At 38.7% G+C, this 68,483-nt stretch overlaps 3 protein-coding genes across 5 annotated transcripts; 2 read left to right on the forward strand and 1 right to left on the reverse strand.

Moving 5' to 3' along the window:
• Positions 1 to 21,470: 21,470 nt before the first annotated feature.
• On the forward strand, positions 21,471 to 30,803 carry tipin (timeless interacting protein). Of its 3 annotated transcripts, XM_080790394.1 has the most exons (9): positions 21,471 to 21,491; positions 23,828 to 23,959; positions 26,417 to 26,507; positions 26,739 to 26,814; positions 27,684 to 27,806; positions 27,901 to 27,964; positions 28,872 to 29,159; positions 29,746 to 30,422; positions 30,573 to 30,803. In XM_080790394.1, exons 2-9 carry the CDS (start codon positions 23,848 to 23,850, stop codon positions 30,690 to 30,692), a joined length of 1,551 nt encoding a protein of 516 aa, XP_080646520.1. In that variant the 5' UTR covers positions 21,471 to 21,491; positions 23,828 to 23,847; the 3' UTR covers positions 30,693 to 30,803. The 3 variants fall into 3 exon arrangements, with proteins under 3 accessions (XP_080646520.1, XP_080646518.1, XP_080646519.1); XM_080790392.1 differs by having other exon boundaries at positions 29,746 to 30,803; XM_080790393.1 differs by having other exon boundaries at positions 23,828 to 23,953; positions 29,746 to 30,803.
• Positions 30,804 to 32,818: 2,015 nt separating this feature from the next.
• Positions 32,819 to 38,955, forward strand: nudt17 (nudix (nucleoside diphosphate linked moiety X)-type motif 17). Its single transcript, XM_080791109.1, has 8 exons — positions 32,819 to 33,143; positions 34,856 to 34,987; positions 36,016 to 36,199; positions 36,678 to 36,703; positions 37,137 to 37,229; positions 37,859 to 37,957; positions 38,114 to 38,247; positions 38,609 to 38,955. Exons 1-8 carry the CDS (start codon positions 33,063 to 33,065, stop codon positions 38,757 to 38,759), a joined length of 900 nt encoding a protein of 299 aa, XP_080647235.1. The 5' UTR covers positions 32,819 to 33,062; the 3' UTR covers positions 38,760 to 38,955.
• A 1,830-nt stretch (positions 38,956 to 40,785) lies between these two features.
• On the reverse strand, positions 40,786 to 41,648 carry LOC308334844 (triosephosphate isomerase B-like). The gene has a single exon (XM_080791718.1). The coding sequence runs from the start codon at positions 41,591 to 41,593 to the stop codon at positions 40,850 to 40,852; it is 744 nt and encodes a 247-aa protein (XP_080647844.1). The 5' UTR covers positions 41,594 to 41,648; the 3' UTR covers positions 40,786 to 40,849.
• Positions 41,649 to 68,483: the final 26,835 nt, after the last annotated feature.

Genomic DNA, 68,483 nt, shown 5'->3' on the forward strand with positions numbered 1-68,483 from the left:
AGTCGTTTATGTGTGTGATCTATTTGCAATACATTGCAGGTTGTAGTGGGCGCTTTGACAAGGCCTCTCCCTGGTCTCCCAGATTAGAGTAGCTAGATTTCAATTGTAATTTTTATTTTATTTTAGGTAAGTTGGTGTTTACTTAAGAGTATTTTTGATTGTTTATTGATTTGCAACCAGGGCTTATTTTCTGTGTAGGTTTAAGTTTACTTTAATGTTATGTCTTGAACAATTTCTCCATTTATACATTTTACTTTTGGTTGGAAACCCGTTAAATTACCATCGTAGTACTTCATGGTTGTCTAAAGAGTACTGGCCTTTATTTGTAATTGCATGTGAACTCTGAAAAGAACCTTACCAAAGGCAGCAAATAGAACAACAATTCACTTCAGCCTCATAATGTAGCAATCCTTTATTCCCCTTTAAGGATTCTAACACATACAGACAATATACAGAGAGTAAAAAACATAATGTATTTGGCCACAGACCCCCATCTGAACACATGTTGTGTCCCCATGTACAAGATTTGTGTTTCATGATTTCAAGTGTTTTAGATGCTATAATGTTTTGCTGGGGACCTCGTGGACCTGGACAACTGCTTTTAAGGACAGTGTGGTTATGATTATCATCAGCATCATTGAGACAGTGTAGTCAGCTTTCATCTAGACATTAAATCCAATAAGGCTTCTATTGTCGACACTGCAGATATAGGGACAGTTTGGTTATGGTTATCATCAGCATCATTCAGACAGTATGGTGGCAGCTTTCATCTATATACAGTAAATCCAATCAGGCTTCTATTGTCGACACTGCAGACACACTAGACCAGGTGCATGTCTGGCCTGGCTTCTGCTTTGAACACTGTGCCTCATTATCAACACTGCTGAACAATGGACATACTGGCTCTATATAAATGCACCATTTGCCATTTATTTTCCATTTCCAAAGGATATACCAGTAGGCTACTCCAATATAGGCCTATATCAAAATGACACATTGTGTGTGTGTGTGTGTGTGTGTGTGTGTGTGTGCGTGTGTGTGTGTGTGTGTGTGTGTGTGTGTGTGTGTGTGTGTGTGTGACTGTGTGTGTGTGTGTGTGTGTGTGTGTGTGTGTGTGTGTGTGTGTGTGTGTGTGTGTGTGTGTGTGTGTGTGTGTGTGTGTGTGTGTGCGTGCGTGCGTGCGTGCGTGCGTGCGTGCGTGCGTGCGTGCGGAAATGCTAAAAGTGTAGTGAAAATAGCAGATCGGCTATTTAAAATTTCACTTTATTTGAAATAGGGTGAAATTTGATCGATTGGTTGATTATTTGATTGATTGATGAATTGATTGATTGAAAATGTTATTAACAGTTTGCAGAATGGGTACAGGTTCAAGTAAAGGTCAAGTTAAAGTACAAAATCTGCTATGAGGATAAAACTAGAAAAAAGTACTAAGCCTTGTTTACACAAGGGTTCTATATGACAAAAAACGGGACTTCTATTAAAAAAAACGTGGGAGGTGCAAGTCTAGTTAGCAGGCATAGACTTCAAAAAGAGAAATAGACCTTCCAAGGAAGGGGCTGCACACTCCAGGGAACAGAGATGGATCAATTTACTGCATCATCAACTTATTTATTAACTTGTTTATTATTATTGTGCTAATAAATAAGTTGATGATGCAGTATAGTTGTCCGTCTCTTATTCCCTGGAGTGTGCAGTCCCTTCCTTGGAAGGATTATATTTCTCTTTTTGAAATATATAATTATGATTTTTTTTTCCACAGCGCCAAATGGGTCCCTCCCCATCGTTTGAGGAAACCAGTCCTGCAGTGCTGTGGAGATGAGTGTTGCCTCCACTGATCAGAACAGTGTTTCAGTGTCTACAGTCCCAGCTTCATCATGTTGAGCAGGTCATACCTCAAGGCTGTGCTGGCCTCATCCAGGTGGATTGTCCCACACAGCAGCATCTGTAGCAAGCCTCCCAAGAACCACATCGGACCAGGGGTGAGTGTTCATTCCATCTGCTAAAAACTAGGATGACAAATGTTTGTCGATTTTTTTCACTGGCAAAAAAAGAAAAAGAAAACTATATGCAAACTAAATGAAAACTAAGCTATGATGACTAAAACTAAGACCACATAGTATAATTAATTTGACAATGAATTTCGTCAACAAATGATGAGAATGTTAATGGGGTCTAGTAGAGAAGAGAGAACTAAAAGACAACTTGGACTTTCATTGTCTTTCATTGGCCCCAATGTTCATAAGAGAAAAATGAGAAACTAAAGACAGACATACAGAGATGTGTGGAATTAATATAGATTTGTTTTTAGTTTCTTTGATAATTTATTTTTTAACGGTTTTTTATATAATTTATTTTTAACAAAACAACGGTTTAAGTACTTATTTTATTTATTATTATGCACTTTTGAATGCTATTTTTAAAAGCAAGTATAGCACTTTAACTTTGACTTGCACTTGCGGTGGAGTAATATTTGAACAGGAGTATCTATACTTAAATTTTCTCAAGTACTGGAGTTGAGTACTTTATCCACCACAGAATAACGGCCGAGCTATACCAAGCGCGTGTACAGCACGGGCCCCACATACGCACACTTTAAAATAGGACTGGATCTAAAAGTGTGTTTTGAAAAACACTTTGAAAAGCTCAGCCGTCAATGCAAAACCAGCAAAAATGAATCTAGTAAAAGCAAATAAGAACCATTATTAAAATAATAATTTATGATGATGATGATGATCACAGTCTGTCTGTCTGTCTGTCTGTCTGTCTGTCTGTCTGTCTGTCTGTCTGTCTGTCTGTCTGTCTGTCTGTCTGTCTGTCTGTCTGTCTGTCTGTCCGTCCCCCTCCCACAGCAGAGCGTGTTCGTAATCTGTGTGTTTGCAGTAGCGCTGTTGGTTCCAGCAGGATGGATCCTTCATCACTTGCCAGAGTACAGACAACAAGGCCGCTCCATCACGCCTCAACACCGCCTCCCGCCTAAAGGGTACAGACAACATGGCCACACCCTCACGCCTCCCACCTAAAGGGTACAGGCAACATGGCCACACCCTCACGCCTCCCACCTAAAGAGTACAGGCAACATGGTCGCTGCGCAGACCTGAAGATTCTTGCTCGTCGTCATCATCACCATCATCAAAGCTTAGCAGAGACAGCAGCAGAAGACACGCCCACCCCACACATACTAAACTTTGCAATCAAAATAAATCAAATCTGCACACCAGTGTGCTCCCATGTTTGCCAATTTATTTTAGGGTGGTAAACATTTGGAGACCACCATAGGCACTTCCTCAGACCTTACCGGGAGAGGCAACCACAACCACTTCTATAGGAGACCATCCGTGCAAGCCTATACCATTTGCCTGCTGCGTCATTCTTTAGCGGCCTATACTGTACCAATTCTGCGCCTCAAACGCCTCCCATGCGATGGGAAGAAAACAACCTCCTCCCAGACAACGGGAGGCAGGCGACTGTCCCTAAATCAGGGTCACATTGTGAGCTTGTAGATCAGCAAAGTGGCTCGGTGTAGACTAGAGGTCTATAGGTCAGGACAGTTTTTGGTTTAAAATAAAGTATTTTGGGGGAAAAAGTCAAATTAATTACACCCTGCACATAATTACACATAACTGCACATATTGTACATTCATTAAAACATCCATTAAAACTCTGACTGCAGGGGAGGGATAGTCTGGTCTGTGTCTAATGGTCATTATAACAACGTTAAAGAAAAAGAAGGGACAGTTTGTGGTCAATCAAAATATGTTGGGACTTTTTTATGTGGTGGCATTCAAATTCATGTTGACATAATGACATGGCACACTGACTATCTTGAAAATAAAATCATGGCACTTCATTTCAAAACGGTTGCAGCCCCCTGATCTATATATACAGTAGGACAGTGCATGGTTGTCAACCTTTTCTGGACCAGGACACCCCTGTAAATAACCTTTTTCCGACCACGGCAATGCTGCTTTATAGCACAAGATCTTTATACCCCTAAGTAAGACAGTGGTTCTCAAACTGTGCGTCGGGACCCCCAGGTCGTCTTCAAATGTGTTGAGGGATGACCATTACTGCGTCAAAATACATTGCATTGGCTAAACTGTTAATTATTAAAAGAAATAGCGATCTACTGTACATGCTCATATTGATTGACTATTGTCACAATATTTATCTGTGGAACCGAGTCTAATTAAATGCCTCAACTGACTACATTCCTAGTGTTTGTCAGGGTGGAGGGGGGGGGGGGTCACCAGTTCAAATATAATGATTATTTTGGGTGGTCGCGGTCCGGAAATGCTTAAGAACGACTGAGGAAAACTTGAGAGAATATCCGTTTCCATTTAAAAAAAATTATCTGCGTAGACGGAAAAAAATGCTTAAAGGAATCAATTCCAAATATTTTCAAAGTGTTCTGCAGCCACCCCTGGACTTGTGTGACGCAAGTCCCGGGGTGGCTGCAGAATACTTTGATAATATTTGGAATCCCTAGGGAGAAACGTTGCTCTTGTCTAGGCCACTGCTTCTCACAGTGGTGCCCGGTAGATATGCTATTTTCAGAAACAAGTGCTTAATTCACAATGTACTTTTTCCCCTTCGTGGAAATGTTGTGGGGTCCAATATTTGTCTTTGAAATGTTAAAGTATTCAAAAAGCTATTAAAAAAAGTAAACCTCCTCCTTTGTTTGTATTGTGACGTTTTTGATCTGGTTTTAGTTTCTCTGGGATATTTGTTTAGTTTGTGGTGGACATGGATCTTAGAGATATAATTACTTCCTGTTGAGTGTGAGTAACTTCAACATTCCCCCTGTTTTTAGGCCATGTTTGTGTTCTTAACCCTTTCATGTCCTGGGGAAGTTGACTAGGGCCGTACTGTCCTGGGACAGTGTCACAGGAGAAGATTATAGCGACTTGCTCAAGAGAGAAATTAGTGTTTCTTAATCTTTCAACTTAGTGAAATTACTTTATGTTACAGCTCAGATAGTCGCAACTTGCAGGGAGTAACGGTATAGGCTACTACCCTGGCTGGCTGTCAGGTTCTACACTACAGCCACTTGGTATTTGGCATTGGTCACACCTGGAACCCATCCACTAATCAGCTATTTAACCAGCTACAAACACCCAGTGTGGTCAGTTGATGCCAGACAGCAAAGAGGTAAGACCTCTCTCGCTTCCAGATAGAGGCTGGCAACCTTGTAGTCTAATATTAGCCTAATAATATAATCGGCTCTGCTCTGTTCCTTTTTTATATCTTTTATTGGTTTTTTTTTACATTTCTTTCCCCTCCCATGTGTGGTCCTTATTCATAATTCATGACATGTCAACATACATTTGTTAGGCACCCTAATAATGTGTGTGCGCACAAGCACCAGTTTACACGACGCATGTAGGCTGCAATGCATAGGTTCACCATTAACTAGTTCAAATATCGCTCATCTCTGGGACTACCGTCAGGGTTTTTACATGGTCAACAAAGGGTGTCCATGTTTGCTGGAAAGTTGTCATGGAACCATAAGTGAGAATCTTTTCAAGCTTAAGGTAGAATCCTTTATCCATCCGTTATGTGTAGGTGGGGAAACTTGTTTGAGTATAAGACGTAAAGGATATTATTAAGGTATAGAGAAATGTTAGTCCCTGCATGGGGCAATGACAAACAATTAAGGCCGTTAACGGGTTGGGTATATGATGGGTACACTACACCCAGTATAGAATAGTCAGAATAGGATGGAAATATAGCTGTCCAAAAGTCCACCAACCTAGGGCATGACCAAAACATGTGTGACAGACCAGCAGCGGGTTGTCTGCACCGGTTACATGCATCATTAATATCTGGAAATATCTGTGCTAGTCTTGCATTTGTGTAATGAACCCGATGCTCTCTTCTGCTCTGCCCACAGGACACTAGCGTTGCCCTGTATTATTAAACCCCGGGACAAAGACCCCAGCTGGGAAGAACATACTGTAAGTTACCATTTACTCACCATCCCTTTCCTTTCCCTCACCGTCACGGGGTCACGACCCTTTCTGTTTTGAGAGCCTCCTGTTGGTGAAAATTACCTCCATCTCCCCTGGGAATTATTGCCACAATATGAGCTGCTACTACACGATGCAGGACCTGATTTATACTTTGAAAATTTACAAGCTCACGATCGGCGTGTCACTATACAGCTTTCTGCTGTGAAGGAGAGCTCACACCAAGCATCAGTCTTTTTTTATTAGGACCCTCTCGAAAACGAGATACTATAGCCTATCTCAATGGGGTAGCCTATTCCTAAATAAATAATTTCAAACAGTCCATCAGAACTATAGAACAATAATTATGTCAGCGTCCGCACTGATGTGGTTGATGAACCATAATACGTTGTGTAAACAGTGGCACACATGTTGAGCTGTACGTGCTAGAGGCTGAGCCCACACAGAGAGGCAGAGAGATCAGAGATCTCCACCTCTGTCATGCTGAAAGATACATGCAACCTGATATATTGATAATCAGACTGATTATTAATTAAGGAGCCAAGATAGTTGTAGGCTAGTACGGTCTGAGGTAATGCCAGGTATGGACATCCACAGAGGGGTGAGCTGATTAGCTACAGCTGGCCTACAGTGCACTGCTCCATCCATTATACGGCACGCACAGACAGACAGACAGACAGACTATTCTGTAGGCTATAATAGGCTACACTGCAGTGTTTTTATGTGTTTTCTTAAGACGGAAGACGAAGACGTTTTCGAAAACGGAAAAGTGAGGACTCAAATTGTCATTGGCCGGCATGAGGATATACAGTATGATTGATAAGATCGCCCCTCACTTCATATGGGTGTGATTTTTTTTAAATGTAAATGCTGGCTTGAAACCTCTTGAAATTTAAGGAAATGGAGTCCTTGGTATACGAGTCAATCAATAAATATAGTGAATAAATACATAAGCTTAAGCAACAAAATGTAGTTTATTGTTTTATCAAGGTGGTACAGATCAGTGCAATTTGTAGCAACAATTATAGCAATATATTCAGGATAGGTAGCCAATAAAAGACCTTCTGTATAAAAAAAACAATACTTTCAAACTGCACAATACTTCAGAACAGTGGAATGTACATTGTGGTGCGCGATTAAAATGTGTACATTTGCGTTGTTTTTTTCTATAATAAATTAATTCGAAATGAATCAGTAAAAATCCCTGCCCTAAATTAAGAGATATATTTTGGGTTGAACTATCCCTTTAAGATCTTTCAACCTGCTCTGCTTATCTCAGTCATGTCGTTCTAGCTAGCTGAACATCTGAACAACATTATTCTTGAATATTCATACATTTTAAACATACTCACGAATATTCACACACTAAACACATATTACTCCAGAAATATAAAAATAAAAATAGCTCATGTACAAACTCAAAACACGCTCTCTGAGCTTAGAGCGGCTATTTTATATAGGGACACAAGTAGTTAAACTTGTTCCCAAACTGTGGGTCAGGATCCCCTGGGGACTATACCGTCCACAGATGACAGCAAATTGAAAAATACCAATACAAGAATTACAGAAAAGCACTTTAAAAACTAATGCAACAAACTATACTAACTATACAGTAGATAGGAGCCAAAAGGAAGCACGCATGCACATCTCCAGAAATTCTACAGGTGCTGAACAAAAAATATACGTACAATGAAAAGGAAGGGTTGTCCGCACTCCTTTTCAACAAACTATAACATAAGAAAGAGGAAACACTTGTCTGACTTGTGCAAATCACTGATGTACAAGCTCACTTGTAGCAGATGTACAAGCTCATATAGCGTCAGCGTGCATGGCACCAAGTGACGCGCTGTGACACCTTGAATATCTTCTATTTTTGAACGCTTGAATCTAAAATGACATGCTTTCCTGGTGTTAATGTAATGCGTTGAAGTGGTTATGGCTACAACAGTTTGTACTCCGTGGTCTAAAGTAATTGAGACTTTCACTTAGCCAAAGTACAATTTTGCTGTATTTGTACTTTGAGTATTTCCAATTCAAATACTATTATTTCTACTCCACTACATCTCGTACATATTGTACTTTTACTCCACTACATTTATTTGAAAACTTTAGTTACTAGTTACTTTGTAAATTGTGTATTATTATTACAGTAACAAGTAACTTCAGCCCAATATACATTTCGATCATTTGATCTACTAGCTAACATTATTGTGCAGTCTGACGCATTGAGAGCTTGTAGATCTGCTATTTTCAAATGATTTTTAGACATTTGAAAACTTGAAATGATAGACATTCTACATAATGAGTACTTTTACTTTTGGTACTTTAAGTAAATCTTAATGCCAGAGCTTTTGTAGGCCTATACTTTTACTAAGTGCATTTTGAATTCCGGTCTTTGACTTGCAACAGAGTATTTGAATACTGCAGTTACTTTTACTTAAGTAGAAAATCTGAGTACCACCACTGTTTGTACTTCTGCACAATACAATGTTTGGGTTTATATGATCTTCACTACTAATTACTACTGTAGAAGAACACTGATAGCTGCTGTTTGATCAATTAAGTGAAAACACTCACTCACATGTAAATGCACATAACATGTTATACAATGTTCCTTGGTCAGTCAACTTCTTCCATCCACTGGGACACGACTCTAGAAACATCAAACAGGAGATTTACTGATGGATTTTCAATGATAATTAATTCTAACACATAGTTGTAATAATACTAGTAGTCAGAGATGTATAGTGGAGGCTAAAAACTATTCATATTATATTAATGGTGTATTCTTCTCCACACATTTACTCAAGTAAACTTTTCTGGTATTTGTACTTATTTGTACTTAGTATTTAAATTTTGTGGTAGGCCTATAGGCATTACGCGGAAGCGGGGATTGAACCCAGGGCTCCCACTCGCCAGTCCAACGCATAACCTACCGTGCCAATAGGGCTGAGCCCTAGTAGACAGAAATGATGCCATGTTATAATGAGCATTAGTGACGACCAATATATTATACTGTATGAAGATGAGGTTGAAAATGGGTGAAGTGCTTCTTTAAGAATAATTATTGTTCTATGATAGTTGTCATACACCAGCAGTGATGAGTGTATACTCATGTGTAGTGTACTCATCATCACTCATCACTGATTACAATTAAAATATCAAGAATTGTATTTTTCCAGCTCTCACCTGCTATCTGTCTCCTCAGTTGGTTTAATTCACTTTGAAGCTGGTTCTTCTCCTGCGTCAGGTTGCTGTTGAGGATCTTTAACTCGTTCTTCTCCTGCGTCAGGTTGAGGGTCAAGGTATCGTTGGCCATGCTGAGTGAACGATCTGCGAAGACAGAAAAAAGAAAGAAACTATATGAGAAAATAAAAATAAGTCACAAAAGTTCTGGGTTAATACTGCGGTGGCCTTTAATACTTGTCACAGCTACAAAATATCAGACAACAAACTCCCGGAGTGAGAGATGTGGTAGTTTAGTGACATACTCACAGTGCACAGCCTGGGCTATGTCCACACCCAGGCGACCCAGCAGTAGAAGACACAGAATCCCCAGACCCACAGCAACTCTGAAAGGCCTTCTCCCTGTAAGACAAAAACAACATAAGTCCTGTTGGCTAAACTCAAGCAGACCAAAGTGCTTTGAAATGGCCTCCAACAATACTTTTACATTATTCACTCTCTAACTGTCCACTGTCCTCAGTCTCAGTGTCCCCATGTCTCCTGTGTCTCCATGTCCATCTTCAATAGGCTACACACTCCTGTCCTCGTTAGCTTGAGCAGAATTTCACATTACATGATTAAGTAGTTAATTAAATGCTGAGTTCACTGTCGGACAACTCACAAATAGATTGAAAACGTTTAAAATGTAAATGCAACAAGTGTGAATATTATTTTATCTTGGCGGTCTCTGCTATCCCTGCTCAGCACATTGAAAGTAGATCAACTGTTCTAGTTTGAGACCCAACCCCCCTGGGACCCAAACAAGTTTAGTTTAGTTTAGTTTAGTTTATTTGATCATCTTCACAATTACAAAAAACAGCTTAGTTAACACACGGTTACATAACAAAAAAGGAACTGGAGGTGATCAAAAGGAATAGGCTGAAGCTGAAAGCTTATAAATGCCTATCCTATAAACATCAAGATAAATAAAATAAAAACAATCCAAACAATTTTATACCACCATCGAGGAGGCTCACACCAAATGAGAGCCAACCCGATACTCCACCCACCCCGTGTCACCATAGAGATCCACCAGGATCCCTATAAATTAAATACCAATCATCAAGATTCATCATTTCCATAGGTCAAATATATCATATTATTATATATATACTATATATTACATACCACATTTATATTATATATATCACATATACAAATCATTTTACGATGCACTGTATTTAGCCAAAAGGATATGCTTAAATAGTATCTTGAATTGAGCAATGTGTATGCTGTGTTTCACCTCCTCGGTCAGGCCATTCCATATTTTTTACCCCACAGACAGAAATACACATGCTCTTCCGGGTGGTGCTAACACAGGGTAGTGAAGGGACAATCTACAAGCTCACAATGCGTTGCAATGCGACACACTTGTAGATGAACAATTTTCACTACTTCTGAAAAGTTGACTTTATTCAAGTATTTCCCCATATATTTAATTCTATTAATTATATGTACGAAGTTCTTTTGAAAGATCTAATTTTGAATTATTGGTGCTATTTCAGATTTGTATTGTTTTTTTTTGTCCCGCCCCTGTGACCCATCTTCCTGAACTGGCTCACAGAAAGGCTACGCATCATTTTTCTAAATGGAAGAAGTAAGATGATTGTTTAAAAGGTTAAAATGTTTTTAGTGGGGTATTTCTTGTCTCCGTAATCTCACCAGACTGCCGTATCTTCTTCAGTACGCCTTTGTCCTTCCTGGTCTTGGCCCGAAGATCTTCATTATGTCCTTCTTCAGACATTTCTACATTAGTTCTTCTTGCAGTGGCGATGGTTTCATCCTCGTACTTTGGATCGTCTTGGTCTTCATCCTGGACCTCAATGTTCTCACAATGCCTAGCTACAGCCATTTGTACCTTTTATGACTTAATGACCTCTTCACAACACACTGAAGATATACTGTATCCTCACTGCTACCCTGAATGTAGATGGCGCTTCTTTCACATGTGACGGATCACTCTTTGTGCACCAATAACAATAAACCACACACACACACACACACACACACACACACACACACACACACACACACACACACACACACACACACACACACACACACACACACACACACACACACACAATTTAGGCATTTAGCAGACGCTCTTAATCCAGAGCGACTTACATTAAGCAAGAACAAAAAATCATGGGAATACATCACATAAAAACATTTATCATGAAACATGCGTAAGCTAAGAAAGTGACAGTGGAATATCTATATAATGAAACTATACATATAAACTATACATATATACTACTATGCTATACATATGTACTATGACGTGCTATGACTACATACAATTCAATTATAGTGCTGTCTACATAACAATGCAATTATAGTGCTGTCTACATAACATGTTATAAGTCTGTATCAAATTCTATCTAAGTGGGTGGGGTAAGTGCACACACAAACACACACACACACACACACACACACACACACACACACACACACACACACACACACAGAGGTGAACAGGTCGTATACCACAGAGCTATAGGCTCTGTGGTATACGACCTGTTCTGTGGTTATGAGATGACATCCTACCAAGCACAATGAGTATATAGGCTATACTAACGGAAGCTAGAGGTGACCACAGTTTTTCATGGTCTCTCAAAAGTTACACAATCCTCACGACTGTCCATTATGAAGAAACAACACCAAGTAAAAGTTAAACAATGCAAATGAAATGATGATGATCAATGAGATGTTTTAAACAATGTGTGAATGCATGTGTATACGTGCGTGCGCATGTGCATTTATTGGTGTGTTGGTTCAACTAGTAGGCCTAATTCATGTTACCTCAGTCCCTCACTTAAGCAATTTTACACGAGAGAGTTAGCCCTGAAACATGACTGCCATGATAATTGAAATACGAGAGTCAAGAACCATGGCTAACGAGAGAGTGTGCTTTACTGTGATATTGGCACGACAGTGATGCTGTCAGGAACGAGACGTAGTCGAGGTCCGCAAGCATCACTGAAGTGCCAATAATCACATTAAATCATACCCTCGAGTGTAATATTGCTGTTAGTTACACTGCTGTTATTGCGATAACAGTTAATTACATTCAAATGTAAATGTAAATGCCCGGTGCAGTGGGAGGAATTCAAGACATGCTCCGTCGTACGACTGTTGCGTGGCCAAAATAACTAAAGCTTAACTGTTGTGAACTTGTAGATCGGCTATTTTTTTTGTTGACTTCGCTGTACTGACTTCATTCCTAGACTTTTCTAAATTATCGAGGTCTTCTTTTGACAATGCAACATATCTCTTGTTTGGTTTTGCGTTCTCCTTCCAACCATTCATCACAAGTAAGTCCATGGCCAAATCAATCTGATCCATTCCTGAACGGCGTACTGGCTGTTGTTTGGGTTTCCCTCCAGTAGGACAGCGTGACGCAGGTGTGCAGCTATGTGTCATTATATGGCTGCAACCATAATCTGGTCTAATCAGGTGTGGACTGCAGTGCGGAGTGATCTATTTAATGTGATTAGGCCCAGGGCCAGGTGTTCCATCAAGCTGGTTTGAAACACTGGTAGATGGCTATTTCAACCAATCGGATTGCTTTGTCAGCCTTTGTCGGAAGGATAGAGTGTGTGTGTGTGTGTGTGTGTGTGTGTGTGTGTGTGTGTGCGTGTGTGTGTGTGTGTGTGTGTGTGTGTGTGTGTGTGTGTGTGTGTGTGTGTGTGTGTGCCCTCTAACATTGTAACATCATGTTAGTTCTAGTGAACTTCAGTGTGTTTCGGGGGTTCCCCAACATCTTGAAACTAAAATGAAACATTTGAAATAGAAGAAATACTTTTTCAACACAAATCTTGTATGGGGGTCCCTCCCTATAGTACAAAATATTCTGAGATGGGGGTCCACGGCCAAATACATAATGTGGGGGTCCTTGACACGAAAAAGAACGAGTTAGGCCTAACAAAGAAAATGTCACCGTCTTGTGTGGACACTTTTCTCCCATGGTGTAGGACTGGCCTTGCTTTCTATTAGAGATAATTGCTGCCATCTGTTGGTATAACCATGTAGTTACAACTTAGACTGTACTTTCACAGTAGTAATGGTCTTATATTCAGGTCTGTTCTTTATACAATTCATCATCTATGTCTATATTTTATTGATGGGCTACTTTGATTAATATGCAAAGTAACTCAATCAATCAACTAGCAACTAAAGTGGACTAAAAAGTACATTTGCCTCTGAGGTACAAGTGGAGTAGAAGTTTAATGTATCAATAGAAATGTACAGTTAAACAGTGAAATGTACCCTCCTGAGTGTGAGTTTTGCACAAATATTAGAAAATATACGGTAAAAAAAAACGTTTTTGTTTAGTTGAATTTTATAGAAACACTGAATCATGTTTAAGGTATTTGTGGAAAGTACATCTTTTTCAAAGACTCATTTGTAGAGAAAGAATATTGAATGTCAAATAGTTTAGTCTTACATTCAGGCCAATACGGTAAGTACATGCAGATATTGTACTTAAAATCATCAACCTTAATACTTGAATATTGAATATTCAATTAAATCTGGTTCTGTAGATCATCATCAACACATACAATTCAGCAGACAAAGCATCTTGCTGAAAACTCTGAGACCGTCTTTGAGGGGTTCTAGCCCCTCCTATGCCCAGCTTTCCAGGTTTGGGTGAACACAAACATTGGCTTGTGATTGGCTGATCACCCCATAGCAATGATTTGATTGGCTGAGCAAAGTACATTATTGAAGCTGAAAGTGATAAAAGCAGAAAAGCGAAGACGGAAAAGTGAGGATGCAAATTGTGATTGGCCGGCATGAGGATATATGATTGATAAGAGCGCCCCTCACTTCATACGGGTGTGATTTTTTCTAAATGTAAATGCTGGCTTGAAACCTCAACAATTTAAGGAAATGGCGTCCTTGGTATAAGAGTCAATCAATAAATATAGTGAATAAATACATAAGCTTAAGCAACAAAATATAGTTTATTGTTTTATCAAGGTGGTACAGATCAGTGCAATTTGTAGCAACAATTATAGGAATATATTCAGGATAGGTATAGCCTACAGTATAAAGGACCTTCTGTAGATAGGAGCCAAAAGGAAGCACGCACATCTCCAGAAATTCTACAGGTGCTGAACAAAAAATATACGTACAATGAAAAGGAAGGGTTCCTTCCTTTTCAACAAACTATACTATAACATAAGAAAGAGGAAACACTTGTGCAAATCACTGATGTACAAGCTCACTTAATTGTAGCAGATGTACAAGCTTGCATAGTGTCAGCGTGCATGGCACCAAGTGACGCGCTGTGACACCTTGAATATCTATTTGTGAACGCTTCATTCTAAAATGACACATGCTTTGCTGGTGTTAAAGTTAAAGTGGTTATGGCTACAACAGTTTGTACTCAGTGGTGTAAAGTACAATTTTGCTGTATTTGTACTTTATTGAGTATTTCCAATTCAAATACTATTTTTTGTACTCAACTACATATCGGATCCAAATATTGTACTTTGACTGTACTTTTACTAAATGTATTTGATTTCCGATTTTATTTTGAATTCCGGTCTTTTACTTGTAACAGAGTATATTTGTATGCTGCAGTATTGATACTTTTACTTAAGTAGAAAATCTGAGTACTTTTTCCACCACTGTTTTGACTTTTGCACAATACAATGTTTGGGTTTATATGATCTTCACTACTAATTACTATACTGTAGAAGAACACTGAGCTGCTGTTTGATCAATGGAATTAAAACAATCACTTCTCGCAGATTGAGGCCCATGTAGATGAACATAATCCATTATACAATTCTCCAGGGTCAGTCCCGTGATAGTACTCTGCACAGTCCCAGTCTTCAACGTCAACGGGATATCCACTGACCCAGTACCTGCACAATAAACAAAACTGTATTGAACCACATACACTCAGTCACTCACATACAGTACCAGCACCTGCACAATAAACAACAATATATTGAACCACATCCACTCAGTCACATACAGTGACTTTGATAGAAATACAATATAAAAACATGTCAAATGTCTCACTGTGTTGTCAGTGGTGTTCCATCCACCCACGTCCATCTGCCCTCAGTCCTGGTCTGACCAATCCATGAATAATAACCACCAGATCTCAATCCATTGATGAATTCCTGATTATTTGTACATGAATGAATCATCATTAATTGTATCCAATACATTCACTTCTTCACGATAATCATGGAATTAGATCACATGTAACTATGTGGACAATCTGAGATCCCATAGTCAAAACATAAAGGAAAAATAGCACCCTATTTTATTTGTTTTTAGATTAGATTCAATTTATTGTCACTGCACATAGTATACAAATACTTTGAAAATGAAATGAAGAGTGGCGTCTTGCCGTCTAGCCAGCAGTGCAATACAGTAATGCAGTAAATGAGAGAATTAATGCAGAACAATGTACAGTATGTACAGTAATGTATACAGAATAATATATAGAATAAAAGGAATGAGTATGAAGGTAGAACCAAGCATAATCTGGATAAGTACATGACTGTACAGTGCAAGTAATGCATGTATAGCATATATACACAGTATGCACACCCACCCACACATACCCACACTCTAACATGCTACTGAATATAAGCATGATGGGTAGAGCTATTTCCTTAAGTCCTTTGTGGATGATGGACACCTGGACACACACACACACACACACACACACACACACACACACACACACACACACACACACACACACACACACGGACACAACTAACCTGTTCTTCTCCACTGTTAATGACCACCAGATCAGCTCCTTGATTCTGACATTCCTCTCTACCTTCCTGCCATGTTTTCCCTCCAGTAGTTATGTTGTAACAGCTGCGTCCAAACTTCTTCCATCCACTGGGACACGGCTCTAGAAACATCAAACAGGAGATTTACTGATGGATTTTCAATTTACTGATAATTAATTCTAACACATAGTTGTAATAATAGTTACTAGTAGTCAGAGATGTAGTGGAGGCTAAAACTATTCACATTATATTAATGGTGTATTCTTCTCCACACATTTACTCAAGTAAACTTTTCTGGTATTTGTACTTATTTGTATTTATAAGTATATAAGTATTTAAATGTTGTGGTAGGCCTATAGCATTAAGCGGAAACGGGGATTGAACCCAGGGCTCCCACTCGCCAGTCCAACACACAACCTACCGTGCCAATAGGGCTGAGCCCGATTGGCAGGGCTATTGCGGACTGGGTCTTGGCTGAGGAAAATATTGTAGTTTTTACTCCACTACATTTATTTGCCAGATTTATTTACTTCATAGATTTAGATTATGAATATGAAAGCTATTTCAGCAGCCACCCCCATTGATGATGTCATTGGTAGGCAGGTTTCTGAACTGTCCACAGCCTAATGAGACACAGAGTGAGTAGACAGAAATTATGTTATAATGAGCATTAGTGACGCCGATATATCCTATAATGAGCTTGAAAACGGGTGACGTACGTGCATCTTAAGAATAATTATTGTTCTATGATAGTTGTCATACACCAGCAGTGACGAGCGTACTCAGATTTTCTACCTCTATATATCTGCGTCAGGTTTTTGTTGTCAGACTTTAGCCGGGTGTTCTGTGTCAGGTTGATGGACTTCAGCGTGTTATCATGTCCCTGCAGGGTGTCGTTGGTCATGCTGTTACTGCAGGGTGAACCATCTGCGGAGGACAGAAATGGACGATAGAGACCTGTTGCTACTGTTCATTGATGCGGTCAATAAGCATCTGTGTGGAAAGTTTGGCCTTTTTTAATGTCGATTTGGCCTTTTTTAACATTGATTTTAGAGGAATACAGACATCCCACCCTAAAAAGAAAACCCTAAAATATATGAACATATATTTTCATATGCCACATCTGTTTGTTTTTGCTTAAACTGCAAAAGAAAATGCTGCATATGATGCTGAATAATGACCCACCTTTTGAATAATAGCATTTAACAAAATGAGTGAAAGAGTTGCAGCAGGTGAGGAGATGGTCAGTCTCCTATTGGTCATATCGGTGCACCTTCTCCATGGGTGCCTATGGCTCCTATTAAATATTGGTTTACATAAAAGTCAGACTTTTTAATCACCTTGGAACTGTCTGTCTGTCTGTCTGTCTGTCAAAACAAAAACTGAAGAGGCTTTGGAGAGCCTGATTTGGATACATTATCTGATGCATGCATGATTCACTGTGACATGTCACTATGACAGAAAGAGACAAGATGGGTCTGTTGCCACATTCATTCACCCCATAATCTTAGTGGAAATGGGGGAATATGTTGTGAAATAAAAAGTCAGATTCTAAAACTGGAATTTGGGAAAAGCCTTATTTTTACATTTTCTTAGTTGTAAAAAGAACCACCGCTCATCTGCTGAAAGAACTTAAGAGAGGTGCTGGAGCCACAAAGGGAACATGAGAAAAATAAAGGGAAGCTCTGCACACTCAGATCTGCGCACAATCAACATTTTCACAATTTCTCACAATCTTCTATGATTTCCCCATGCCCACACACTCCCCCCCCCCCCCCCCCCCCCCCCCCCCTCTCTCTCTCTCTCTCTCTCTCTCTGCCTCCCTCCTCTCTCTCCCCCTCTCTGAACAGAACTAACGAGTCGCGATGCAGCCCCTCCCCCTTCGCGCGCACACACAGACACACGCACACGCCAGCGACGGCTCCAGACAATTGTGACTGGGGGTGATATGGAGGGGCTGGCTATTTAGAGGGGGGGCTTAATGAATCTTGGTTTACATAGAAGTCAGTCAATTTGGCTTGTTTGGAGGGGGGTTTAGGAGCCGTCCCTGACACACAGAAAATTGTGACTGGGGTGATATGGAGGGGCTGGTTAATGACCACCAGATCAGCTCCTTGATTCAGATATCCCAGATAATAATTAAAATATCAATAATATACACTATTTAATAGTTATTTTGTGTCTTCTCTCACCTGTTATCTGTGTCTTCAGCTGGTTTACTTCACTTTGAAGCTGGTTCCTCTCCTGCATAAGATTCTCCAGGGTCAGGTTATCGTTAGTCATGCAGTTCGGCCTGCTGGGTGAACGATCTGCGAGGGACAGAAATGGATGATAAAGACAGTTGTTGCTGCTGTTCATAATGAGGTTAATAAGCATCTGTGTGGAAATTTTGATTTGAGGAGAATAAAATGTCAATGTTATCCTTATTACGTGCATTAACAAGAAACTATGAGAAAAAAAAGTCACAAAAGTTCTGGGTTAATACTGTGGTGGCCTTAATACTTGTCACAGCTACAAAATATCAGACAACAAACTCCCGGAGTGAGAGATGTGGTAGTTTAGTGACATAATAGTAATACTCACAGTGCACAACCTGGGCTATGTTCACACCTGTCGATATAAAACACAGGATCCCCAGACACACAGCAACTCTGAAAGGCCTTCTCCCTGTTAGACAAAAACAACATAAGTCCTGTTAGCTAAACTCAACCAGACCAAAGTGCTTTGAAATGGCCTGTCCTCAGTCTCAGTGTCCCTCATGTCTCCTGTGTCTCCATGTCCATCTTTAATATTAGGCTACACTCCTGTCCTTGTTAGCTTGAGCAGAATTTCACATTACATGATAAGTAGTTAATTAAATGTTCACTGTCGGACAACTCACAAATAGATTGAAAATGTTTAAAATGTAAACGTGTGAATATTATTTTATCTTGGCAGTCTCTGCTATCCCTGCTCTTGCTCAGCACATTGAAAGTAGATCAACTGTTATAGTTTGAGACCCAAACCCCCTGGGACCCAAACAAGTGAAGGGACAATTAATCTACAAGCTCACAATGCGTTGCAATGTGACACGTTGTAAGCTTGTAGATGAACAATTTTCACTACTTCTGAAAATTTGTCTTTATTCAAGGATTTCCCCATATATTTAATTCTATTAATTATTTGTTTGAAGTTCTTTTGAAAGATCTAATTTTGAATATTTTTTTGTCCAGACCCTGCGACCCGTCTTCCTGAACTGGCTCACACCTATACGCATAATTTTGCTAAATGGAAGAAGTAAGAAGAAGAGTTACAATCTTTGAACCTCTTCTTTAAAAGGTTAACGTTTAACGGTTTTTTTCAGGGGGCATTTTTTGTCTCAGTAATCTCACCAGACTGCCGTATCTTCTTCGGTAGGCGTTTGTCCTTCCTGGTCTTGGCCCGAAGATCTTCATAGACTGCATCGTTTTTCTTTTGCAGATCAAGACTCTCATAATGTCCTCCTTCAGACATTTCTACATTAGTTCTTCTTGCAGTGATGGTGGTTTCATTCGCGTAGATTGTATCGTCTTGGTCTCCATCCAGGACCTCAATGTTCTCAGAATGCCTAGCTACAGCCATTTGTACCTTTTATGACTTCATTTGTCCTGCAAACATTTGACCTTCACAACACACTGTAGATATACTGTATCCTATCCTCACTACCCTAAATGTAGATGGCACTTCTTTCACAGTGACAGATGATGACATTCTACATATACCATGGCACAATGAGTAGCTATATACTAACGGAAGCTATAGGTGACCACTGTTCATCTGTAGCTTCATGATATCTCCAAAGTTACACAACTCACATGACTGACTGTCCATTATGAAGAACCAACACCGAGTAACAAAGTTACACAATGAACGTGAAATGATGATAATCAATAAGATGTTTTAATCAAACGATGTGTGAATGCATGCGTACGTGCATGCACATGTGCATTTATTCGTCTGTTGAATCCACTAGTAATTAATGTTACCTCAGTCCCTCAGTAGCATGCTGTATGTGTTGTGTTGTGCAGAGAGTTGGCAAAGTAATATTATGTAGCACTGGATAATGTAATGTTTTGTATCATCAAGTGATTTATTATGTATCACCAACTATGCGCGCGCACGCGCACACACACACACACACACACACACACACACACACACACACACACACACACACACACACACACACACACACACACACACACAGACATCACATGCGTATGCATGCACACCGTTCATCATGCTATAGTTGCTCCATAGTTCTGTGCTATACACAGTATAGGCTATACTAACAGAGGAAGCTATAGGGGTGACCACAGTTTATCTGTAGCTTCATGATCTCTCCAAAGTTACACAACCCTCACGCATGTCCATTATGAAGAACCATGAACACCAAGTAACAAAGTTAAACAATGAAAGTGAAATGATAATCAATAGGATGTTTTAATCAAACAATATGTGAATGCATGTGCACGACGCACGTGCATACTGCATACATGTGCATTTTATTCGTGTTGTATGTTGATTCAACACATTTTGTTACAGTGCACAGAGTTGGCAAAGTGTATATGTAGCACTGGATAATGTTTTGTATCAAGTGATATGTATCACACACGCTCGCACACGCAAGCATGTACTGTACACACGCACACAATCATACTTAGAACTTAGAAGTACACCAGGGCACTTCCCCAAACCTCTCTGCATGCATGCCCCTGAGGCTCTGAATGGGCAACATATATTTTTTGTCATAAGCCATGAATGTATGCATTTTAATTATTATATAGCCTATATTCATCTTGACAACACAAAATCTCTCTCAAACTGTGCACCCAACACATCAGACTGGTATAATAGGCTACTCAAATGTGAATTTAAACCATGACATATAGAAACGCTTCATAAAGAAACGCAACACACAACTTGCAGTGATTGGCACCCAACAAAATTAAACAATGCACAATATAGGCCTACATTTAAAATGTATTGTGCAAAAATGTTATATTTTGCTCAACACGCATCCCGGGACCCCCATAAGAGAATAGGCCTATTTGTGTTGTTAATTGTTCAGAATTATTTCAAAAGCTTTCAATAAATAAATGAATAAATAAACAAACAAACAAACAACTACATAAACAAACAAATAAACAAACAAACAAACAGATAAATCGATACATTAATTAATGAATTAATCAATAAACAATCTACAAGCTAATTTCAGCCTCATGTGGCACATTGTGAGCTTGGGGAGTGGGATGCAAATAAAGTTTTCATATACCGGTAGTATTAGTAATAGTTTTTGTCATAAATTAGCTGGTTGATTGGAGAGAGCCGAGTGAAACCTTTATTTTGAAATGTACTGACGACTCGAGCGTTGCAGCTCGACCTTTATTTTGAAGGCTGCGCTGCAGACAGCTGTCCGGAGTCCGGACGTGACGTTGTATTGTGTTTGCTCTCAGATGCTCTGCTGCCTGACGGGACTCTACTCTACGCGGGCTGCAGGCTTCAGGTAGAACACTTGTTTACTGTCTGTCCTATTCATGTTTGTGGAGACATTTGGAGTTTATTGCTCTCTATAATAAAGGTATCATGTCGGAGAAAGAAAGTAGATTTTAGTTGAGTCGTTGGTCGGTCTTTAGTCTTTAGAACCCAGAGCAAAGCTGAGTTTGTACTAGCGCGGGAGTTCTAGCTACTACTAAAACAAACAAACAAAGGAATCGATGGTGTCGTCACTGTCCTGCGCCGGTGCCTGCATGGACCCCCACATGCTCGCGCGCCGTCGATTGTTTTGGACGTCACCAGCTTATCCTTGGTATCTGTGTTAGTGTCTTAGTTCTGGAGACTTCAACGCTGCTATAAACGTAACGTTAGTGTTGTTTAAAAACGTTTAGGCTAACATTTTAATTCTTTAATTGGTCAGAAATAATTGACCAACTTAAACTAAAACATTATTATCCTGTTTCACTTCACTAGTAGGTAGGCTACACCTACACTACACTACACATGAGTATTTTTCTGTTATCTCTCACTCATTGACTCAAAACTGTGAGTGTCGATAATTGTACATAATTGCTTTGCATTGTATTAGTTATAGCCTAATACTATTCAGCTTTTCCGGCATTGTATCTGCCATTGCATATCATTGGATAATTTCTTGTGTAGGGGAAGTATGCCCAATTTAACATTTAGGTATTCATTACAAAGTGTAGCCTAATAACAGAGTGAAATGTCATGAACTAAACTCTACGCCAGTGGTTCTTAAACTTTGATTTTAATTTTCAAGTACCACATGGACATAATTGTGAGTGTGTCCAAATGGAACCAAGTGAACCCTTACAGGTCAATTTGATTTCATTTGTACATTAATTTTATTATAATGTTTTGACAACCACTGGTATTGTATTGGTCATTTATCTCAACCTTCCATCATTGATGCGTTGCCGTGGTCGTTGACACAATGTGAGCCTGTAGATCAGGTCTTCTCGTAACATACTACTCCAATATGTTGAGCTATTTTTGCAGAATGAGTGACGATGTATAATGGCTGACTTTAATCTGTTGAAGCAGCTCAATTGCGACACTCAGTGGGCGTTTTCTTGATTTGTTCTTCCTCCCTTCTTTTAATACAAAAGCTCTTTATATAATGTTGCATTTACATCGTGGCCGATAATAAACTTTAAATTAAATATGGCATCTATGGAGTAATCCATATTGAACAAGCATACTGTGGTAGGGACAGGATTTGGGACAGACATAGTTTAGATTAGATTCGAACATTAACTTGTGTTGAGTTGACACTTAAAACCAACTAATACTTTGTTGTCCCATGGGTCTCTCCTTGCCCCCCCCCCATACACCAATTGTCCTCGCTCTGCAGCACCTTATGAGCTTGTAGATTGCCATTTTTTGCCGAATGTTCATGCACGTCCAAAATAGTGACTAGGTTTCATGTGGGTAAGGTTTTACATTATTTATTGTTACATGGTCTTATGCATATGCACATAAGGTAGGGTACGTGATTTTCTTTGGTTAAAATAAGTGTTAAATATAGCTCTATATTGTGATAGTACTCATTGCTACAGTACAGAGTGTTTGATCCAGCTCTTTATTAAACAGAAAATGCATTTTCAGGTCTGGATACCAATTTTATTGAATCAGGATAGAGATCTCAGTCAGGACACAGATTAAACAAGTGGAATTGGAAGTGACGACACACATAAATGAGCGGACACAATTGGAACTGGAACACTGTAGAAAGTTAAGCTGATAAATGGCTACTCCATCCTGATTGGCCGATGTCTTGTCATCTACCTGTAAATGCTTTTTATTTATAAAAAAAAGCACTCTATAGCAATGATTGCTATCAGAATAAAGTGATTTAACCTAAAGTGTTTTAAGCATTATGTTATGCTTTAGCTATTGAAAAATAGCAGATCTACATACAAGCTCATTGTGCGGCACCGAGTGCCACGCTACGAGCTAGTAGATCTGCTATTTTTGAAAAATTGTGAAAATGTGGGGCAAATCTTTGAATATATTTACTTTCAGAGCGAACGTTTTTAATTAAAATCTTTGCATCTGGGAGGTCCCTGAAACAACATATTTCCAGGTGGGGTCGGCAGCCAATTTCATATAATTTCTGGGGTCCTTGACATGAAATAATGTGACAACCACTGACATAGAAACATATTTTTCAGAAGACATTTATTTTTAGAATCAGCCTCGGGTCTAAATTGGTTAAGCAAAAAGTTACCCCACCTTTTTAATTAAGAGTAATTAAAGTATAAGTGAAGATTGCTGTATGTATTGTATACTTCTAACGGTGCTGCCAACTGTTCTCTGCAGGAGGCTACCTCAGCACGGACATGGATCTGCTTGACATGCCCGACTATGAGCACACGGAGGATGAAAGCTTTCCTCCTCTTCCTCCACCTCTGTCGCCCAGCCAGGGAGGGGAAGACCATCCTTTTGGTAATGGTGATGAGGTCAACACACACACGCATGCACTGCCACGCACGTACGCACGCACGCACGCACGCACGTCGCACGCGTGCATGACATTTCGTTTTTGTCGGGCAGAAACCTCTACCTCCATATTATAACTTTTTTTGTGTGTTTTTTTTTTAAATGTAAATTAATTATACTACTACAGTGTCACCCAAAACTGGCCAATAGTATAACAAAATAGCAGATCTGAAAGCACAAAGCCATTTAGAGTTTGTAGATCTGCTATTTTTTTATTTGGATCCTGTAAAGTAACAGTTTTGGACATGGTCTTTGAACTGAGACCAAAGACTCGTATTTCATGAAAGAAAAAGAAAGACGGATGAAGGAGAAAATAATATATTGCTGTTTACTGGCAATACAGGTGACAAAAACTAACAAACTAATGCCCCCATGACGATTATAAAAACATTTAGTCTCTGCTTGTACTGTTGTGTTGTGTGTTGTGTTAGGGCTGTGACGATTGCAACATTCAAGTTGTTGTCATACAAATGGTTGCGATTAACAATTGAATTGCTTTTTTTTTGGCATTGAACATTGGATCAATTCCAATGTTCAATGCCAAAAAAAAGCAATTTTAGGATTTTAGGCTTCCTAATCATTGCACGGGGCATATATGAGAAAAGAGGGCATATAATGAGAAAAGAGAGCAATGCCATGCACATCCCCAAGTGCTGAGCGACGAACGGTATACACAGAACTAAAAGAACACAAAACTAAAGAACAGATGCTTTTATTGCACCATTCCAGTGACTGGCGCTTCGAGCACAAGGCTCTTCCTCAGTCTAAATCTAAAGGCCTCAGTGTGCGAGCACTTTCGTTTTATTCTGTAAAGGGCAGATATGACAAATAACTTGTATACAAAGGAATGACTGACATATTTAATAATTTTATACTGGGAAACAAAAGTAGAATAGCAGTGATCAGCTGTTTTTAAAAATATATACAATTATCTTATGTATGTATGAACACGTGATAATGACGATTATGTCAAATAATTGTGATTAGACGGGCGGACAGTCAAACCACAAGGGTATTGTGTAACTGCAGTTTATGTATTGTGCGTAGGGTTGGGATTCGTTAGGATTTGAACGGTTTCCGGATCCTTCCCGGATCCCTCTTAACTGTTCCGGTTCCTAACGGTTCCCTTAACGGTTCCCTTAACGGATCCTAATATAATTTTTTTCCCCTTTTTCTCTGACATAGATTATGCTTATATTATAACTAACCTAACCAAGTACATAATAAACACAAATTAATTAATTCAATTATTGAAAATGCACTTTACAATTATGAGGTGGCACTATTATTTAAACTTCACCACCACCAGCTAGCCACCACAACAATATCATTGTTGCAATTTGTACTGTATATTGCAATTTGCTGTATATTAAATACAGTACACATTGCAATAATGATATTGTTGTGGTGACAAATGTCTTTAATGTTCAGATTAATATGAAGGACCCCTTACCCTAATGGAAACAAATAGTGCTTTCTTGGATTATAAAATCCTTTTAGCAGACCTTGTATTGAACTGTAGGCTACGTTCCTGTGCTCTTTTCTGCAAACTGTTTATAAAGTAGGCTAATCAATCTATGGAAGTATATGCACCTAAACGCTGGGCTCTCAACAGTCACGCGATTAATTTAGAGCCAAGTCAAAAGCAGTTGAGTTGCTTATAAGTTGTAAAAAATAAGTGCAGACAAATTGATTTGGTGTGATTCATAAAATATCAGGCAGAAAGACGTCGAGACATTGGCGTTCTAAATTAACATCATTAACAACAGTTGTACAATACGCCTAATGAAAAGCTCTGTAGACGTTAGTAGTTTTTATTTTCTATTACGTTACTAGCCTGGGGAAAGTGAACCAGCCTTGCATCATCCTCATCCCCCGCCGGCTGTGGTGGTGCTGCGGGGAGTGCAGGCTTTCCGCATGGCTCTCAAACACGATTTGCCTAGATTATTCTCGTGAGTCGTGGACTCGTGTAGGCATATTGATTTTGAGTTGTTTCATCAATGTGGACGTGCAACTGGTACAAGTTGCAACAACCTTTGCAGGGAAATATAGCATAACATTTATTGCACTTTGCATGCTCAGCCTCAGAGTCATTTCCCTCTCTGTTAACCACACTTTGGAGATCTCTTCGACATACTGTCCCACTCGCTCCGCGGCGGTGAGCGGTCGCTGAATGCACAGAACAGTGGGCGTATCCTCTCCGACCCCACACACTCCTTTAGGTGGGGTGACGTCACCTCACCTAAATGACGCCTGATGAGAACCGTTTGGGGAACCGTTAATAAAAAAACGATGGAACCGGCTCCGGATCCGCAATGTCAGAACCGGGTCTGAAATGGTCCCCTCTTCCGAATCCCAACCCTAATTGTGCGTGGTGAATCCAAGTGTTTGACTGTGTGCTGTACGCAGGTGAAGAAGGCGAGGTGTCCCAGCTGGCGGAGGTTCCTGCTGCTAAAAGGAAAGGAGTGAGGAGACCTCAGCCAAAGCTGGACTCAAACAGGTATGAAACCGCTCTTTTCATCCATCCATCCAAGCTATATTCAACGGCCATAACTAAAGAACCGATGACACCCTGTACACATTGCGACTCCCGGCGGTGGGGTCAACACAATACGGGAAAAACACTGGAGAAACACTGGCAGTGGCAGAGTAATGAATTAATTACTACCTGGAAATCAATGTCAGTGTATTTCCAACCAAAGTATAATGTCGGTATTCTTTTTGTTTCTAGGCTGGTGTCAGAGAGAGGACTCCCAGCTCTGCGGACACTGTTTGATAATGTTCACTTCAAAGGCAAAGGACACGAGGTGAGCTTTGATGGTGGGCCTGTCTCCTGTTTCTATGTCAGTGGTTCTCAAAGGCTTTCATGTCAAGGACTTCTGAAAATGATATGCCACGGACCCCCCCCCCCCCATCTCAAAATATTTTGTTCCAGGGACTCCCCAGAAGCAAAGATTTTAGTTAAAAATGCAAAAAATACTGTATATTCAAATTCATTTGCACACATTTTCGGGAACTTTCTAGAATTAGTTAGTTACTGCGAGTTACTTGCAATGCCACTGGACCAACCAGCGCCAAAGTTTGCATGCACACTGCCAGTAGGCCACAGTCCACGCCTTTTTCGTTTTTAGGTTTTACTCAATGTTGAACGCCTTTTTATAACCGAGTTGGTTAAGAAGATATTGAACCAATGAAAAGTATCAACAAGCGCTTTGGACAAAAACAGACAACTTCATTAGATCCTCAAGCCCCCCTTGTTCTCCCCCCCCCCCCCAAACAGACGTGCAGAACGACAAATGTATTAGTATATCCGCACACCCTGCTTCATTTTTCAATTCCTTTATTTTTTTATATAATTATTTTATAAAAATAAATAAAATAAGATACATTTACATTAAATACAATCAGTCACTAGAAGCAGGGACGTGTTTTTGAAGTTCAATGAGCTTATATAGGATGTCCCTTTATTACATTTATTGTATAATGGGCTTTTTGAGTAAAGCTGTTTGGCGTATTATACTACTGGAGTGAGTGTGGAAATGCAGTGGACCTCTGCCGATTAATCTCCCATCCCTATGATGCAAACACATCGGTATCGGCCGATTCTAGTTTGTTTTTTGACTAATCTGCAATTCGTTAATCGGTCCGATTGTCTTCTGTGTGTCCGTGTGTTCAGACGGAAGACCTGAAGCTCCTCATGCACAAGATGGAGAACTGGGCTCACAGGCTGTACCCCAAAATGCAGTTTGAAGACTTCATAGAGAAAGTGGAGAAGCTCGGCGCCAAAAAAGACGTACAGGTGAGGTTGGAGATGCTGAATATTGGTCAAACAAAATGTACAAACTCCAAACTATATTGCTGTTAATTCTTCCCCTTTCCTTGTCCACCTTCAGACGTGTCTGAAGCGAATACGACTTGACATGCCTTTGACCCACGAAGATTTCATCGGTGAAGATGGTAAGTCTTGTCACTCTTTTACTGCCATTGACGTGAATCACGTGCATTTAACTGTCAATTCCCTCCGTTGCCATGAATCACGTGAATTTAACTGTCAATTCCTGCCGTTGCCATGAATCGCGTGAATTTAACTGTCAATTCCTGCCGTTGACATGAATCACGTGAATTTGGGGTTGATATTAATCCAGAATAGGCTCTTTTATATTTACCGTATACTATAGTAGCGTTCCACGTCGCTAGGCAATGCTCGGCTCTGTGTATTTGCCTGTAGCAAGATGGCCGCTGCATAGACTGCTGTAATTAATGGCCACGGTCTTCAGCTGCGTTTTTCTCTGAATTGAGGCTCAGATTGAGGTGATTGAACAGACTGTCGATGTTAGGATCGGGGCTCGTTAGACAAAAATGTAAAAAGAACCACCAAGCTCATCCGCTGAAAAAACTTAAGTGAGGTGCTGGAGCCACAAAGGGAACATGAGAAAAAATAAAGGGAAGCTCCGCGCACTCGGATCTGCGCACAATCAATGTATTTATTTAGCAAGCTTTCGGTCTACTGACCTTCAGGCATACCGAAAGCTTGCTAAATAAATACATTGAGTGTGCGGAGCTTCTCTTTATTCTTTCTCAGGATCGGGCTAATTTTTCTTTTTAATCATTGATCATTGAATGATAATGCGCTAATATGGCGGACTTCTTTCTCACCCTTTCACAAATTAGATTGTGAGATTAGTTTTAGCTTTAATCCCCGATAATGATGGTGAAAGTAAAGTCTCCATATAGTATGCTGTTTTCACATGTCCCAAACCAAGGTGACATTTGTGTCTAAACTTTGCACGCACGCACACACACACACACACACACACACACACACACACACACACACACACACACCCACACACACACCTCTCAGGTGCGGAAGACATGGGTGCGCACAGGGAGGAGCAGCACTTTGGGGAACCGGATCCATTCGGAGGAGGAATCTTCCCCGATGAACCACTCCACTCCACCCCCGCTCCGGCCTTCCGCTCCACCCCGGCTCCGACTCCGGTTCCGGCTTTCCACTCCACCCCGGCATCCTCCTCGGCCCCTTCGCTGACCGAGGAGCAGCGGCAGCGCATGGAGCGCAACAAGCAGCTGGCCTTGGAGAAGCGTTTAGCCCGCAAGCAGCAGCAGCAACAACAGCTGCAGCAGCAGACAGGTAGAGTCTCACTGGTTCACGTTTTCCTCATTTGGAGAAGTCAATTATTTAAATCCCCTTTTTTATTCTACCCAACTTAGTAAGCATGTAGTGATAGATTGTAAATCGATGAAAAAAGCTAATCAAACTGGTGACAATTTGAATCGCAAAAAAATAAGAGAATACAGGCTTTATCCAAGAGAATTGATTGAAAAAAATATTTTCAGTCATTTCAGTCAAAGGTAAATGGTGCATTTATATCATGCCTTTTTCCAAAGCTCTTTACAACACATTCACACACCGACGGCAGAGGAAACCATGCAAGGCACTAACATGCTCATCAGGAGCAGTTAGGGTTTCAGTGTCTTGACACTTGGAATCAACACTAACATGGGGGAGTGGGCGATGGAACCGGGAACCTTCCGATTCCCAAGCGACAGCTCTACCTACTGAGCCACTGCTGCCCCTTGGAGCGCCCTGAAATTGATTGAAGAGAAGAAAAGAAAGAATGCTCTGTTTTCAGACGTTTGAGTGAAACTTGTAGCGTTTGTATCTTGGAGGTCATTGTGAAAATCCTTGTTGACGGTGTCTTCCCACCTTCTTCCAGACGTGTCGGCTTCCCAACCTGCCTCTTCGAACGTGATGGCGGAGGAGCCGTCGACGGGCTCCTCTCAGAGGGAAGACCGGGCCATGGAAGAAGACATGGACCAGGGACACCAGACTGAAGATATGGACCAGGGAGTTCAGGCTTCAGTCCAGACTAAAGATATGGACCAGGGAGATCAGGCTTCAGTCCAGGCTAAAGAGATGGACCAGGGAGATCAGGCTTCAGTCCAGGCTAAAGAGATGGACCAGGGAGATCAGGCTTCAGTCCAGGCTAAAGAGATGGACCAGGGAGATCAGGCTTCAGTCCAGGCTAAAGAGATGGACCAGGGAGATCAGGCTTCAGTCCAGACTAAAGAGATGGACCAGGGAGATCAGGCTTCAGTCCAGGCTAAAGATATGGACCAGGGAGATCAGGCTTCAGTCCAGACTAAAGAGATGGACCAGGGAGATCAGGCTTCAGTCCAGACTAAAGAGATGGACCAGGGAGATCAGGCTTCAGTCCAGACTAAAGAGATGGACCAGGGAGATCAGGCTTCAGTCCAGGCTAAAGATATGGACCAGGGAGATCAGGCTTCAGTCCAGACTAAAGAGATGGACCAGGGAGATCAGGCTTCAGTCCAGGCTAAAGATATGGACCAGGGAGATCAGGCTTCAGTCCAGGCTAAAGATCTGGATCAGGTTTCAGTCCAGGCTAAAGATCTGGACCAGGATTCAGTCCAGGCTAAAGATGTGGACCAGGCTGAAGATGTAGACCAGGCTTCAGTCCAGGCTAAAGATCTGGACCAGGCTTCAGTCCAGGCTGAAGATCTGGACCAGGCTTCAGTCCAGGCTAAAGATCTGGACCAGGCTTCAGTCCAGGCTGAAGATGTGGACCAGGCTTCAGACCAGGCTAAAGATGTGGACCAGAGAGAGCAGGATCAGAAGACGCAGAACCATAGCAGCAGTTGAGTCTGGAGGGAGCTCCTCACAAAGATTCTCTGCTGCTCCCAAATTCACCCCCATGTGGCGCTGTTCCTTAGCTTAAAATGTATGAGGGACCAGTATAGGACTGCAGTATGACACTAGGGGCTGTATTTTGCGTGTCTTAAGTGCCATGTCTTATTCCCTAACTTGAGTAAACTAAAGACCTGGAGGCGTGATCAATGCCATTTGGCTATTCTGAGTGGCCAAAGAGCATTGATCACGTCTCCAGGTCTTTAGTTTACCTGGCACTTAAGACACGCAAAATACAGCCCTAGATATCATCTGGGGTTTTGGACTGGTGTTTCATGTTCCTGGCTTATAATCACTTCAAAAATTGGCCCAAGATTTTCCAAATGGCAAAAATAGCTGATCGTTGCTATGCGACCCGTTTTTAAATGTGCAATTTTATTGCAACATTTTTGCTGCAATAAAATGTTCCAAGACAGTTCTTCAAAACGAAGTCGGACAGCAACTCGCCAAAACCACAGAAAGAGCTCTCAATGAGGCAAACCTACTTGTAACAGATGAGAATACATGTGATCAGCGTGAAAGCTGAGATTCAATGACAACTGCTGCATGCCATGAAACACAACGCATCACATTGTGTTGTGAGCTTAAGCGCCTTGCGCTGTACATCTGCTATTTTGGAATATAGGGCTCTATTTTCGCTAAACCCCTTATCCCTAAACTTCTTTGTCTTTTTTCTTTTTTTTTTACTATTTTGAAAAACATTTTTGAATAGTTCAACTAGCCAATCTACATTGACACGTTGTGAGCTTGTAGACTGGCCATTTTAACTATTCAAAAATGTTTAAAGTTTTTTTGATTACTATCCTCACAATATGATATTCTGGTCACAACGTTGATATTGAGGCATTTGGTCAAAAGATATTGTGATATTTATACAGCACTATACAATTGTATTTTTCAGTGATATTTTATAAAATAAATTGACATGCGTTAACAACAGATGCATGCAAGAGATGTCGCAAGGCTGATTATTATTATTTATTTTTTCCGACAGATTTTTGATCCCCATGGGAATCAGATTGCGTTGATCAATTCTGAACAGCAAAAAGCCAAATTTGAACCACGTTCTTTTACAGTAGGTGGTTCGAAATGCGGTGATTTGATGATGGTGGCGCTCGCTAAAAAAATAGCCTATCTACGTGTACGCTCGCACGTCACTGGGCAATGTGAGATTTTTGATCACTTTCCCCAAACGAGGGTAAATGTCCCCCTTTTTTTGCTTTGTTTTCCTACATAAAATATATTAAAAGTCACAACTTTCCATCAATTGAAAACAATTCCCAACATTTTTCAAAGGTATATGAAATTAATTCCATACATAAATTAGTTCTAAAGCATATAAGTTATAAATGGCAGTTTCACATGCTCACAACGCAACAACTGCTATTTTCACCATTTTGGGTCGGGGTCAAATTTCTCTTTTGGGTCTCCCGCTAAAAGGTTTTGGAACCACTGTTTTCGATCAAGGAGCAACAATCTACGACGGCATATAAGGTAAGCGTAAGGTATGGTAATGTTACGGTATGTCCACACTGTAACCAATACAGATAACTTGACACTGAATACACAACTCCCTTCTCATGACTTGCACATGATAACGGCGTGGACGTTGTCCATGGTGTCGGTCCCAAAGATTGACCTTAGACCGATTTCTATGTCCGTGGGTCTCAAGACCCCAAAAATATATGTAATAGGCTGATGACCCCCATCTGAAAATATGTTGTTTTAGGGACCCGCCCAGAAGCAAGGCTTTGAGTTAAAAATGTTCGCTTTGAAAGTATATATATTCAAAGATTTGAGGCACATTTTCACGATTTTTCAAAAATAGCAGATCTACAAGGTCATAGCGTGGCACTCTGCTTGGCTGTGATGGTTGTACAGCAGTGGTTCTCAACCTGTGGGTCGGTCAAGACCCCCAGGGAGGTCCCCACATGGTTCTTATTTAATGCTTAAAATTACTGTGTCAAAAGTACTCAACAAACTATACTATAAAACTGATCGAACATTGGCCAAATTGTCAAATAAATAAGATTATGCTATGATGAATCCATATATTAACTATAAATATGCAACTTGTTGCCTCTTGTAATACATTTTACCAGCAGACTTTATATAAGTGGAGATGCTGATGTCATATGTCATACATCATTATTAACAAATTATTCCCCCTCATAACTTCCACAAAGTTGAGTGTATTTCCCCAAACGACCAGTGGGAGGCAGCATGGCACCACCAATGCTCAAGCATTATGTGTGCTGTTTTTTTTAAAGCCACTGAAGAAGCAGAACCCAGAAGTTGGAACAATAACAAACAAACGGCATAAACATGGACGCGGTGAGGAAGGTGCTCGTGCACGTCCTCTCCAAGGAGACCCGCGCGGCCCCGCAGCGCGCGCACTTTCTGCAGGTAAGTTTAAATCCCCCCCCGGCCCCCCCATTTCCCCCTCACTGTATATGTTTCTTTTCCCTTTTTACCTCCATTATGATGAATTCCTGTTCTGTTCTTTGACTATATAGAAGTGTCTATTTGTACGTCTCTAAATGTTTTGATGAATTGAACATGGTGGACCCTCTTGTAAACAAGTGTAATGCTTAATTGGGTCGTCCACTCACAGTTAACAGTCTTTGTATTGAGTTTGTGCTTGAAATGTACTGTCATTCTGCAAACTGTTAATACATATTTCAATCAATCAATCAATCCCTCTCTAAAACCAGGTGTTTGAGCCATGTCTGCGTATTATAAGTGACTGGGCTTATTTGGGCTTCTAAAGTGTAGTTTTTTTGTCAAGGATCCCCAAAATATTTTTGTATTTCTGCCCGTGTTGTGAACACACCATTTGGACTTTAATGTTTGTATAGGGTAGTTATGATGATGTAATTCTATGCCGGCTAAGTCTGTGGACTTTAATGTTTGTTTAGGACAGTAAATTTACAACGTAATGTAAGACACATCATCTTGCTGATATACAGTAAATTCATCTTGTAATTCATGTATTTAATTTTTCATGGATATGAGAACATCAACATTTGCCCCCAAACATCTAAGCGCCCCTCACTTCACACGAGTGATTCCTTTTTACTACTGATGATGATCATATGATCATAATTATTGTATCCTCTCTCCTTTTTTTGCAAACTGTTATTACAAGTAATTAATTAATGAATGATGATGGTGGTGAATGTGTTGTGGTTTCAGAGCATCACAGGGTACTTAGTTAAATAACAGTGTTGTGGTTTCAGAGCATCACATTCATATAGCCACATATTGCCCCCATAAGGCCAACATCCTGAGAGATGAATAGCACTTTACACACATGCACTTTGAATGCATCAGCACTTTCTCCTGCCAATGTTGTCTGCTCCTTTTTAATGTTTTTTTAAAAGGCTTTGCCTCTTTTTAATGTGTCTATTGTTTTTAAATGTGAAGCATCATGAGCCATGGAGAACGGTATTTTGCTCCCCTGTATGCCCAGTGTATTGTGGAAGTGACAATAAATCTGTTTGATTGATTGATTGATCACAGGTTACTTCAATAACAGTGTTGTGGTTTCATAGCATCACAGGGTACTTCAATAACAGTGTTGTGGTTTCATAGCATCACAGGGTACTTCAATAACAGTGTTGTGGTTTCATAGCATCACAGGGTACTTCAATAACAGTGTTGTGGTTTCAGAGCATCACAGGGTACTTCAATAACAGTGTTGTGGTTTCATAGCATCACAGGGTACTTCAATAACAGTGTTGTGGTTTCATAGCATCACAGGGTACTTCAATAACAGTGTTGTGGTTTCATAGCATCACAGGGTACTTCAATAACAGTGTTGTGGTTTCATAGCATCACAGGGTACTTCAATAACAGTGTTGTGGTTTCATAGCATCACAGGGTACTTCAATAACAGTGTTGTGGTTTCATAGCATCACAGGGTACTTCAATAACAGTGTTGTGGTTTCAGAGCATCACAGGGTATCAATTCAATAACAGTGTTGTGGTTTCAGAGCATCACAGGGTACTTCAATAACAGTGTTGTGGTTTCATAGCATCACAGGGTACTTCAATAACAGTGTTGTGGTTTCAGAGCATCACAGGGTATCGATTCAATAACAGTGTTGTGGTTTCAGAGCATCACAGGGTACTTCAACAACAGCGTGGAGGACCAGGCGGTGGTCACATGTTCCCTGGAGGACAACCGCTTCATACTGTCTGCTGCCGGACAGACGGACGGACCGATGGGAAGACACGTCCCGCTGAAGGTGACGTGCATGCAAAACCATTACAGCTGGGAGAGCATCTGTGTCGTTTCACATTTTAGCGTTGGTTATTTAAAAAAACTGCTCTAAGATCACCCACACAGTGAATGAATGAAGGGCATGATGACACTCCTACAAAACAACAGTGGTGGAAACTGGACAATAACTAAGTACATTTACAAGTACTACTGTACTTAAAGGTATACAGGGTAAGTGATATTCTTTGGTAAAAAAAAAAGGTTGTTGTTAAAGGCTAAAGCGCTATAGTCTATGATTGTACAATTTTGAAGTATTTGTACTGGAGTATTTACAATTTCCCCAAACAATTGAGTATTCCACCACTGCAAAACAACCACTTTAGAAGATATGTAATGTGTAAACATATCTAACAACATTAATATTTGCAGACACAATAAAAATGACTATTTACCTAATACTGGTTAAAACAGATGCATAATAGAACTAAAGACATTCACAAGTTACAACAAAAGCAAAAAAAAGAAAACAAACTCCAGTCACACCCCTCCCTCTTCAATGGCCACTTTATACAGTCTGATTATTAGGTGTTTGACAGTAACAAGGTGATTGACATCAGCTGGAGGTCGTCTGACTGGAACTACAATAAACATGGGGGCTGTAGTCCATTATAGTCCAGGAAGAACTGACATTCTGAAGGCGTCATGGTCGCCCAAATCATGTTCAATGGGAGGTGCAAAATCGGCAACATTGCGGTTCCCTTGTTCCTTCCCTCGTTCCTTAACAGTTCCCTTAAAATCTACCTAATTTTTATCATTTCTGACACAAATGCAATCATACATACAGTATATTGCAAACATATTATTGTAGCAGTTCTCAAAGTGAGGTCCAGGGACTTTCTGGGCTCCTTGAGGGGGTTCCAAATGGACCCTTACAAGTATGTAACTCTGAGAGTGTACAAATGGACTATTACAAGTCTTTCTTCTCCTTTAAAAAAAAATCATGAATTTGTTATCTGGAGTTTGATTGGCCGGCTGGCTCTTTGTCCCACCCAGAGGGCGCCCTTCTGTCCCTTCAAGCACCTGTCAGTCACAGAGGGAGCCGCTATCCCGTTAGACGTGCAGCAGCGGGGTGTGGACGTGGGCGTGGCTGTCCTCCTCCAGTCAGCCAATCAGAGAGTGCTGTTGACGAGACGGGCTGCTGGACTCCGAATCTTCCCAAATATCTGGGTTCCACCAGGTATGTCTTTAATACCATATTATTATTATTATTGATAACTATTGTGGCCTCGAGAAGTGAGTCCACTATTGTTATCGTATAATGTTTTGCCGGGGCTGTTTTCCCTCTGGGCTGTGATGTCTCATGGGCTAACCAATAGGAAGACAGAGGGAGGGCGGTTACGCCGTTTTCATTGGCCATTGAGCTCTGACGTCATGTGAGTCAATGCCACTCTTTATTCACGCTTTAGTTCCGTTTCATTATCCATCCCCCCCCCCCCTGTGATGTCACCAGGGCTGTGTTAACATCCGAATGGGCCCAAGTTTTTATTTGTTGCTGAAACCTTCCATATATTTAGTCATAGTCATGATGAAAGCTTCACTTTTTTTGTTTTTGTCAGTGAAAAAAGGTAGAACACTTCACCTTGTGTGTGTGTGTGTGTGTGTGTGTGTGCGTGTGTGCGTGTGCGTGCCTGCGTGCGTGCATGTGTACTCTGCAGGTGGTCATATTGAACTGGATGAGCAGGTATAGTGTATGTGTTGTGTGTTGAACATGAGTGTAACTTTAGTGTCATTTTCATTAATTGAATAATTAATTAGAATTATTATTCTTTCTCACCGAGATGGCAGTAATAAGCCTTCGTAGGGGGCGCTCTCATCGTCATACATCATCATGACGTAAAATAGACACTCTATTTGCTCAGACATTATGACGTAGAATTGTGTAATGTAATGTTTGTGCAGGACAAAGTTTGTGAACATACACTAAAAGCTGGATATAGGAGGAGCGCCCCTCAAAAATCACACTCGTGTGAAGTGCGGGGCACTCTTATCTTCAGACATCATCACATTGCATGGTACAAACACACAAAAGTGTGCTATGGAGGGGCTAGCACCCCTCAATGACCAAATGCGTATTAATGCGGGTTCGTTGACATGAACATGGTTGTGATTGACAGCTGCTGGAGGCGGGGCTTAGGGAGCTGAGGGAGGAAACGGGAATCAAACTGGAACCCGAGGATGTTTCACCCGAATTACTGGGACTGTGGGAGGTACACGCACGCACGCACGCACACACACACACACACACACACACACACACACACACACACACACACACACACACGGAATATCCAAACCTGCCTACCGATGATGTCACTGGTTGGCGGATTTATGAACGGTACAGTGTGATGCAGATACAGCGATACAATATGCATCACGATACATGGTTGATGCGATGATATTGGTTAATTTATGGGTGGAAATAAATTAAACCCGGGGTGCATACTTAGTTTAGACTAGTAATTGGTTAGACATGGGTTAAGGTTAGGTTTAGGTGTGCTGCCCCGTGGGAGGTTAGGTTTAGGGTGAGGGTTTGACATAGACTAATGACTGGTCTAACCAATAACTAGTCTAAAGAAAAAACTGTCTAAGTTGCTGAATACAACGCACACATACTTGATACAAGTACTTTGCAAGACGACACGAATCGATGCGTTAAGTCAAGCGAAACGATATATTGTTGTTTGCATATCGACATAGTTGGATCGTTGAAAATGAAATTCATTATGTAATGTTTATCCTCCCGTCTCACACCTTGACATATATGATGTTTATAATATGATATAAATGTGTATTTATTATGATATTGTAATAATGATGTGTTTTGTCTCCCTGACAGTCCGTCTACCCTGCCATGTTGTCCAGAGGAAAACCACATAGACACCACATAGTGACGTACATCTTACTACACACAAACTACACACACGTGCAACTACAGGTACGTCCGTCTGTCTGTCTGTCTGTCTGTCTGTCTGTCTGTCTGTCTGTCTGTCTGTCTGTCTGTCTGTCTGTCTGTCTGTCTGTCTGTCTGTCTGTCTGTCTACCCGTCTGACTGTCTGTCTGTCTGTCTCTCTCTCTACCTCTGTCTTTCTAGGAACAGTTCTCTCCGTGTCCAGAAGAGGTCAGTGGATGTTTGTGGGCCGAGCCTCTTCTGGTCAGAGCGATGGTGTCGGCTGTAGACGGTGAAGAATCTGACGTTCTATTGGCTGGCCTACCTCCCTCTGTCAGGTAATGGGCGTCCTATTGGCTGATCGATTGGCCGATTCTTCTGACCAATTTCATTAATAGTTGATGGGACACTTTTCAATTTTGGAGGGCCTCCTATAAATTATACAGGTTTAATGGTTGTTTTTAGTTCAATGTTTGTTTAAAAAAACGCCATTGACAATGAAGGGAAACTGGCGGGGTCACTGGGGAGCGGGGAGGCACTGGGCGTTAGGGTTCGGGGTACGGTGTCGGACTAATGCCTGTCTGACCAAACACATGCACCCGTGTAATGGTAACGTGTTTGTGTGTGTGTGTGTGTGTGTGTGTGTGTGTGTCTGTGCGCGCGCGCACGTGTGTGTGTGTGCACGCACGTGTGCTGCAGTGTGTGTGAGGTCTCTCCAGACGGCTCTCTCGCCCTCTCAGAGCTTCCGGTGTCCGTGCTGTGTTCTCGGGTTCCCAGCAGTGGACCGGACGTAGAGCGGGTCAGCACCGGAACCAAGTTTGCCCTGGAACTGTGGCTGGAAACCCTGTAGGACCACGACCTCGTCTACAGGACCACCACCTCACCGCGGGGATGGGGGCCATGTTGGATTTGGAAATAAATATAAATGTATAAATACATTCACTGATTCAGAACCCATTCCCTGAGCCCTAAAACCTATAGTTAGACGACCAAACCACCTTTTTGGGTTATATAGTCATTGCGATAATAGCCATAGAGCACCGAAGTCTGACGTCAATATATGTACTTTTTATTTGTATGCAATTATGCATTATAATCCCCATATAAGAACTGTGTTTGACCCTGGCCGTTTCACTCGTATGGATATTAAGAATCAACTGAGAGAAAACGCTAATTACTGCTACTGAATTAGTTACATTTTCGCTAGAAACAGACTGTATCATACCGGTATATGAGTGACTGACTGTTGCAAACGATACAGAGACACGTCCATGACAATAACGCCGAGACAGCTTGTTTATTTTTGGACCACAACACTTTTTAAGATGAGCTTGTTGTTATTCTCCATAGAGAAATTACTCCCGCGAACCAGGGGAATCGAAGGGATGAGCGAGTCACGTCAGGACTTCGGTGCTCTATTGTATTGTGCTTATGGACCCCACCGCTTTTCGAGGGAGACCGGCTGCTGTGATTGGCCAGTATATAGTCGCTGTGATTGACAGTTCTTCCTTCCTAGCCTTCCTAAACCTAACCCTAACCCTAACCTCAGTACAACTATGACTCAACCTCAAACGGGAAGCCACTCCGATAAAGCTGGTCTTCTGGCAGCCGTCTCGTACGTGATCTTGAACATGACGCCTTTCATTTTTCTAGAGTTTTTAGTATGTTCTTAAGCATAAGTTTAAGCATATCATTTGGAAAACCTTTTGTAACAATGTCTTTTGGTTTATGCATATAGCCTATATATATATATGTCATATATTGACCGGTCTCATTTGCATATGGGGCTCAATTTGTTTTAGCCTAATTTAAACCGCCATAGATAACAAATCCACTGAGAAACTGACCTATGCTCTCTCCACGATCCGGAAATAACCCAACGTAGTATACTTTCCGTACCAAAACTATCTGTTTATTTCACTTCACCGTGACATTAATTACATTTCAAGTCGCCTGATTATGAAGAATGATCTGCAATGATGTCGACCTGCTCCAAACTCACTAGATAAGTAAACCTTTTTAGATAGATTAGTTAGCTCGAGACTCAAAAGAGAAATCTTATGACTGTGGTCCCAGGGATCGCATTGTGACGTGTTGTGAGGCTCATGTATAATAGTTTATTGCACTCACCCAGCATTGGGGTTTATTACTGTAAATGTCCCTTACACTACAGCATGCATGAGGCCTTGTGTGTGGGTGTTTTTAGTGGAAGCAATTTTTAATTATTAGTATTATATTAGTATTTTTATTAATGCAGCAGCATTAGTAGCCTACAATTAATGCATGTCCACCAAAAAAGGAAACACAGGAAATTACGTCATTTCAGTAAGACAACTCCTTTTCTTTTTGTTGATGGAAAGTAGGATGAAAGTTGACTGTCAGGAAATGGGGAGAAGACACGCGTCAAAGTCCGTCGGTATCGGGAGTCGAACCCGCGACACGCCGTCAAGCTGGCTCAGCAGCTAGCCTTATTGAGCATAACTGAGCATAGATATATGAAGCATAGATTGGTGTCAGGGCACTGTCCCTATATTCATTCCCTGTGACACTAACATTTTAGTTGAGTTATAATAAGCCAAATAGAATTACAAGGAATGAATTAAGATCCCATGCATCTAGAAACAGAGTCTACAGGTGGATGCTGGGGAGGCGGTGGGATTTGCAAAAACTTAACAGCAAGCTAGGCAGGGAGGCAGCAGCGACGCACGTCCGCACAGCAGGTGGGAAGCCAGGAATGAGCAGTTAGGCAGAGACGTTTAAATAGCCGCTCTGATCAGGTATAGGCACGCTCATGAAAGTTGTATGCCTGAACTACAGTAGCTACGCAGGCTGTGCATCATTACACCAACAAGTAAAACATGGGGATAAATGATGAGGGATCGATGATGCCGATGAACTGTGATGGATGTGCGGTTTCATGGTCGCAACTTCACGGGGTTTTTATTGCTTGGCATTGATGATGTCAATGAACTCTGGCTTGAGGGACGCTCCGCCCACAAGGAAGCCATCGATGTCTTTCTGGCCACCAAGCTCCTTGCAGGTGCCACCGGTCACGGAACCTCCGTAGATGATCCTGACGGAGTCGCCCACGGCCTCAGACACGTTGGCTCTCAGCCATTCCCTCAGCTTCTCGTGAACCTCCTGCGCCTGCTGCGGGGAGGCTGTCCTGCCGGTGCCGATGGCCCACACGGGTTCATAGGCCAGCACTACCTTGCTCCAGTCCTCTACGTTGTCCGCGAAGGACTTGGTCTGAGCGAAGACCACCTTCTCCGTGATGCCGGCCTCTCTCTCTTCCAGCTTCTCGCCGATGCAGGCGATGACGCGGAGGCCGTTCTCCAGAACGTGGGCCGTCTTCTTACCGATGAGCTCGTCGCTCTCTCCGAAGACGCGGCGTCTCTCGGAGTGTCCCAGGATCACCCAGTGGGCTCCGCAGTCCTTGATCATCGCGGGGCTGATCTCCCCGGTGAAGGCACCCGTGGCGACTTTGTAGCAGTTCTGAGCGGCCACCCCGAATTTAGCGTCCAGCGTAGACCTGACGAAGTCCAGATAGACGGCCGGAGAACTGCACACCACCTCGACGCTGGGGTCCACCGTGGCACTGTTCAGGGTCTTCATGAGCTCGCCAAGGCTCGCCTTGTCGCCGTTCATCTTCCAGTTACCACCGACGAAGAATTTCCTGCTCATGTTTGCGGTTTGGTGGATGATCTTGCGCTGCTTTGTCCTTTTAGAATGGTGTTAACCGTTGATTCCAGGCTGTTGCCTGTCAGTGTATTAATTAAGGGTAATAACCACTCTTTATATGGAGCTTGGCTCGATGCTTGTCACGATGATGTCAGTCGATGTCATCCATACATGGAGTTCTACATTGGCATGATTTCAGCACTTAATGTCACTGTCATCTCATATAGAGCTCTGGATCAGCCTGGTCCAAATATGGGGTTTGTGATGTCAGACATGGATATGTTGGTAAGACGATGTCATATCTCCATATATGGAGTAGCAATATTCAGTGGGGCAATTCTGGCTACCCATCGAAGACCTATATGATGTGAAAGCATTCTTTACAGTATTTATTGTAATATTCACAATACAATCTGAATTTGTAACAAGTAACACAAGTGTGATAACACAAGTGTGATGGCCGCAGTCACACATTGACTACTGCCATCACACATTTAGATTATTATTATTACTTTTCTTGTGACCACCGTGCTCTGACTTATGTTCAGATCACATTAAAGGTAATGGGTCACATATCACACCCGATGTTGTGATGTGAGGTAATCAATGGTGATTGGGTGCACCTGCATTGTCACCACTCCTTTAAAAGGGACATTTACAAACTCTCCACACTGATGAAGGCTGGATAGCCGAAACGTCTGCAATTCCATCATGCAAGAATAAAAACTATCAGCAGATGTCTCCTGGTGCTTTTGAGTTTTTATTTTTTATTCAAGCCTTGAAAAGTTCAAATTACTGCAGCATTGAGCTGTAGGAGGAACAGGCCTTGAACAGGGAATGTCTGTACTGAAACCCTCATGATTAGACCACTGCACCATCAGTCAGACACTCTCAGGCAAAGTCTCCTGGTAATTTTGAAGTGATCTTTTGTTCGTTAGCCTTCAGTTAGTAAAGTTTAAACAACACAGCATCACATTAATGGTCGAGTTCCATCTTCGTCCTTTTTTTGTTCCAAGTGTTTCAACAATGTTGCAACTTCCGGGCCACCGATTGGCCGGTGCCCGGATCGTGCAGGCTACCATTGGCTGGTTCCAACTGGGGTTCCAACCCAGGAGCCAATGGGGGCATGGTCCCGCCCCTACCTCTCAGTAATTCCAAAACAGCACGGCGGCGGCCATCTTGTTACAGTGTGCGGTGGATGGAGGTATTCATAATTTTAATAAATCGTACAAGGTGTTTGGAAAATATTTAAAGGCAGCAGGGCTTTCTCCAGGGGCCAATAAGGGAACGATTTTAATTTGGAACATTTCTGTCCATTTTTGGCTTAGTTATGGACATGTAGTATCTGTTAGCATGTTAGCTAGCTGCTGGATGATGATGATGATGATGATGGGTTCTTCTTATTATGTGTGAATATTTCATATTTTTTTATTAAATCGTACAAGGCGTTTGGAAATTAGTGAAAGGCACCGTGGCTTCAACCAGGTCTCACCAAGGAATCGACTTTAATTTGGAACATTTTTGGTTCATTTTGGCATAGACATGGACATTGCAGCATATGTTAGCATTAGCTGCAATGGGTTCTTCTCATTATTGCGAACGCAGTGATTGCGAACCCAGTGAGCACTTACTATGAGACCTAGCAGATCATGTCTGTCTGTCTGTCTGTGTGTGTGTCTGTCCCGCTATCCAAATATGGAGTGTGTTGCATCAGCAATCACTCAGCTCCATATATGGCCACAAAAGGGGCCAGGTCCACTCAGCTCCATATATGGGCACAAAATGTGAAAATTATGTAATATGAGCCAGATTGTAGATTGGCTATTTTAGTATTTTTCTTGTTTTATTTATTTAACTGTCTAGGCCTATTCACATGCAATGAACTCAAGTGTCACAAAGCAAAGCAACACGAAAAGCGATGGTAATAGTACTATTAGCCAGCTTCTGCTGACCTATATGGGGTGCGAGGCCCTGCATTGCTCAATAACCTGCTTTGATGACACTTTTGTCCTTTTGTATGTTTAAATCAAATGTCAAATTATAGTTCAAAGACACCAAGAAGATAGTCTGTGATTACAATATCCATTTAAAATGTATTACCCATTTCTTGTTTCCTGTTTTCCACTTCATGATAAATGCTTTTATGTGATGTATTCCCATGCTTTTGTTCTTGCTTAATGTAAGTCGCTCTGGATTAAGAGCGTCTGCTAAATGCCTAAATTGTAAAATTGTAAATTGTCCCCTTGCGCGCAGGGTCCGGCCCATTCCTCTCTGTTATGTCATATGACGAGCATTTAACTTTTAATATCACAATTATTGTAGCTAATCTTTAACTGAATCTGGAAGTATTCCTTTATTAAATGATTCTTCATAGTCTGGAATTGTAACTGATCAATTTTCTTTTGTGACTTTCGCCTTTATTTTATATGGAGGGACAGTCAGTGGTGTAAACTTTATTTATATAGCACATTTCATACATAAAATGCAACTCTGTCACATTCTGTCTCTCCCTCAGTCTCCACACTGGCCTCCCATATCCCATTCCAGCACACCCAGTTCCATTTACACACCTGTCAACTACCTAATCAGCCCAGCAGTGAACACTTCTCCAATCAACCTGCTCACTATAAAACTGGACTCAGTACAAACACTCATTGTCAGTTCATAACCTGTGTCACAGATGTCCTGCCTGTTCATGTGTTGACTTTGATGTCATTCTGATTCATGCCTGATTCCTACCTGCATTCCCCTGTGTAAGATATCTCGTAATTCTTTATTAAATACTTTATTATTATACTCTAGTTTGTTGTGACTTTGCTCCTGGGTTCAACTCTGTCTGCATCCTTGACAACTAAAGTACTTCACATATTAAACTTTATTTATATAGCACATGTCATACATAAAATGCAACTCAAAGTACTTCACATGAAAATAAAATAAAAAATAACAAGCAGCGGAATGCCAGAAACAAAAAGTAGGTCAATCTACAATTAGCAAATAAAAATAGCAATACAAAACTAAAACATTAAAAATGGTAAGGAAATTTGTATTGGATAATACATTTTAAATTGATATTATTAGATATTCAACTTTATTGACAAAAAAAAAAAATTGAAAAAAATGTTATCCTCATTTTTCATCATTTTTGAACATGGGCTATAGCCCCTACCGTACGGCATACTATAGCACGCCGTTTTTCATCAATTTTGAGGATTTGAAGAAAATTCAAAATTTCAAAAAACATGGGTTATAGCCCATCGTTTTTTGAATTTTTGAAAAAATGTTATCCTCATTTTTCATCATTTTTGAACATGGGCTATAGCCCCTACCGTACGGCATACTATAGCACACCGTTTTTCATCATTTTTGAGGATTTGAAGAAAATTCAAAATTTCAAAAAACATGGGTTATAGCCCATCGTTTTTTGAATTTTTGAAAAAAATGTTATCCTCATTTTTCATCATTTTTGAACATGGGCTATAGCCCCTACCGTACGGCATACTATAGCACGCCGTTTTTCATCATTTTTGAGGATTTGAAGAAAATTCAAAATTTCAAAAAACATGGGTTATAGCCCATCGTTTTTTGAATTTTTGAAAAAAATGTTATCCTCATTTTTCATCATTTTTTAACATGGGCTATAGCTCCTACCGTACGGCATACTATAGCACGCCGTTTTTCATCATTTTTGAGGATTTGAAGAAAATTCAAAATTTCAAAAAACATGGGTTATAGCCCATCGTTTTTTGAATTTTTGAAAAAAATGTTATCCTCATTTTTCATCATTTTTGAACATGGGCTATAGCCCCTACCGTACGGCATACTATAGCACGCCGTTTTTCATCATTTTTGAGGATTTGAAGAAAATTCAAAATTTCAAAAAACATGGATTATAGCCCATCGTTTTTTTAATTTTTGAAAAAAATGTTATCCTCATTTTTCATCATTTTTGAACATGGGCTATAGCTCCTACCGTACGGCATACTATAGCACGCCGTTTTTCATCATTTTTGAGGATTTGAAGAAAATTCAAAATTTCAAAAAACATGGGTTATAGCCCATCGTTTTTAGAATTTTTGAAAAAAATGTTATCCTCATTTTTCATCATTTTTTAACATGGGCTATAGCTCCTACCGTACGGCATACTATAGCACGCCGTTTTTCATCATTTTTGAGGATTTGAAGAAAATTCAAAATTTCAAAAAACATGGGTTATAGCCCATCGTTTTTTGAATTTTTGAAAAAAATGTTATCCTCATTTTTCATCATTTTTGAACATGGGCTATAGCCCCTACCGTACGGCATACTATAGCACGCCGTTTTTCATCATTTTTGAGGATTTGAAGAAAATTCAAAATTTCAAAAAACATGGATTATAGCCCATCGTTTTTTTAATTTTTGAAAAAAATGTTATCCTCATTTTTCATCATTTTTGAACATGGGCTATAGCTCCTACCGTACGGCATACTATAGCACGCCGTTTTTCATCATTTTTGAGGATTTGAAGAAAATTCAAAATTTCAAAAAACATGGGTTATAGCCCATCGTTTTTAGAATTTTTGAAAAAAATGTTATCCTCATTTTTCATCATTTTTGAACATGGGCTATAGACCCTACCGTACGGCATACTATAGCACGCCGTTTTTCATCATTTTTGAGGATTTGAAGAAAATTCAAAATTTCAAAAAACATGGGTTATAGCCCATCGTTTTTTGAATTTTTGAAAAAAATGTTATCCTCATTTTTCATCATTTTTGAACATGGGCTATAGCCCCTACCGTACGGCATACTATAGCACGCCGTTTTTCATCATTTTTGAGGATTTGAAGAAAATTCAAAATTTCAAAAAACATGGGTTATAGCCTATCGTTTTTAGAATTTTTGAAAAAAATGTTATCCTCATTTTTCATCATTTTTGAACATGGGCTATAGCCCCTACCGTACGGCATACTATAGCACGCCGTTTTTCATCATTTTTGAGGATTTGAAGAAAATTCAAAATTTCAAAAAACATGGGTTATAGCCCATCGTTTTTTGAATTTTTGAAAAAAATGTTATCCTCATTTTTCATCATTTTTGAACATGGGCTATAGCCCCTACCGTACGGCATACTATAGCACGCCGTTTTTCATCATTTTTGAGGATTTGAAAAAAATTCAAAATTTCAAAAAACATGGGTTATAGCCCATCGTTTTTAAAATTTTTGAAAAAAATGTTATCCTCATTTTTCATCATTTTTGAACATGGGCTATATCTCCTACCGTACGGCATACTATAGCACGCCGTTTTTCATAATTTTTGAGGATTTGAAGAAAATTCAAAATTTCAAAAAACATGGGTTATAGCCCATCGTTTTTTTAATTTTTGATAAAAATGTTATCCTCATTTTTCATCATTTTTGAACATGGGCTATAGCCCCTACCGTACGGCATACTATAGCACGCCGTTTTTCATCATTTTTGAGGATTTGAAGAAAATTCAAAATTTCAAAAAACATGGGTTATAGCCCATCGTTTTTTTAATTTTTGATAAAAATGTTATCCTCATTTTTCATCATTTTTGAACATGGGCTATAGCCCCTACCGTACGGCATACTATAGCACGCCGTTTTTCATCATTTTTGAGGATTTGAAGAAAATTCAAAATTTCAAAAAACATGGGTTATAGCCCATCGTTTTTAGAATTTTTGAAAAAAAGTGTTATCCTCATTTTTCATCATTTTTGAACATGGGCTATAGCCCCTACCGTACGGCATACTATAGCACGCCGTTTTTCATCATTTTTGAGGATTTGAAGAAAATTCAAAATTTCAAAAAACATGGGTTATAGCCCATCGTTTTTTGAATTTTTGAAAAAAATGTTATCCTCATTTTTCATCATTTTTGAACATGGGCTATAGACCCTACCGTACGGCATACTATAGCACGCCGTTTTTCATCATTTTTGAGGATTTGAAGAAAATTCAAAATTTAAAAAAACATGGGTTATAGCCCATCGTTTTTTGAATTTTTGAAAAAAATGTTATCCTCATTTTTCATCATTTTTGAACATGGGCTATAGCCCCTACCGTACGGCATACTATAGCACGCCGTTTTTCATCATTTTTGAGGATTTGAAGAAAATTCAAAATTTCAAAAAACATGGGTTATAGCCCATCGTTTTTAGAATTTTTGAAAAAAATGTTATCCTCATTTTTCATCATTTTTGAACATGGGCTATAGCCCCTACCGTACGGCATACTATAGCACGCCGTTTTTCATCATTTTTGAGGATTTGAAGAAAATTCAAAATTTCAAAAAACATGGGTTATAGCCCATTGTTTTTTGAATTTTTGAAAAAAATGTTATCCTCATTTTTCATCATTTTTGAACATGGGCTATAGCCCCTACCGTACGGCATACTATAGCACGCCGTTTTTCATCATTTTTGAGGATTTGAAGAAAATTCAAAATTTCAAAAAACATGGGTTATAGCCCATCGTTTTTAGAATTTTTGAAAAAAATGTTATCCTCATTTTTCATCATTTTTGAACATGGGCTATAGCCCCTACCGTACGGCATACTATAGCACGCCGTTTTTCATCATTTTTGAGGATTTGAAGAAAATTCAAAATTTCAAAAAACATGGGTTATAGCCCATCGTTTTTTGAATTTTTGAAAAAAATGTTATCCTCATTTTTCATCATTTTTGAACATGGGCTATAGCCCCTACCGTACGGCATACTATAGCACGCCGTTTTTCATCATTTTTGAGGATTTGAAAAAAATTCAAAATTTCAAAAAACATGGGTTATAGCCCATCGTTTTTAAAATTTTTGAAAAAAATGTTATCCTCATTTTTCATCATTTTTGAACATGGGCTATATCTCCTACCGTACGGCATACTATAGCACGCCGTTTTTCATAATTTTTGAGGATTTGAAGAAAATTCAAAATTTCAAAAAACATGGGTTATAGCCCATCGTTTTTTTAATTTTTGATAAAAATGTTATCCTCATTTTTCATCATTTTTGAACATGGGCTATAGCCCCTACCGTACGGCATACTATAGCACGCCGTTTTTCATCATTTTTGAGGATTTGAAGAAAATTCAAAATTTCAAAAAACATGGGTTATAGCCCATCGTTTTTTTAATTTTTGATAAAAATGTTATCCTCATTTTTCATCATTTTTGAACATGGGCTATAGCCCCTACCGTACGGCATACTATAGCACGCCGTTTTTCATCATTTTTGAGGATTTGAAGAAAATTCAAAATTTCAAAAAACATGGGTTATAGCCCATCGTTTTTAGAATTTTTGAAAAAAATGTTATCCTCATTTTTCATCATTTTTGAACATGGGCTATAGCCCCTACCGTACGGCATACTATAGCACGCCGTTTTTCATCATTTTTGAGGATTTGAAGAAAATTCAAAATTTCAAAAAACATGGGTTATAGCCCATCGTTTTTAGAATTTTTGAAAAAAATGTTATCCTCATTTTTCATCATTTTTGAACATGGGCTATAGCCCCTACCGTACGGCATACTATAGCACGCCGTTTTTCATCATTTTTGAGGATTTGAAGAAAATTCAAAATTTCAAAAAACATGGGTTATAGCCCATCGTTTTTTGAATTTTTGAAAAAAATGTTATCCTCATTTTTCATCATTTTTGAACATGGGCTATAGCCCCTACCGTACGGCATACTATAGCACGCCGTTTTTCATCATTTTTGAGGATTTGAAGAAAATTCAAAATTTCAAAAAACATGGGTTATAGCCCATCGTTTTTTGAATTTTTGAAAAAAATGTTATCCTCATTTTTCATCATTTTTGAACATGGGCTATAGACCCTACCGTACGGCATACTATAGCACGCCGTTTTTCATCATTTTTGAGGATTTGAAGAAAATTCAAAATTTAAAAAAACATGGGTTATAGCCCATCGTTTTTTGAATTTTTGAAAAAAATGTTATCCTCATTTTTCATCATTTTTGAACATGGGCTATAGCCCCTACCGTACGGCATACTATAGCACGCCGTTTTTCATCATTTTTGAGGATTTGAAGAAAATTCAAAATTTCAAAAAACATGGGTTATAGCCCATCGTTTTTAGAATTTTTGAAAAAAATGTTATCCTCATTTTTCATCATTTTTGAACATGGGCTATAGCCCCTACCGTACGGCATACTATAGCACGCCGTTTTTCATCATTTTTGAGGATTTGAAGAAAATTCAAAATTTCAAAAAACATGGGTTATAGCCCATCGTTTTTTGAATTTTTGAAAAAAATGTTATCCTCATTTTTCATCATTTTTGAACATGGGCTATAGCCCCTACCGTACGGCATACTATAGCACGCCGTTTTTCATCATTTTTGAGGATTTGAAGAAAATTCAAAATTTCAAAAAACATGGGTTATAGCCCATCGTTTTTAGAATTTTTGAAAAAAATGTTATCCTCATTTTTCATCATTTTTGAACATGGGCTATAGCCCCTACCGTACGGCATACTATAGCACGCCGTTTTTCATCATTTTTGAGGATTTGAAGAAAATTCAAAATTTCAAAAAACATGGGTTATAGCCCATCGTTTTTTGAATTTTTGAAAAAAATGTTATCCTCATTTTTCATCATTTTTGAACATGGGCTATAGCCCCTACCGTACGGCATACTATAGCACGCCGTTTTTCATCATTTTTGAGGATTTGAAAAAAATTCAAAATTTCAAAAAACATGGGTTATAGCCCATCGTTTTTAAAATTTTTGAAAAAAATGTTATCCTCATTTTTCATCATTTTTGAACATGGGCTATATCTCCTACCGTACGGCATACTATAGCACGCCGTTTTTCATAATTTTTGAGGATTTGAAGAAAATTCAAAATTTCAAAAAACATGGGTTATAGCCCATCGTTTTTTTAATTTTTGATAAAAATGTTATCCTCATTTTTCATCATTTTTGAACATGGGCTATAGCCCCTACCGTACGGCATACTATAGCACGCCGTTTTTCATCATTTTTGAGGATTTGAAGAAAATTCAAAATTTCAAAAAACATGGGTTATAGCCCATCGTTTTTTTAATTTTTGATAAAAATGTTATCCTCATTTTTCATCATTTTTGAACATGGGCTATAGCCCCTACCGTACGGCATACTATAGCACGCCGTTTTTCATCATTTTTGAGGATTTGAAGAAAATTCAAAATTTCAAAAAACATGGGTTATAGCCCATCGTTTTTAGAATTTTTGAAAAAAATGTTATCCTCATTTTTCATCATTTTTGAACATGGGCTATAGCCCCTACCGTACGGCATACTATAGCACGCCGTTTTTCATCATTTTTGAGGATTTGAAGAAAATTCAAAATTTCAAAAAACATGGGTTATAGCCCATCGTTTTTAGAATTTTTGAAAAAAATGTTATCCTCATTTTTCATCATTTTTGAACATGGGCTATAGCCCCTACCGTACGGCATACTATAGCACGCCGTTTTTCATCATTTTTGAGGATTTGAAGAAAATTCAAAATTTCAAAAAACATGGGTTATAGCCCATCGTTTTTTGAATTTTTGAAAAAAATGTTATCCTCATTTTTCATCATTTTTGAACATGGGCTATAGCCCCTACCGTACGGCATACTATAGCACGCCGTTTTTCATCATTTTTGAGGATTTGAAAAAAATTCAAAATTTCAAAAAACATGGGTTATAGCCCATCGTTTTTAAAATTTTTGAAAAAAATGTTATCCTCATTTTTCATCATTTTTGAACATGGGCTATATCTCCTACCGTACGGCATACTATAGCACGCCGTTTTTCATAATTTTTGAGGATTTGAAGAAAATTCAAAATTTCAAAAAACATGGGTTATAGCCCATCGTTTTTTTAATTTTTGATAAAAATGTTATCCTCATTTTTCATCATTTTTGAACATGGGCTATAGCCCCTACCGTACGGCATACTATAGCACGCCGTTTTTCATCATTTTTGAGGATTTGAAGAAAATTCAAAATTTCAAAAAACATGGGTTATAGCCCATCGTTTTTTTAATTTTTGATAAAAATGTTATCCTCATTTTTCATCATTTTTGAACATGGGCTATAGCCCCTACCGTACGGCATACTATAGCACGCCGTTTTTCATCATTTTTGAGGATTTGAAGAAAATTCAAAATTTCAAAAAACATGGGTTATAGCCCATCGTTTTTAGAATTTTTGAAAAAAATGTTATCCTCATTTTTCATCATTTTTGAACATGGGCTATAGCCCCTACCGTACGGCATACTATAGCACGCCGTTTTTCATCATTTTTGAGGATTTGAAGAAAATTCAAAATTTCAAAAAACATGGGTTATAGCCCATCGTTTTTTGAATTTTTGAAAAAAATGTTATCCTCATTTTTCATCATTTTTGAACATGGGCTATAGACCCTACCGTACGGCATACTATAGCACGCCGTTTTTCATCATTTTTGAGGATTTGAAGAAAATTCAAAATTTAAAAAAACATGGGTTATAGCCCATCGTTTTTTGAATTTTTGAAAAAAATGTTATCCTCATTTTTCATCATTTTTGAACATGGGCTATAGCCCCTACCGTACGGCATACTATAGCACGCCGTTTTTCATCATTTTTGAGGATTTGAAGAAAATTCAAAATTTCAAAAAACATGGGTTATAGCCCATCGTTTTTAGAATTTTTGAAAAAAATGTTATCCTCATTTTTCATCATTTTTGAACATGGGCTATAGCCCCTACCGTACGGCATACTATAGCACGCCGTTTTTCATCATTTTTGAGGATTTGAAGAAAATTCAAAATTTCAAAAATCATGGGTTATAGCCCATCGTTTTTTGAATTTTTGAAAAAAATGTTATCCTCATTTTTCATCATTTTTGAACATGGGCTATAGCCCCTACCGTACGGCATACTATAGCACGCCGTTTTTCATCATTTTTGAGGATTTGAAGAAAATTCAAAATTTCAAAAAACATGGGTTATATCCCATCGTTTTTAGAATTTTTGAAAAAAATGTTATCCTCATTTTTCATCATTTTTGAACATGGGCTATAGCCCCTACCGTACGGCATACTATAGCACGCCGTTTTTCATCATTTTTGAGGATTTGAAGAAAATTCAAAATTTCAAAAAACATGGGTTATAGCCCATCGTTTTTTGAATTTTTGAAAAAAATGTTATCCTCATTTTTCATCATTTTTGAACATGGGCTATAGCCCCTACCGTACGGCATACTATAGCACGCCGTTTTTCATCATTTTTGAGGATTTGAAAAAAATTCAAAATTTCAAAAAACATGGGTTATAGCCCATCGTTTTTAAAATTTTTGAAAAAAATGTTATCCTCATTTTTCATCATTTTTGAACATGGGCTATATCTCCTACCGTACGGCATACTATAGCACGCCGTTTTTCATAATTTTTGAGGATTTGAAGAAAATTCAAAATTTCAAAAAACATGGGTTATAGCCCATCGTTTTTTTAATTTTTGATAAAAATGTTATCCTCATTTTTCATCATTTTTGAACATGGGCTATAGCCCCTACCGTACGGCATACTATAGCACGCCGTTTTTCATCATTTTTGAGGATTTGAAGAAAATTCAAAATTTCAAAAAACATGGGTTATAGCCCATCGTTTTTTTAATTTTTGATAAAAATGTTATCCTCATTTTTCATCATTTTTGAACATGGGCTATAGCCCCTACCGTACGGCATACTATAGCACGCCGTTTTTCATCATTTTTGAGGATTTGAAGAAAATTCAAAATTTCAAAAAACATGGGTTATAGCCCATCGTTTTTTTAATTTTTGATAAAAATGTTATCCTCATTTTTCATCATTTTTGAACATGGGCTATAGCCCCTACCGTACGGCATACTATAGCACGCCGTTTTTCATCATTTTTGAGGATTTGAAGAAAATTCAAAATTTCAAAAAACATGGGTTATAGCCCATCGTTTTTAGAATTTTTGAAAAAAATGTTATCCTCATTTTTCATCATTTTTGAACATGGGCTATAGCCCCTACCGTACGGCATACTATAGCACGCCGTTTTTCATCATTTTTGAGGATTTGAAGAAAATTCAAAATTTCAAAAAACATGGGTTATAGCCCATCGTTTTTTGAATTTTTGAAAAAAATGTTATCCTCATTTTTCATCATTTTTGAACATGGGCTATAGACCCTACCGTACGGCATACTATAGCACGCCGTTTTTCATCATTTTTGAGGATTTGAAGAAAATTCAAAATTTAAAAAAACATGGGTTATAGCCCATCGTTTTTTGAATTTTTGAAAAAAATGTTATCCTCATTTTTCATCATTTTTGAACATGGGCTATAGCCCCTACCGTACGGCATACTATAGCACGCCGTTTTTCATCATTTTTGAGGATTTGAAGAAAATTCAAAATTTCAAAAAACATGGGTTATAGCCCATCGTTTTTAGAATTTTTGAAAAAAATGTTATCCTCATTTTTCATCATTTTTGAACATGGGCTATAGCCCCTACCGTACGGCATACTATAGCACGCCGTTTTTCATCATTTTTGAGGATTTGAAGAAAATTCAAAATTTCAAAAAACATGGGTTATAGCCCATCGTTTTTTGAATTTTTGAAAAAAATGTTATCCTCATTTTTCATCATTTTTGAACATGGGCTATAGCCCCTACCGTACGGCATACTATAGCACGCCGTTTTTCATCATTTTTGAGGATTTGAAGAAAATTCAAAATTTCAAAAAACATGGGTTATAGCCCATCGTTTTTAGAATTTTTGAAAAAAATGTTATCCTCATTTTTCATCATTTTTGAACATGGGCTATAGCCCCTACCGTACGGCATACTATAGCACGCCGTTTTTCATCATTTTTGAGGATTTGAAGAAAATTCAAAATTTCAAAAAACATGGGTTATAGCCCATCGTTTTTTGAATTTTTGAAAAAAATGTTATCCTCATTTTTCATCATTTTTGAACATGGGCTATAGCCCCTACCGTACGGCATACTATAGCACGCCGTTTTTCATCATTTTTGAGGATTTGAAAAAAATTCAAAATTTCAAAAAACATGGGTTATAGCCCATCGTTTTTAAAATTTTTGAAAAAAATGTTATCCTCATTTTTCATCATTTTTGAACATGGGCTATATCTCCTACCGTACGGCATACTATAGCACGCCGTTTTTCATAATTTTTGAGGATTTGAAGAAAATTCAAAATTTCAAAAAACATGGGTTATAGCCCATCGTTTTTTTAATTTTTGATAAAAATGTTATCCTCATTTTTCATCATTTTTGAACATGGGCTATAGCCCCTACCGTACGGCATACTATAGCACGCCGTTTTTCATCATTTTTGAGGATTTGAAGAAAATTCAAAATTTCAAAAAACATGGGTTATAGCCCATCGTTTTTAGAATTTTTGAAAAAAATGTTATCCTCATTTTTCATCATTTTTGAACATGGGCTATAGCCCCTACCGTACGGCATACTATAGCACGCCGTTTTTCATCATTTTTGAGGATTTGAAGAAAATTCAAAATTTCAAAAAACATGGGTTATAGCCCATCGTTTTTTGAATTTTTGAAAAAAATGTTATCCTCATTTTTCATCATTTTTGAACATGGGCTATAGACCCTACCGTACGGCATACTATAGCACGCCGTTTTTCATCATTTTTGAGGATTTGAAGAAAATTCAAAATTTAAAAAAACATGGGTTATAGCCCATCGTTTTTTGAATTTTTGAAAAAAATGTTATCCTCATTTTTCATCATTTTTGAACATGGGCTATAGCCCCTACCGTACGGCATACTATAGCACGCCGTTTTTCATCATTTTTGAGGATTTGAAGAAAATTCAAAATTTCAAAAAACATGGGTTATAGCCCATCGTTTTTAGAATTTTTGAAAAAAATGTTATCCTCATTTTTCATCATTTTTGAACATGGGCTATAGCCCCTACCGTACGGCATACTATAGCACGCCGTTTTTCATCATTTTTGAGGATTTGAAGAAAATTCAAAATTTCAAAAATCATGGGTTATAGCCCATCGTTTTTTGAATTTTTGAAAAAAATGTTATCCTCATTTTTCATCATTTTTGAACATGGGCTATAGCCCCTACCGTACGGCATACTATAGCACGCCGTTTTTCATCATTTTTGAGGATTTGAAGAAAATTCAAAATTTCAAAAAACATGGGTTATAGCCCATCGTTTTTAGAATTTTTGAAAAAAATGTTATCCTCATTTTTCATCATTTTTGAACATGGGCTATAGCCCCTACCGTACGGCATACTATAGCACGCCGTTTTTCATCATTTTTGAGGATTTGAAGAAAATTCAAAATTTCAAAAAACATGGGTTATAGCCCATCGTTTTTTGAATTTTTGAAAAAAATGTTATCCTCATTTTTCATCATTTTTGAACATGGGCTATAGCCCCTACCGTACGGCATACTATAGCACGCCGTTTTTCATCATTTTTGAGGATTTGAAAAAAATTCAAAATTTCAAAAAACATGGGTTATAGCCCATCGTTTTTAAAATTTTTGAAAAAAATGTTATCCTCATTTTTCATCATTTTTGAACATGGGCTATATCTCCTACCGTACGGCATACTATAGCACGCCGTTTTTCATAATTTTTGAGGATTTGAAGAAAATTCAAAATTTCAAAAAACATGGGTTATAGCCCATCGTTTTTTTAATTTTTGATAAAAATGTTATCCTCATTTTTCATCATTTTTGAACATGGGCTATAGCCCCTACCGTACGGCATACTATAGCACGCCGTTTTTCATCATTTTTGAGGATTTGAAGAAAATTCAAAATTTCAAAAAACATGGGTTATAGCCCATCGTTTTTTTAATTTTTGATAAAAATGTTATCCTCATTTTTCATCATTTTTGAACATGGGCTATAGCCCCTACCGTACGGCATACTATAGCACGCCGTTTTTCATCATTTTTGAGGATTTGAAGAAAATTCAAAATTTCAAAAAACATGGGTTATAGCCCATCGTTTTTAGAATTTTTGAAAAAAATGTTATCCTCATTTTTCATCATTTTTGAACATGGGCTATAGCCCCTACCGTACGGCATACTATAGCACGCCGTTTTTCATCATTTTTGAGGATTTGAAGAAAATTCAAAATTTCAAAAAACATGGGTTATAGCCCATCGTTTTTTGAATTTTTGAAAAAAATGTTATCCTCATTTTTCATCATTTTTGAACATGGGCTATAGCCCCTACCGTACGGCATACTATAGCACGCCGTTTTTCATCATTTTTGAGGATTTGAAGAAAATTCAAAATTTCAAAAAACATGGGTTATAGCCCATCGTTTTTTGAATTTTTGAAAAAAATGTTATCCTCATTTTTCATCATTTTTGAACATGGGCAATATCTCCTACCGTACGGCATACTATAGCACGCCGTTTTTCATAATTTTTGAGGATTTGTAGAAAATTCAAAATTTCAAAAAACATGGGTTATAGCCCATCGTTTTTTTAATTTTTGATAAAAATGTTACCCTCATTTTTCATCATTTTTGAACATGGGCTATAGCCCCTACCGTACGGCATACTATAGCACGCCGTTTTTCATCATTTTTGAGGATTTGAAGAAAATTCAAAATTTCAAAAAACATGGGTTATAGCCCATCGTTTTTTGAATTTTTGAAAAAAATGTTATCCTCATTTTTCATCATTTTTGAACATGGGCTATAGCTCCTACCGTACGGCATACTATAGCACGCCGTTTTTCATCATTTTTGAGGATTTGAAGAAAATTCAAAATTTCAAAAAACATGGGTTATAGCCCATCGTTTTTTGAATTTTTGAAAAAAATGTTATCCTCATTTTTCATCATTTTTGAACATGGGCTATAGCCCCTACCGTACGGCATACTATAGCACGCCGTTTTTCATCATTTTTGAGGATTTGAAGAAAATTCAAAATTTAAAAAAACATGGGTTATAGCCCATCGTTTTTTGAATTTTTGAAAAAAATGTTATCCTCATTTTTCATCATTTTTGAACATGGGCTATAGCCCCTACCGTACGGCATACTATAGCACGCCGTTTTTCATCATTTTTGAGGATTTGAAGAAAATTCAAAATTTCAAAAAACATGGGTTATAGCCCATCGTTTTTTGAATTTTTGAAAAAAATGTTATCCTCATTTTTCATCATTTTTGAACATGGGCTATAGCCCCTACCGTACGGCATACTATAGCACGCCGTTTTTCATCATTTTTGAGGATTTGAAGAAAATTCAAAATTTAAAAAAACATGGGTTATAGCCCATCGTTTTTTGAATTTTTGAAAAAAATGTTATCCTCATTTTTCATCATTTTTGAACATGGGCTATAGCCCCTACCGTACGGCATACTATAGCACGCCGTTTTTCATCATTTTTGAGGATTTGAAGAAAATTCAAAATTTCAAAAAACATGGATTATAGCCCATCGTTTTTTTAATTTTTGAAAAAAATGTTATCCTCATTTTTCATCATTTTTGAACATGGGCTATAGCTCCTACCGTACGGCATACTATAGCACGCCGTTTTTCATCATTTTTGAGGATTTGAAGAAAATTCAAAATTTCAAAAAACATGGGTTATAGCCCATCGTTTTTTGAATTTTTGAAAAAAATGTTATCCTCATTTTTCATCATTTTTGAACATGGGCTATAGCCCCTACCGTACGGCATACTATAGCACGCCGTTTTTCATCATTTTTGAGGATTTGAAGAAAATTCAAAATTTCAAAAAACATGGGTTATAGCCCATCGTTTTTTGAATTTTTGAAAAAAATGTTATCCTCATTTTTCATCATTTTTGAACATGGGCTATAGCCCCTACCGTACGGCATACTATAGCACGCCGTTTTTCATCATTTTTGAGGATTTGAAGAAAATTCAAAATTTCAAAAAACATGGGTTATAGCCCATCGTTTTTTGAATTTTTGAAAAAAATGTTATCCTCATTTTTCATCATTTTTGAACATGGGCTATATCTCCTACCGTACGGCATACTATAGCACGCCGTTTTTCATAATTTTTGAGGATTTGAAGAAAATTCAAAATTTCAAAAAACATGGGTTATAGCCCATCGTTTTTAGAATTTTTGAAAAAAAAATTATCCTCATTTTTCATCATTTTTGAACATGGGCTATAGCCCCTACCGTACGGCATACTATAGCACGCCGTTTTTCATCATTTTTGAGGATTTGAAGAAAATTCAAAATTTCAAAAAACATGGGTTATAGCCCATCGTTTTTTGAATTTTTGAAAAAAATGTTATCCTCATTTTTCATCATTTTTGAACATGGGCTATAGCTCCTACCGTACGGCATACTATAGCACGCCGTTTTTCATCATTTTTGAGGATTTGAAGAAAATTCAAAATTTCAAAAAACATGGGTTATAGCCCATCGTTTTTTGAATTTTTGAAAAAAAATGTATCCTCATTTTTCATCATTTTTGAACATGGGCTATAGCCCCTACCGTACGCCATTTGTAAGTGTAAGGCTTAATTGGGTCGTCCACTCACAGTTAACAGTCTTTGTATTGAGTTTGTGCTTGAAATGTAGGCCTACTGTAATTCAGCAAACTGTTAATAAATATTTCAATCAATCAATCAATCAATCAAAATTGACATTTCAACTATTGATCAGACGCTGTGCATTGACGACACCTAGTGGTCATTCATTTTAATTGCATGCATGCAGAGAAATCACAACATTGTGAGACGCACTGGGTCGTTGCCATGTTTTGCCACGGAAACCAGCGACCTGCCTTGTGTAAGTAAGTAAGTAAATTTTATTTATAAAGCACCTTTCTTAACAATGTTACAAAGTGCTGTACAGTGACACAATAAAATCAATCATAATTAAAACAGGACAGTACAACAAGCAAATAAGAACAACATAATCAAGTCAAATAAAATCAGAAAAATGTTCCCGAAATAAAAACGTTTTCAGTGGACGAAGCCAGGCTTGATACGAGCAGACGTGGCAACGCGATCGAAACACAGGGGCAATCTCCCGTTGGCCGAGAGGTTGGAACTCACGGGCCAATGGGAGCCTGTGTCGTGTAATTTCTCCCTTTACACTGACTATAATTCTATCTATTTGAGACAGAAACGGCTAAGCAATACGGCAGGCTGTAGGCTGTAGTCAAAAGCACCGGACGAATGAAGGCAGGCAGAGAGTGTTCTGAAGTGTAGTGTAGAGTCGATCATTTTATTGCAACCGAGACCAAGACAGAGAGCTTCGCCATTGTCCCTGAGCCTGGAGCTCAGGGACTCCCTCGTACTGAACCGCTGCCGCGGCCAGTTTAAGACTCCCTAAACCTTGCATTTTACAGGACATATATACAGTGTTTTTGCATAGACACAGATATACGGAGGTGGAGACTGAAACTTTACATACCGGTATTCATCAACATATTGCCACTTGGTAAGCAAAGGTCTCTCCTGGATACAATAGAATGCTAAGTTCCCTATCACACCTGGCCAGGCCAAGCTACTTGACTAAGGCCCACGACACCTTGACTTTAAATATATTTAAATATCTGCAGACACAGTGACTGCAGATAGTGACAGTTGACTTATTTAGCATGCCCTTAGCACAGTGACCAAATGTATAAGTCGGACATTTTAACATGGCTTATATATGAATATCATGAAATATAGATACCACACCTGCATGCTTTTGGGCGGCCAATAAGGGCAGGGGTAAAACAGAGAGAATTGTTCCGGATCCTTAACATCAACTAGCACAGAAAAGCTGTGTTGTAGTAACCAGCAGTTAGCTCAGTGTGATGAGTGTCTGTGTTTGTGATCCACAGGTCCAGGGTTCAAATCCCACATTATTCATGTGTCTCTGTGATGCTTTGCTTTGCACACTGACTTTCAGAAGGACAACTTTAAAGCAGCACAGAAATTCCCAATGATTGTGTGCCTCAGTGGACCAACGGATAAGTCAGATGATATCCGTAGTATACCTAGTAGAAGTGTGCCGGTTCGAACCCCGACATACTCAAATCTTTACTGACACTTTGCATTCCACACTAACATCAACTAGCACAGAAAAGCTGAGTTGTAGTAACCAGCAGTTAGCTCAGTGTGATGAGTGGCTGTACTTAGTTGTGATCCACAGGTCCACGGTTCAAATCCCACATTATTCATGTGTCTCTGTGATGCTTTGCTTTGCACACTGACTTTCTTGAATAAAAAATAAAAACTCAAAAGCACCAGGAGACATCTGCTGAATGCCCCAAGGTGCCTTGGCTCAATGGTGTGGAGCGCTTGACCCAGTTGCCAGCTTCAGACAGTTGGCCGGTTCAAGTCCCATGTCATGACATCAAGGTGCTGGGAAGGACCATCGGGAGACGGTGCTCTCTCCCCCTGTTTCCTGAAAAGTAACGGTTGGGGGTTATGCCGTACGATATAGGCTATAGCCCACGGTCCAAAATGATGAGAAACGAGGATAACTTTTTTTTTCAAAATTTCAAAAAACATGTGATATAACCCATCGTTTTTTTTTCATTTATTCCGCAATTTCCGCAATTTCCATTTCCACAATTTCCATTTCCGCAATTTCCATTTCCGCAATTTCCACAATTTCCGCAATTTCCATTTCCGCAATTTCCATTTCCGCAATTTCGCAATTTCCGCATTTTCCGCAATTCCCGCAATTGCCGCAATTTCCGCAATTACAATTTCCGCAATTTCAGCAATTTCCGCAATTTCCATTTCCGCAATTTCCGCAATTTCCATTTCCGCAATTTCGCAATTTCCGCAATTACCATTTCCGCAATTTCCGCAATTACAATTTCCGCAATTTCCGCAATTTAGCAATTTAGCAATTTCCGCAATTTCCATTTCCGCAATTTCCGCAATAAATGAAAAAAAAAACGATGGGTTATAGCCCATGTTTTTTTAAATTTTGAAAAAAAAATTATCCTCGTTTCTCGTCATTTTGGACGGTGGGCTATAGCCTATATCGTACGGCATAACCCCCAACCGTTACTTTTCAGGAAACAGGGGGAGAGAGCACCGTCTCCCGATGGTCCTTCCCAGCACCTTGATGTCATGACATGGGACTTGAACCGGCCAACTGTCTGAAGCTGGCAACTGGGTCAAGCGCTCCACACCATTGAGCCAAGGCACCTTGGGGAATTCAGCAGATGTCTCCTGGTGCTTTTGAGTTTTTATTTTTTATTCAAGAAAGTCAGTGTGCAAAGCAAAGCATCACAGAGACACATGAATAATGTGGGATTTGAACCGTGGACCTGTGGATCACAACTAAGTACAGCCACTCATCACACTGAGCTAACTGCTGGTTACTACAACACAGCTTTTCTGTGCTAGTTGATGTTAGTGTGGAATGCAAAGTGTCAGTAAAGATTTGAGTATGTCGGGGTTCGAACCGGCACACTTCTACTAGGTATACTACGGATATCATTTGACTTATCCGTTGGTCCACTGAGGCACACAATCATTGGGAATTTCTGTGCTGCTTTAAAGTTGTCCTTCTGAAAGTCAGTGTGCAAAGCAAAGCATCACAGAGACACATGAATAATGTGGGATTTGAACCCTGGACCTGTGGATCACAAACACAGACACTCATCACACTGAGCTAACTGCTGGTTACTACAACACAGCTTTTCTGTGCTAGTTGATGTTAAGGATCCGGAACAATTCTCTCTGTTTTACCCCTGCCCTTATTGGCCGCCCAAAAGCATGCAGGTGTGGTATCTATATTTCATGATATTCATATATAAGCCATGTTAAAATGTCCGACTTATACGTTTGGTCACTGTGCTAAGGGCATGCTAAATAAGTCAACTGTCACTATCTGCAGTCACTGTGTCTGCAGATATTTAAATATATTTAAAGTCAAGGTGTCGTGGGCCTTAGTCAAGTAGCTTGGCCTGGCCAGGTGTGATAGGGAACTTAGCATTCTATTGTATCCAGGAGAGACCTTTGCTTACCAAGTGGCAATATGTTGATGAATACCGGTATGTAAAGTTTCAGTCTCCACCTCCGTATATCTGTGTCTATGCAAAAACACTGTATATATGTCCTGTAAAATGCAAGGTTTAGGGAGTCTTAAACTGGCCGCGGCAGCGGTTCAGTACGAGGGAGTCCCTGAGCTCCAGGCTCAGGGACAATGGCGAAGCTCTCTGTCTTGGTCTCGGTTGCAATAAAATGATCGACTCTACACTACACTTCAGAACACTCTCTTTCTGCCTTCATTCGTCCGGTGCTTTTGACTACAGCCTACAGCCTGCCGTATTGCTTAGCCGTTTCTGTCTCAAATAGATAGAATTATAGTCAGTGTAAAGGGAGAAATTACACGACACAGGCTCCCATTGGCCCGTGAGTTCCAACCTCTCGGCCAACGGGAGATTGCCCCTGTGTTTCGATCGCGTTGCCACGTCTGCTCGTATCAAGCCTGGCTTCGTCCACTGAAAACGTTTTTATTTCGGGAACATTTTTCTGATTTTATTTGACTTGATTATGTTGTTCTTATTTGCTTGTTGTACTGTCCTGTTTTAATTATGATTGATTTTATTGTGTCACTGTACAGCACTTTGTAACATTGTTAAGAAAGGTGCTTTATAAATAAAATGTACTTACTTACTTACACAAGGCAGGTCGCTGGTTTCCGTGGCAAAACATGGCAACGACCCAGTGCGTCTCACAATGTTGTGATTTCTCTGCATGCATGCAATTAAAATGAATGACCACTAGGTGTCGTCAATGCACAGCGTCTGATCAATAGTTGAAATGTAATTTTGATTGATTGATTGATTGATTGATTGTTTGCAGAATTACAGTAGGCCTACATTTCAAGCACAAACTCAATACAAAGACTGTTAACTGTGAGTGGACGACCCAATTAAGCCTTACACTTACAAATGCCGTACGGTAGGGGCTATAGCCCATGTTCAAAAATGATGAAAAATGAGGATAACATTTTTTTCAAAAAATCAAAAAACGATGGGCTATAACCCATGTTTTTTGAAATTTTGAATTTTCTTCAAATCCTCAAAAATGATGAAAAACGGCGTGCTATAGTATGCCGTACGGTAGGAGCTATAGCCCATGTTCAAAAATGATGAAAAATGAGGATAACATTTTTTTCAGAAATTCAAAAAACGATGGGCTATAACCCATGTTTTTTGAAATTTTGAATTTTCTTCAAATCCTCAAAAATGATGAAAAACGGCGTGCTATAGTATGCCGTACGGTAGGGGCTATAGCCCATGTTCAAAAATGATGAAAAATGAGGATAATATTTTTTTCAAAAATTAAAAAAACGATGGGCTATAACCCATGTTTTTTGAAATTTTGAATTTTCTTCAAATCCTCAAAAATGATGAAAAACGGCGTGCTATAGTATGCCGTATGGTAGGGGCTATAGCCCATGTTCAAAAATGATGAAAAATGAGGATAACATTTTTTTCAAAAAATCAAAAAACGATGGGCTATAACCCATGTTTTTTGAAATTTTGAATTTTCTTCAAATCCTCAAAAATGATGAAAAACTGCGTGCTATAGTATGCCGTACGGTAGGAGCTATAGCCCATGTTCAAAAATGATGAAAAATGAGGATAACATTTTTTTCAAAAATTCAAAAAACGATGGGCTATAACCCATGTTTTTTGAAATTTAGAATTTTCTTCAAATCCTCAAAAATGATGAAAAACGGCGTGCTATAGTATGCCGTACGGTAGGGGCTATAGCCCATGTTCAAAAATGATGAAAAATGAGGATAACATTTTTTTCAAAAATTCAAAAAACGATGGGCTATAACCCATGTTTTTTGAAATTTAGAATTTTCTTCAAATCCTCAAAAATGATGAAAAACGGCGTGCTATAGTATGCCGTACGGTAGGGGCTATAGCCCATGTTCAAAAATGATGAAAAATGAGGATAACATTTTTTTCAAAAATTCAAAAAACGATGGGCTATAACCCATGTTTTTTGAAATTTTGAATTTTCTTCAAATCCTCAAAAATGATGAAAAACGGCGTGCTATAGTATGCCGTACGGTAGGGGCTATAGCCCATGTTCAAAAATGATGAAAAATGAGGATAACATTTTTTTCAAAAATTCAAAAAACGATGGGCTATAACCCATGTTTTTTGAAATTTTGAATTTTCTTCAAATCCTCAAAAATGATGAAAAACGGCGTGCTATAGTATGCCGTACGGTAGGGGCTATAGCCCATATTCAAAAATGATGAAAAATGAGGATAACATTTTTTCAAAAATTCAAAAAACGATGGGCTATAACCCATGTTTTTTGAAATTTTGAAATTTCTTCAAATCCTCAAAATTGATGAAAAACGGCGTGCTATAGTATGCCGTACGGTAGGGGCTATAGCCCATGTTCAAAAATGATGAAAAATGAGGATAACATTTTTTTCAAAAATTCAAAAAACGATGGGCTATAACCCATGTTTTTTGAAATTTTGAATTTTCTTCAAATCCTCAAAAATGATGAAAAACGGCGTGCTATAGTATGCCGTACGGTAGGGGCTATAGCCCATGTTCAAAAATGATGAAAAATGAGGATAACATTTTTTTCAAAAATTCAAAAAACGATGGGCTATAACCCATGTTTTTTGAAATTTTGAATTTTCTTCAAATCCTCAAAAATGATGAAAAACGGCGTGCTATAGTATGCCGTACGGTAGGGGCTATAGCCCATGTTCAAAAATGATGAAAAATGAGGATAATTTTTTTTTCAAAAATTCAAAAAACGATGGGCTATAACCCATGTTTTTTGAAATTTTGAATTTTCTTCAAATCCTCAAAAATGATGAAAAACGGCGTGCTATAGTATGCCGTACGGTAGGGGCTATAGCCCATGTTCAAAAATGATGAAAAATGAGGATAACATTTTTTTCAAAAATTAAAAAAACGATGGGCTATAACCCATGTTTTTTGAAATTTTGAATTTTCTTCAAATCCTCAAAAATGATGAAAAACGGCGTGCTATAGTATGCCGTATGGTAGGGGCTATAGCCCATGTTCAAAAATGATGAAAAATGAGGATAACATTTTTTTCAAAAAATCAAAAAACGATGGGCTATAACCCATGTTTTTTGAAAATTTGAATTTTCTTCAAATCCTCAAAAATGATGAAAAACTGCGTGCTATAGTATGCCGTACGGTAGGAGCTATAGCCCATGTTCAAAAATGATGAAAAATGAGGATAACATTTTTTTCAAAAATTCAAAAAACGATGGGCTATAACCCATGTTTTTTGAAATTTTGAATTTTCTTCAAATCCTCAAAAATGATGAAAAACGGCGTGCTATAGTATGCCGTACGGTAGGGGCTATAGCCCATGTTCAAAAATGATGAAAAATGAGGATAACATTTTTTTCAAAAATTCAAAAAACGATGGGCTATAACCCATGTTTTTTGAAATTTTGAATTTTCTTCAAATCCTCAAAAATGATGAAAAACGGCGTGCTATAGTATGCCGTACGGTAGGGGCTATAGCCCATGTTCAAAAATGATGAAAAATGAGGATAACATTTTTTTCAAAAATTCAAAAAACGATGGGCTATAACCCATGTTTTTTGAAATTTTGAATTTTCTTCAAATCCTCAAAAATGATGAAAAACGGCGTGCTATAGTATGCCGTACGGTAGGGGCTATAGCCCATATTCAAAAATGATGAAAAATGAGGATAACATTTTTTCAAAAATTCAAAAAACGATGGGCTATAACCCATGTTTTTTGAAATTTTGAAATTTCTTCAAATCCTCAAAATTGATGAAAAACGGCGTGCTATAGTATGCCGTACGGTAGGGGCTATAGCCCATGTTCAAAAATGATGAAAAATGAGGATAACATTTTTTTCAAAAATTCAAAAAACGATGGGCTATAACCCATGTTTTTTGAAATTTTGAATTTTCTTCAAATCCTCAAAAATGATGAAAAACGGCGTGCTATAGTATGCCGTACGGTAGGGGCTCAAAAAACGATGGGCTATAACCCATGTTTTTTGAAATTTTGAATTTTCTTCAAATACTCAAAAATGATGAAAAACGGCGTGCTATAGTATGCCGTACGGTAGGGGCTATAGCCCATGTTCAAAAATGATGAAAAATGAGGATAACATTTTTTTCAAAAATTCAAAAAACAATGGGCTATAACCCATGTTTTTTGAAATTTTGAATTTTCTTCAAATCCTCAAAAATGATGAAAAACGGCGTGCTATAGTATGCCGTACGGTAGGGGCTATAGCCCATGTTCAAAAATGATGAAAAATGAGGATAACATTTTTTTCAAAAATTAAAAAAACGATGGGCTATAACCCATGTTTTTTGAAATTTTGAATTTTCTTCAAATCCTCAAAAATGATGAAAAACGGCGTGCTATAGTATGCCGTATGGTAGGGGCTATAGCCCATGTTCAAAAATGATGAAAAATGAGGATAACATTTTTTTCAGAAAATCAAAAAACGATGGGCTATAACCCATGTTTTTTGAAATTTTGAATTTTCTTCAAATCCTCAAAAATGATGAAAATCTGCGTGCTATAGTATGCCGTACGGTAGGAGCTATAGCCCATGTTCAAAAATGATGAAAAATGAGGATAACATTTTTTCAAAAATTCAAAAAACGATGGGCTATAACCCATGTTTTTTGAAATTTTGAATTTTCTTCAAATCCTCAAAAATGATGAAAAACGGCGTGCTATAGTATGCCGTACGGTAGGGGCTATAGCCCATGTTCAAAAATGATGAAAAATGAGGATAACATTTTTTTCAAAAATTCAAAAAACGATGGGCTATAACCCATGTTTTTTGAAATTTTGAATTTTCTTCAAATCCTCAAAAATGATGAAAAACGGCGTGCTATAGTATGCCGTACGGTAGGGGCTATAGCCCATGTTCAAAAATGATGAAAAATGAGGATAACATTTTTTTCAAAAATTCAAAAAACGATGGGCTATAACCCATGTTTTTTGAAATTTTGAATTTTCTTCAAATCCTCAAAAATGATGAAAAACGGCGTGCTATAGTATGCCGTACGGTAGGGGCTAGAGCCCATGTTCAAAAATGATGAAAAATGAGGATAACATTTTTTTCAAAAATTCAAAAAACGATGGGCTATAACCCATGTTTTTTGAAATTTTGAATTTTCTTCAAATCCTCAAAAATGATGAAAAACGGCGTGCTATAGTATGCCGTACGGTAGGGGCTATAGCCCATGTTCAAAAATGATGAAAAATGAGGATAACATTTTTTTCAAAAATTCAAAAAATGATGGGCTATAACCCATGTTTTTTGAAATTTTGAATTTTCTTCAAATCCTCAAAAATGATGAAAAACGGCGTGCTATAGTATGCCGTACGGTAGGGGCTATAGCCCATGTTCAAAAATGATGAAAAATGAGGATAACATTTTTTTCAAAAAATCAAAAAACGATGGGCTATAACCCATGTTTTTTGAAATTTTGAATTTTCTTCAAATCCTCAAAAATGATGAAAAACGGCGTGCTATAGTATGCCGTACGGTAGGGGCTATAGCCCATGTTCAAAAATGATGAAAAATGAGGATAACATTTTTTTCAAAAATTCAAAAAACGATGGGCTATAACCCATGTTTTTTGAAATTTTGAATTTTCTTCAAATCCTCAAAAATGATGAAAAACGGCGTGCTATAGTATGCCGTACGGTAGGGGCTATAGCCCATGTTCAAAAATGATGAAAAATGAGGATAACATTTTTTTCAAAAATTCAAAAAACGATGGGCTATAACCCATGTTTTTTGAAATTTTGAATTTTCTTCAAATCCTCAAAAATGATGAAAAACGGCGTGCTATAGTATGCCGTACGGTAGGGGCTATAGCCCATGTTCAAAAATG

Source organism: Protomyctophum bolini (genome assembly GCF_963924005.1).
Source record: "Protomyctophum bolini genome assembly, chromosome: 19".
Taxonomy (NCBI): domain Eukaryota; kingdom Metazoa; phylum Chordata; class Actinopteri; order Myctophiformes; family Myctophidae; genus Protomyctophum; species Protomyctophum bolini.

Bases quoted from the DNA above. Each gene is read 5' to 3' on its own strand.
- LOC308334844 (XM_080791718.1), bottom strand. From the start codon at position 41,593: ATGAGCAGGAAATTCTTCGTCGGTGGTAACTGGAAGATGAACGGCGAC.
- tipin (XM_080790392.1), top strand. From the start codon at position 23,848: ATGGATCTGCTTGACATGCCCGACTATGAGCACACGGAGGATGAAAGC. The intron at 26,815-27,683 runs GTGAGCTTTGAT...CCGTGTGTTCAG, and splicing joins TCAAAGGCAAAGGACACGAG to ACGGAAGACCTGAAGCTCCT. The intron at 29,160-29,745 runs GTAGAGTCTCAC...ACCTTCTTCCAG, and splicing joins ACAGCTGCAGCAGCAGACAG to ACGTGTCGGCTTCCCAACCT.
- nudt17 (XM_080791109.1), top strand. From the start codon at position 33,063: ATGGACGCGGTGAGGAAGGTGCTCGTGCACGTCCTCTCCAAGGAGACC. The intron at 34,988-36,015 runs GTGACGTGCATG...TGTCCCACCCAG, and splicing joins GAAGACACGTCCCGCTGAAG to AGGGCGCCCTTCTGTCCCTT. The intron at 37,958-38,113 runs GTACGTCCGTCT...CTGTCTTTCTAG, and splicing joins ACACACACGTGCAACTACAG to GAACAGTTCTCTCCGTGTCC.